The sequence below is a fragment of the Maylandia zebra genome, linkage group LG3, assembly GCF_041146795.1.
Source record: "Maylandia zebra isolate NMK-2024a linkage group LG3, Mzebra_GT3a, whole genome shotgun sequence".
NCBI classification, from domain to species: domain Eukaryota; kingdom Metazoa; phylum Chordata; class Actinopteri; order Cichliformes; family Cichlidae; genus Maylandia; species Maylandia zebra.
Genome location: NC_135169.1, coordinates 4008302 through 4079425, shown reverse-complemented (window position 1 = coordinate 4079425; position 71124 = coordinate 4008302). Strand labels below are relative to the sequence as shown.

At 42.7% G+C, this 71124-nt stretch overlaps 5 protein-coding genes and 2 long non-coding RNA genes across 7 annotated transcripts; 2 read left to right on the top strand and 5 right to left on the bottom strand.

The window, feature by feature from the left end:
- Positions 1–8074: 8074 nt before the first annotated feature.
- LOC112431676 (nuclear factor 7, ovary-like) lies at positions 8075–12063 on the bottom strand. Its single transcript, XM_076878794.1, has 2 exons — positions 11150–12063; positions 8075–11048 (listed from the first exon to the last, which is right to left on the bottom strand). The coding sequence occupies exon 2, from the start codon at positions 11029–11031 to the stop codon at positions 9583–9585; it is 1449 nt and encodes a 482-aa protein (XP_076734909.1). The 5' UTR covers positions 11032–11048; positions 11150–12063; the 3' UTR covers positions 8075–9582.
- Positions 12064–13924: 1861 nt separating this feature from the next.
- On the bottom strand, positions 13925–16081 carry LOC143414439 (E3 ubiquitin-protein ligase TRIM35-like). Its single transcript, XM_076878790.1, has 2 exons — positions 15749–16081; positions 13925–15647 (listed from the first exon to the last, which is right to left on the bottom strand). The coding sequence occupies exon 2, from the start codon at positions 15628–15630 to the stop codon at positions 14467–14469; it is 1164 nt and encodes a 387-aa protein (XP_076734905.1). The 5' UTR covers positions 15631–15647; positions 15749–16081; the 3' UTR covers positions 13925–14466.
- Positions 16082–25361: 9280 nt separating this feature from the next.
- LOC105941470 (P2Y purinoceptor 14-like) lies at positions 25362–26653 on the bottom strand. The gene is made up of 4 exons (XM_076878082.1): positions 26567–26653; positions 26402–26461; positions 26202–26371; positions 25362–26022 (listed from the first exon to the last, which is right to left on the bottom strand). The coding sequence occupies exons 1-4, from the start codon at positions 26651–26653 to the stop codon at positions 25362–25364; spliced, it is 978 nt and encodes a 325-aa protein (XP_076734197.1).
- Positions 26654–33263: 6610 nt separating this feature from the next.
- On the bottom strand, positions 33264–36401 carry LOC143412388 (nuclear factor 7, ovary-like). Its single transcript, XM_076878786.1, has 2 exons — positions 36273–36401; positions 33264–36171 (listed from the first exon to the last, which is right to left on the bottom strand). Exon 2 carries the CDS (start codon positions 36152–36154, stop codon positions 34772–34774), a length of 1383 nt encoding a protein of 460 aa, XP_076734901.1. The 5' UTR covers positions 36155–36171; positions 36273–36401; the 3' UTR covers positions 33264–34771.
- A 78-nt stretch (positions 36402–36479) lies between these two features.
- Positions 36480–39050, top strand: LOC143416931 (uncharacterized). Its single transcript, XR_013097168.1, has 3 exons — positions 36480–36569; positions 37375–37616; positions 38672–39050. It is a non-coding gene; the product is annotated as an uncharacterized LOC143416931 (long non-coding RNA).
- A 1878-nt stretch (positions 39051–40928) lies between these two features.
- On the top strand, positions 40929–54494 carry LOC143414211 (butyrophilin-like protein 2). The gene is made up of 5 exons (XM_076878081.1): positions 40929–41168; positions 49508–49846; positions 50078–50257; positions 51182–51568; positions 51864–54494. Exons 1-5 carry the CDS (start codon positions 41108–41110, stop codon positions 51890–51892), a joined length of 996 nt encoding a protein of 331 aa, XP_076734196.1. The 5' UTR covers positions 40929–41107; the 3' UTR covers positions 51893–54494.
- On the bottom strand, positions 45753–47079 carry LOC143416930 (uncharacterized). The gene is made up of 2 exons (XR_013097167.1): positions 47049–47079; positions 45753–46471 (listed from the first exon to the last, which is right to left on the bottom strand). It is a non-coding gene; the product is annotated as an uncharacterized LOC143416930 (long non-coding RNA).
- Positions 54495–71124: the final 16630 nt, after the last annotated feature.

Here is a 71124-nt window from a genome sequence, read left to right as displayed (position 1 = left end):
ATGCTTACACCTCTGATGTAGTCTGACTTTTTATTCAATTTTTATAGCTCCACATAAAAACAACAGTTGCCTCAAGGTTTAATATTGTAAGTTTATATTGATGATAAGTATTTATTAAGCTCTGAATTAAAGCTTCACATGTAAATCACAATGATGCAGAACAGCTGATTGTTCTGTAAATAGTTTGAAATGTTTGTTTAAAAAACTGCTTTGGCTGCATTAAAAAAAATAGCTGCAAAAAACTTTGTTTGCCAAACTCAGTTACTTTTTTGAAGAAGTAATTATGTAATTAATTGCTCAACATTGGTCTTTAAATACTGTATTTTGCAGACAGAGTTACAGACTCTCTCCCAGACCACAGACTCAGACTCATAATTCAAGTCAGAGCTTTAAAAGTTGTGTTTTCAAAATTGGAGTTCAAGTTATTTTTACTTCCAATAGTGTCAACATGCTACAGGTCATGAACAAGATTTTTTTAAATTTTCATTGTAAGTGGGCTAAAGCAGTTAATTAAAAGTAGTCTAACATAAATGTAAATGTTGTAATTTGATTATTTTAATAAACATGTAACTTGGATGGATTAGATGCTGGCGTGACCACAGTGCACACGTCTGCTGTGGCTCACAGTGGTCCAAAGGACGCTCAGGGAGTTTGTGTGTTCGCTCAGACACGTGAAAAATTAGAGGGAACATTGATGACCAGTGTTATCAGCCACACCCAAACACACTGCAGCAAGAAGCTCCATCAGTGTCACACTAACTCGAGTCAAAAAGAAGCAGCACAAGTTTAAAAGAATAAAAAGTCACTGATGGATATAAAGGACATTTTATCTGTTCAGTCTCTTCATATGTCTCATGTTCACATGTTCCATATCTTAACTGTGTGTAGCAACAACAGATAACACACATGTGTGGGCCTCATCTGAGCTCTGACACATGTAGCTCAGTGACAGCACTGTCTCTCTCTGCCTCTCTGTCTACATGGCTGTGAACAAAAATATAAACACTGAGGCTTCAAAATGCAGCATCTACAACACTGTCACTCTGCCTCCACCATGGAGACAGTCTCCATGGTGATGAGTACAATTGGCAGCGGAAACTGTTGTGAACTTCTCCATGAGTCATGTTTCCTGTTTCAGAGCTGCTGATTGGCTCTTTGGGCCCTTTACCTTCAGGAGGTCATGGACGAAGCACTGAAGCCGTTTATCACGTAAAAAATATTTTTAGTTTATAATAATTTGATAAATAATAAAATATTAATAAAAACTGGAGGTTTTTTTAGAACTTAGATTTTAAGCTATTTATGCCTTTTTTGCTGCTCTTTTTTAAACTTATTCCCTTTAAACTGTATTTATTCTTTTTAAAATATATTGGTTATTGCACTGTAGAGGCTGCTGAGGAACAGTATTTCGTTTCAGGCTGTGTAACACGAAATGACAATAACCAATAAAGTCTTGAGAGCTGCCATCATTGTTCCAGCAGGAGGCAGTAAAACACCAAACTGCACCTGTTGTGCTGAAAAGGTGTGAGCATGTGCAGTAACCCAGTAAGTTACCTGAAAACAGAGATTGTTTTTAAACCTGTAAAGGGGGAAATCCTGACGAACCAATCCACAGCCAGAAAAGAAGTCTAACTCTGTGCTGCTCCAATCAGGAATCAGCTCTGTTACTGTGTGAGTGTGTAAAGTCACAGAGTAGCTGGTTTCAAATGTATCTATAAAGTTTATTTACATTTTATTTAGGCATCAAAAAACAGTCCAAGTTTATTTCTTTGGACTTTGTTCACTTAGCGCCACCTGGAGGACAGTCAGCTCCCTGCAGCAGCTCTGGAGGACTGTTAACTGATGAAGAGCTCGGACTGCACAGCCTGCTTCATCACCGACTTCTTTAAATAAACATGACCACGATCAGTCGCAGCACCTCAGACAAACGTTTGTTACACAGCAGCCGCCTTCACACCGACTGAGCTCCATCACAGCTTCAGAGCTCAGCTTACTAAAGTCAAAGTTTATTTCCTCTCAGGTTTCTTACTTTCAGTAAAGTTTCACTGTTAGAGCCCTGACCAGCATCCTGCAGCATCTGGAGCAGCTGTGTGGTGCTGTCATGGCAATAAGGATCCAAATCTGTGGGGATGTTTCCAGCAGGGGTTATAACCTGCAGTCAGCAAGGTGTGCCTAATAAAGTGGCAGTGTTTATGTCACAGTGCAGCACCATCAGAAAACGGTGGTTTACATCTCTGTTACAGGAAACCTGAAGAGTTAAAACACAAGAGAAGAAAATCTAAACGTTACACAAAGAACATAAAAGAAGTAAACTTCATAAAAACTTCACAAATGATGCTTTAAATGAAAAATAAATCCCTGTAAATAATTCAACAGGTCACATGTTAGAATCAGAATCAGAATCAGAATCAGAAAGGGTTTTATTGCCAAATGTTGAGCAGGTTTACAACATTAGGAAATTGCTGCGGTGCTTCAGTGCAAACATACTGTCATAAAAATATAAAAATAAGAATAAGAATTAAAAGTGCTAAGTGGATAGATATATACATGAGTGCAGGTGGTGATCAGTGCCAAACATGGAATGATGCAGTGAACACAGTGTAGGGTCATGTGTTAGTGGTGGGAACAGTCATACGGTTATTGTTCATGTGTCCAACAGCAGAGGGGAAGAAACTGTTCTTATGGCGAGAGGTTCTGGTGCGAATGGACCGGAGCCTCCTGCCTGAGGGGAGCAGGTCAAACAGACTGTGTCCAGGGTGAGAAGGGTCAGCTGAGATCCGAGCTGCACGCCCCAGTGTCCTGGAGGTGTACAGGTCCTGCAGAGATGGGAGTCTGCAGCCAATCACCTTCTCAGCAGAGCGCACAACACGCTGCAGTCTCTGTTTGTCCCTGATAGTGGCTCCAGCGTACCACACAGTGATGGAGGAGGTGAGGATGGACTCGATGATTGCAGTGTAGAACTGCATCATCGTCCGTGTTGGCAGGTTGAATTTCTTCAGCTGCCTCAGGAAGTACATCCTCTGCTGGGCTTTCTTGATGACGGAGGTGATGGTGGGCTCCCACTTCAGGTCCTGGGTGATGGTGGTACCCAGGAAGCGGAATGAGTCCACAGAGGTGATGGGGGTGTCAGTCAGGATGATGGGGGGGAGTGGGGCTGTGTGCTTCCTGAAGTCCACAATAATCTCCACTGTCTTCTGGGCATTCAGCACCAGGCTGTTGTGGCTGCACCAGGACACCAGACGTTCAACCTCCCTCCTGTAGGCAGACTCATCCCCGTCCGAGATGAGCCCAATAACGGTGGTGTCATCTGCAAACTTGATTAGCTTGACAGACTGGTGGGTGGAGGTGCAGCAGTTGGTGTACAGGGAGAAGAGCAGAGGAGAAAGAACACAGCCCTGAGGGGAGCCGGTGCTGATGGTCCGGGAGTCCGAGACATTCTTTCCCAGCCTCACATGCTGCTTCCTGTCCGTCAGGAAGTCAGTGATCCACCGGCAGATGGGATCAGGCACATTCATCTGGGAAAGCTTGCCTTGGAGATGGTCTGGAAGGATGGTGTTGAAGGCAGAGCTGAAGTCCACAAACAGGATCCTGGCGTAGGTTCCTGGGGAGTCCAGATGCTGCAGGATGAAGTGTAGGGCCATGTTGATTGCGTCATCTACAGACCTGTTGGCTCTGTATGCAAACTGCAGGGGGTCCAGGAGGGGGGCAGTGAGGGTCTTGAGATAGGAGAGAACCAGGTGCTCAAATGACTTCATGACCACAGATGTCAGAGCCACGGGTCTGTAGTCATTTAGTCCAGTGATCCTAGGTTTCTTGGGGACAGGGATTATGGTAGAGGACTTGAAGCAGGCAGGCACATGACATGCCTGCAGTGAGGAGTTAAAAATGCCAGAAAACACTGGGGCCAGCTCGTTTGCACAGTGTCTGAGGGTGGCAGGAGACACGTCATCTGGGCCGGGAGCTTTTCGAGCATTCAGACTCTTAAACTGCTTCCTCACATCTGCTTCATGAATATGAAGAGTTGTGGTGGGAGGAGGTGGTGTGAAATCCTCTTTTGTGTGGGGTGAGGAGGGGGGTGTTGTAGGTGAAGTGTTTGAAGGTGGTGATGGCTCTATGGAGGGGGGAGAGGTGGGGGAATGAGTGTCCAAAGTGTCTCTATTGTTGGGGCCGTTGGAGGTGTGAAGGCTGCCTGATGGCTCGTCAAAACGGCAGTAAAAGTCGTTGAGGGTGTTGGCCAAGAGCAAGTCGTCAGTGGAGTGGGGGGTTTTAGGCTTGTAGTTGGTGATATTCCTAAAACCTTTCCACACAGAGGCCGAGTCATTCTCTGAGATCTGCTGCTGCATCTTCTCAGAGTGCTGGTGTTTTGCAATGTCCACTTCTTTAGTGAACCTGTACTTGGCCTCTCTGTAGGTGACTAGTAAACAAGATGGCGGCGCGCACAGACGCAGCGGCCCGGAGCTCCTACACTTTTGCACTTTTGGTGGTACTGTGTATTATTTCACACAGTCTGGGGTTACTTCAATACAACAGAGATGATCTACTACAACTAAGCCGTGGAGATCTTCAACTAACATCCGAGTATCTCATCCCCCCGGAGATCGTTAAGCAACCCCCGGGGCTACCCGCAACAGCAAGCCGCAGGAGGAGACGTTGCGAGCGGAGGCAGAAGAGAGGCAGGCGGGGAGGCCTGTGGGCACGGCTAAAGACTAGTCCGTTTAAACCACCACTCCCGATCATATTCCTCTCCAACGCCCGTTCAATCCGTTACAAACTGGATGAAATACGACTGCAGATCGCCACTCGACGGACTTTTAATAACTGTTCGTTCATGATTTTCACTGAAACCTGGCTGGACAGCGCCATTCCCGATGCGTCTATTGATCTAGCAGGCCGCACCGCCTATCGAGCCGACAGATCTGCGGACTCGGGTAAGAAGACTGGCGGGGGGCTGTGCATCTATATTAACAACTTTTGGTGCACGAACGTCACGGTAACGGAAAGACTGTGCAGTACAGAGGTAGAACTGTTGGTGTTAAAGTGCCGTCCATTCTATCTCCCTCGGGAATTTTCTGCCGTTTACATCTGCGCTGTTTACATTCCACCAGATGCTAATGCTAAGCTAGCGTTAGCACAATTGAGCAGCAGCATCAATAACAGCCTGGTAGCACACCCGGACAGTGTCTTTATTGCGGCTGGGGATTTTAACCACGCGGACCTGAAATCTGTACTTCACAATTTCCACCATAATGTGAAGTGTGCTACCAGAGGAGATAGAACGTTGGACCAGGTGTACACCAACATGGCGAATGCGTACAGAGCCCAGGCTTATCCCCACCTGGGTCTGTCAGACCATCTCTCCCTTCTGCTACACCCAATATACACACAAAAGATCAAGAGCACTGGGATTACAACCAAAACCGTGAGAACATGGCCGCAGGATGCTATTCCGATGCTTCAGGACTGTTTCCACTGCACAGACTGGGATGTATTCAAGGTGCAGGACACTGACAATCGTGTCGCATTGGACAGTTACACCTCCACTGTCTTGGACTACATCTGTTTCTGTGTGGACAATGTAACAACTTGGAAACGATTCCGTGTGTTCCCTAATAATCCACCCTGGATGACACACGGAATTCAACAACTTATTCGAACGAGGAACAACGCTTTCAAATCCGGGGACCAGGAGGCATACAGTGCTGCCAGGGCCAACCTGAGAAGAGGCATCAAGACTGCCAAGCAGCACCACAGGAGGCGTATCGAGGCCAGGTTTGAGAACAACACAAACCCAAGGCAAGTCTGGGAGGGCATCAGGGCTATCACGGACTACAAAAGAAGAACACCATCACCCTCAGCCAACAGTTCTACTCTGGCTGAGGATCTAAATCTCTTTTATGCCCGTTTTGATAGGGAGAACACCGACCCTGTCCTGTCCCCTCTCCCCTCATCCAATCCTGCTCCAGTCCTGAGCACTCGTGAGCTGAGGCGTGTGTTCCGGAGCATTAACACCAGGAAGGCGGCCGGGCCAGATGGAGTGCTGGGCCGGGTGCTAAAAGACTGTGCTGCGGACCTGGCGGACGTCTTCACCTCTATATATAACACCTCGTTGTCCTGTTCACTGGTACCATCCTGTTTCAAAGCAGCAACCATCGTTCCCATCCCAAAACAGTCAAATGTCACATGCCTGAACGATTTCAGACCTGTGGCACTCACCCCCATTCCCGCCAAATGCCTGGAGAGACTGGTTATTAAACACATCAGAGCTGCTTTTCCACCATCCCTGGACTCGCACCAGTTTGCATACAGGGAGAACCGGTCAACCGAGGATGCGATCGCCACAGTGCTGCACACATTACTGAAGCACTTGGAACACAGGAACACCTATGCACGGCTCCTCTTTGTAGACTACAGCTCGGCTTTTAATACCATCCGGCCATACAAACTCCATCCCAAACTCCACCAACTGGGACTTAACTCCTCTCTGTGCAACTGGATTGTGGACTTCCTCACTAACCGTAGACAGAGTGTCAGAGTGGGTAAGAACACCTCTTCCACCCTTGTGGTCAACACCGGTGCCCCTCAGGGGTGTGTCCTGAGCCCTCTGCTATACACTCTCTTCACCCATGACTGTATTTCCTCCTGCGCGTCCAATCTCATTGTTAAGTTTGCAGATGACACTACAGTGCTCGGACTTATATCCAACAATGATGAGACAAACTATAGGACAGAGGTGCAACAACTAGAGTCATGGTGCCACGACAATAACTTGGTCTTAAACACCAAAAAGACCAAGGAGATCATTGTAGATTTCCGGAAGAAGGGTCATAACAACCATCTGCCTCTCTTCATTGGCAGTGAGGCGGTGGAGAGGGTGAGCAGTTTTAAATTCTTGGGAGTAACTGTGACCGAGGACCTGTCCTGGGGCAACCATATCACCTCAGTTGCACGGAAGGCCCAACAGCGCCTCTACTACCTGAGGAGACTGCGGAGCGCACACATTCCCAGATCTCTGATGTTGAACTTCTACAACTGTGCCATCAGCACCGTTCTGACGTATGGATTTCTAGTGTGGTTCCCCAGCTGCACCAAGGCCGATCAGCAAGCACTCCAGCGGGTGGTGAAAGAAGCTGGCAGAATTATTGGAACAAGTCTGCCAGGGATCAGTAATATCTTCCCCACTCGCTGTCTGAGGAGGGTGCACAGTATCCTGCGGGACCAACATCACCCTGCGCGCCACCTTTTCCATCTGCTGCCCTCAGGGAGAAGGTACAGGTCTATACAGGCCAGAACATCCAGACTGGCCAACAGCCTGTATCCACAGGCTGTGAGGCTCCTGAACTCTCTGCCCCCCTCTCACGGACAATAACCATATCCAACTTCTTAATAGCAATGAACTGGTCTGCATTGGTGCATCATATCTTTATGTAAACAGCGGCCAGGTTGAATGAAGCAAACTCCCGCGGAGAATAAAACGGTTTGCAGTGAATAAAAAGGTATTCCAGAGAGGGAGAGCAGTGCTGAGCAATCACTGTTACATCTGTGCACCAGCCACTATTAATGTAGAAGCAGACACCTCCACCTTTGGTCTTACCAGAAAGAGAGGCCTGCCGGTCCGCGCGCAGCAGATGAAAGCCCTCCAGCTTGAGCGCGCTGTCCGGGATGTCCTCACAGAGCCACGTCTCCGTAAAACATAACACACAGGAGGAGGCAAAGTCTCTGTTCATGCTTCTCATCAGGGCCAGTTCGTCTGTCTTATTCCTGAGTGATCGTACATTGGAAAGGAAGATCCCAGGAAGAGCAGTTCGCAGTCCACGTCTCCTCAGACGCACGAGTGCGCCGGCTCGCTTACCTCTCTTTCGGCGTCTCACCACCTTAACTAAACTCTGTAGCCGCTCACTGTGGTTTGTCCCAGCAGCTCTTAGGAAACAAACTGCTAACTTCAGTGTCAGCACACACTGTTAGTAAACTATGCAACACTGAATTCAGGTTTCAGTTGTGTTAAGTTGTGAAGTTGTGATGAAAGTCTTCTTACTGACACAGGTAGGATGGTCAGGCGTCCTCTGTTCCTTCACCGTTCATGAACTGTCACTTATAAAATGCTGCCAAACATCAACTACACTCAATAACTAAACGTGTGCAGGTTAAAGTGATGGACGCCCAGATCTGCACTCCAAATACAAACAGACTAAAGGTGTTTCCTCCAGAAACAAAGACAATATTTACAAAGGTCTCACAGGTAAATTGTGAGCGATCACAGCAGCATCTCATCCTGACTAACAGCTTTTAGATGCAGGGAGAGCGTCGTGGTTCAGAGGTGGTTCAGCAGATGATGAAGGCCTTTCTGTTGCATTGTGTAGTGCTGTGGAGGCCATGATGGTCGACTGGGTCTGCTTCTACTGAACTCACAAACACTTCTGAGGTATTTACACCTGAAGCCTCATTGAATGTGAGTCAGAAACAAACGGCTCAGCTGTGATTAATGGATGTTTCCCTGCATTTCTATTTTCACACAGTTTATTTCTTACAGCAGGAAAACTGAACAGAATGTATGTAAGAGGTCAGAGTGAGGATGACGTCACTTAATACAGGAAATACATGTTTGTCTGTTTTGATGATGAAGGACTTCTTCAGCTCTGTAAACAGCTACACTTGAGAGGACAGAGGTGATTTCATGGATCAATAACAATGTGTTTATCAGCTTTCATCATCGCAGTGCAGACATGACGTCAGATCTATCAGAGTGAAGGCCGTCTCTCTGATGACGTCACAGAGCAGAGTCCTTCTGTCCAATAAAGGATCTCAGATCAGCTGCTGCCATCTTGTGGCCACAGTTGGTTACTGTCTCTGAAAGTTGTCTCATGTTTCCTGTTGTCCTGCTAACAAAGGCTGGAGCTCATCATGCTGAGAGGGCAGCAGCATTTTGTGGCTCTTCACACATGTTCATTATATTCTGATGATCCTGGATGGAGACAAACTACAGATAAGTGTGTTCAGCCCAACTAGTTTATCTCATTACAGCAGTTTGATGTTTCCCTTTGAATCCCCCTGAAGATCCTGACAGTGAAGCACGTACATAATACTCCAGCCTTTCAACTCTGAGCTTATTTAGTTCTATTAATACACTGAAATCTCATTTGTGTCATGAAGAAAGTCTTTAATCAAACAGAATTCAAAGATCAGAAACATTTCATATATGGAGTTAAACATGAATCATTGTTTCAACAACATATTTATTGTTGTCATAAACAGACAAGAAGACAACAACAAACTGCTCCTCCCATTCAACACATGTCAGTCCATATCCCAGCAAACTAAATCATCTCCATTTACACATCAAATAGAAACATGAATCACTTGTAATGATTAGAAACTTGATAGAATTTCAAATCTAGTTTGGGGAGTCATTCAGTGAGAAACAGTGAAATGATTTTCCATGTGAAAAGGTGGACAGCAGAAACAGAAAGAAACAGTGAAACTAAAAGAGAAACAAAGAGCTTTGGAACAACGAGGCAGCAGGAGGACAGCTGCAGTTTAACAGCTTCAACTCACTGACAGGAAACAACATTAGAAACATCATCATCCTCAACTCATCTGCTGCACTGACACTGACACCTTCAACGGACACACCTTCACTTCATCATCGTCTGTCCAAATGTATGGAAACATCCTGTGAGTGAAAGTGTGTGTGAAGGTGTGTATGTGTGTGTTAGTATCAGGATCAGAGAACGACAGCTTTCCTCTGTTCCAGTCCAGATTCACTCTGATCCTCTGGAGCTTCTTCTCTACTGAGAGAGCAGATTCTGCTGATGGTGAGAGTGTGTAGTATTTACCTTTATTGAACCCTATTATCCATAATCCAGTCGTGGATCCAGTTAATGGTGAGTATTTACCTAAAACGAACAACTGTATTCTCCATAATGTAGACCGCATGCTTCCCTTCCTCTGCAAAGACTCTGCTAACACACCCAGTCCCCACACTGTACTGTCTCCAACATCAACATCCCAGCTGTGAGTCCCTGAGTTAAAGCCCTCAGAGCCCAGGACAGAGCTGTAATAATCAAACCTCTCTGGATTATCAGGAAGCTGCTGCCTCTCTCCTCCTCTCACACTGGTCAGATCTTCAGACAGGATGAGTTTTGGATGAGCAGTGTTTGGGTCCAGAATGAGAGGAGTGTAGGAGACCATGTCCTTCATCTTGTTCCAGATGTTGAAGGTCAGGTTGCCCAGGTGTTTGGCCTGGTCTATCAGAGCTCCTGAGGGCAGCTGTGGATCATCCAGCAGGGGACAGCGCTGGACTCTTTCCACTGCAGCCTTGTAGTTGTGCAGGAATGAGACGTCTTCAGCTCTCAGCTCCTCCTCTGTGGCTCTGACTGTGTCTGAAAGAGCTGCTATCTCTCTGCTCAGAGCCTCCATCTTCTCCTTCATCATCCCACTCTTCTGCTCCTCTTCCTCCCTCAGTGCAGCCAGCCTGGCCTCCTCTTCCTCTGCTAGAAACTGCTGAAGCTTCTTAAACTGCTCCTTAATCTGCCTCTCTGTGTGTCGGGCCTGGACCTTAATGTGTTCTGCTGTTTGATCAAACTTCACTTGAACTTCTTCACAAACTTTTAACTTCTCCTTTAAGGGCTCCAGAGTTTCCTGAAGTTCCTTCTTGTGTTGTTGTGCAGCTTCATCGATGGGTCTGAATCTGTGATTGGTGTGTTTTTCTGAGGCACAGCAGACGACACACACTGGCTGCTGATGGTCCAGACAGAAGAGTTTGAGTTTCTCAGAGTGCAGACTGCAGAGAGCCTCTGAAGCTCTCTGATCTCTCTCCTGTAAGAACGACTCACACAGGTTCTTTAAAGCTCGGTTTAAAGGTGGTTCATAAACTGATCTTTTCTTACAAACTGGACACTCGTGTGTTGGTCTCTCTCTCCACCATCTCTTCAGACAGTCTTTACAGAAGCTGTGGCTACATGACAGAAGAACAGGACCTCTGAAAACCTCCTGACAGACCGGACAGCAGAGATCCTCCTCTGATCTGGAAGCCATTGAGTCTGTGAGTGAAGCTGAAAACAGCAGACAGGAAGTACAGTCAGTCCTGGCTCCCCTCCCTCCTCTACCACCTTCACTGAAACTTGCTTTGAGTCGTGTTTCTGCTCAAACTCACATTCAGTGTGTGGAGCGTCAGCAGCTTGAAGCAGCAGTGTTGGAGTTTTCCACTTTTCTCTCCTGTAGCTGGACTCACTCAGAGGAAGCTGCTAGTTTGGTCTGAGCTCAGTCTGATCGTCTGTGCGTCTCTCTTTACTGAAGAAGAAAAACATCTTGTTTCCTGGTTTTGTTGCATGTAAGTGATGTGAGGGGAGGAGAACAATGTTGCTTTACCTGTAGCCTAGGTGTGCTTCATTCCAGAGTTAGACTTTCATCCTGCCAGCAGCTCAAAAGCTATAAAACAGGTTTTCCTCCATTCCAGCTGCACATGTCACAACATTACTCTTAATTTTAATTACTTTTGTAGAATCTATTTAGACTTTGAAGCAAAACTATCAGATTTCTCACATAACTAAAAGATTTAATTTATTTATCAGTAATCATCAGTGCACCTGACTCACCAATTCTGGGTAAAACACACTGCTAACCTCAGTAAGGGCCAGTCAAAACACCCTTTACCTCAGGTCACAAATAAGTACAGTATTAAAGTTCTGTGAGTGATGAGACATTCTGTATGATTTTAGGATGGATTTCTTCATTTTAGCCCTGATTTTGATTTTGCTGTATTTCCAAATCTTAGACATAATGGAGGATTTCGGAACATAAAACTTACCAGAAAGTGATTATCATCAACAGTTTGGTTGATGATGTCATAGCTAAATTTAACCTAAAAAAAGATGTGACACCAGTAAAAACTGCCAAAAAACTATGCTTGAGACTTGTGTCTTTTAGGGACTTTTCTAACACAAATATCTGCTTTAACTTAAATGAGGACCACGAATGTCCTTTGGAAACTGGTAAATACAATGAACAATGATTAAACATCTGCTTGTGTTAAGGTACGCTTCATGATTTCAAGATTTATTTCTTTTCTCTTGGTGTTCCAGTCCAGTCTTGCTTTTTTCCTGTAAATAAACCTTGGTTTTTTGAGTTTGCTTTGGGTCCAAACCTATGTGGAGCCTCTAGTCTGTGACAGATGATGGATCATGTACAAAAGACGGTTTGTCTCAGGTGAGCCAGATACAAAATCGAAGCATCACAATATTTTCACTACTCAGTCTACATCTCTAATATTTTATTTTGTTTTCCTCTAACACATGAGCACATTTTACAGCAAGTGCAGCAGTAAATGTATTGATGGTACATTTTACTGCACTTGTACATCTTGGAAGACTGTGTTGAATCAGCCTATGCATGACCTCTGTTACCTAAGCACTTCCCACCAAGGTCCCCAATGTCCTCAGTACTGCTAAATCTCCTGGGCACTGAGGAATTTCCATTCACAACAAAATGCAGTAAAGTTGTTTTTTTGTTCTTGTTTTTTTTTTTTTTTTAATCGTTGTATGTGTTCATGAAATGATGTTAATCTACAGATAAGTGTGTAAAGCTTAGTCATTTGAGCTCACTGATTCAAACATGTTTTAAAGCATTCATGATAACTTCATAAGAGCAGTCCTACTGTCAAATCATCAAGTGTACGAAGGCTTTCTTAAACATCATCAACCTTTTATGGAGACTTTTTGTACATCTTCATTTATGCTGTTTTTGTTCACCGTGTTCTGATCTTAAACCGGTTTATCCAGCGGATAAAAATAGTGTCATGTTCTGGGTGAATCACAGCAATTTTCCACAGTCCCTGCTCTTGTCATCTAGGCAGAGTCTTCATCACTCCTAAGACTAATGAAGCCGGTTGTATTTAAGACCAGCTGTTAGATTTGTATTGTTGATTGTCATTTATGCTTAGAAATATTTACTCATATATGCTTAGAAGTGTATAATCAATTGTAGATTGAAAGAATGTCTCATCCTAAAGAGGTCTGTAAGAACTCTGTGTAGCTGAGGGGGGTGCGTTACTCCTCTGTACAGAGTGTGTTCTGGCATAAATCACATACTCCCTAGGAGAGTTTATCTTTTCTTATTGATTTATGGTATAGCAAGCACACGTATATCTGTTTAAGTATAAGAGCCTTTTGTTAGATGGACCCAGACGTCCTGGCACCAGCTAGCACCAGAGTCTTCACAGGGTCACACATCTTGACCTCACACACACACACACACACACACACACACACACACACACACACACACACACACACACAGGCAAGGTACTCTTTGTGTGTATGTAGACGTCATATGTTAATGAACCTATGCATATTCATGTAACCTCAATAAAAGAACAGTGGTACGGGAGAACGGACGAGAGCAACTGGGGTCAGGCGAGGGAACGGCGCCTCTTCGGTCTCTCCCGTGCACGAGAAACATGAAGAACTTTGCCTACTTCGTGTCTTGCCTTGCAGTGTAATTATATTGTCTTCAACGTTCCAGCGGATGGGTTCAAGCTACAAACCTATCACCAGCCTTCGCCAGAATGTCTGCTAACCTACTGGTTCTCAATTGACTGTGTCTAAGACTTCATAGTTCATGTTCATTCATCCTAGGCTCATTCTTAGCTTTTGCACCTGTAAATATTGTTATCACAACATGACTGTAAATAACACTCTTGTTCACTTCATTCTTAGCAGAGACCTGAAAATTAAAAGAAAGCTGTTTTCTTGTTACACAATGGGTTTATTAAATATTTTTTATACCTGAATATGATTACATTTTTCTTTCACAAGTACCTGACTCTTTACTTCCACACTGGAATGATAATTTTTTATTGGAATTAAATAAAGTAAACAAAAGAACAGAATTCAAAGAGCAGAAACATTTCATATATGGAGTTAAACATGAATCATTGTTTCAACAACATATTTATTGTTGTCATAAACAGACAAGAAGACAACAACAAACTGCTCCTCCCATTCAACACATGTCAGTCCATATCCCAGCAAACTAAATCATCTCCATTTACACATCAAATAGAAACATGAATCACTTGTAATGATTAGAAACTTGATAGAATTTCAAATCTAGTTTGGGGAGTCATTCAGTGAGAAACAGTGAAATGATTTTCCATGTGAAAAGGTGGACAGCAGAAACAGAAAGAAACAGTGAAACTAAAAGAGAAACAAAGAGCTTTGGAACAACGAGGCAGCAGGAGGACAGCTGCAGTTTAACAGCTTCAACTCACTGACAGGAAACAACATTAGAAACATCATCATCCTCAACTCATCTGCTGCACTGACACTGACACCTTCAACGGACACACCTTTGCTTTAACAGCAGTTTCAATGTATGGAAACATCCTGTGAGTGAAAGTGTGTGTGAAGGTGTGTATGTGTGTGTTAGTATCAGGATCAGAGAACGACAGCTTTCCTCTGTTCCAGTCCAGATTCACTCTGATCCTCTGGAGCTTCTTCTGGACTGAGAGAGCAGTTGACGGACCTGATCCTGAATATGGTCAAAATCTATCTGTATTGAATCATCAACATTTGTTATAATTTTAAATCTAGCTTCGGGAGTCAGTTCGTCCCATGTACTGTCTCCAACATTGAAATAGTCATAGTCCAGGACAGAGTCGTCATAATCAAACTCTTCTGGATTATCAGGAAGCCACCATCCTCCTTCTCTCACACTGGTCAGATCGTCAGACGGGATGAGGTTTGGACCAGCAGTGTTTGGGTCCAGAATGACAGGAATGTAGGAGGCCATGTCCTTCATGTTGTTGCAGATGTTGAAGGTCAGGTTGCCCAGGTGTTTGGCCTGGTCTATCAGAGCTCCTGAGGGCAGCTGTGGATCATCCAGCAGGGGGCAGCGCTGGACTCTTTCCACTGCAGCCTTGTAGTTGTGCAGGAATGAGACGTCTTCAGCTCTCAGCTCCTCCTCTGTGGCTCTGACTGTGTCTGAAAGAGCTGCTATCTCTCTGCTCAGAGCCTCCATCTTCTCCTTCATCATCCCACTCTTCTGCTCCTCTTCCTCCCTCAGTGCAGCCAGCCTGGCCTCCTCTTCCTCTGCTAGAAACTGATGAAGCTTCTTAAACTGCTCCTTAATCTGCCTCTCTGTTTGTCGGGCCTGGACCTTAATGTGTTCTGCTGTTTGATCAAACTTCACTTGAACTTCTTCACAAACCTTTAACTTCTTCTTTAAGGGCTCCAGAGTTTCCTGAAGTTCCTTCTTGTGTTGTTGTGCAGCTTCATCGATGGGTCTGAATCTGTGATTGGTGTGTTTTTCTGAGGCACAGCAGACGACACACACTGGCTGCTGATGGTCCAGACAGAAGAGTTTGAGTTTCTCAGAGTGCCGACTGCAGAGAGCCTCTGAAGCTCTCTGATCTCTCTCCTGTAAGAACGACTCACACAGGTTCCTTAAAGCTCGGTTTAAAGGTGGATCATAAACTGATCTTTTCTTACAAACTGGACACTCGTGTGTTGGTCTCTCTCTCCACCATCTCTTCAGACAGTCTTTACAGAAGCTGTGGCTACATGACAGAATAACAGGATCTCTGAAGACCTCCTGACAGACCGGACAGCAGAGATCCTCCTCTGATCTGGAAGCCATTGAGTCTGTGAGTGAAGCTGAAAACAGCAGACAGGAAGTACAGTCAGTCCTGGCTCCCCTCCCTCCTCTACCACCTTCACTGAAACTTGCTTTGAGTCGTGTTTCTGCTCAAACTCACATTCAGTGTGTGGAGCGTCAGCAGCTTGAAGCAGCAGTGTTGGAGTTTTCCACTTTTCTCTCCTGTAGCTGGACTCACTCAGAGGAAGCTGCTAGTTTGGTCGGAGCTCAGTCTGATCGTCTGTGCGTCTCTCTGCACTGAAGAAGAAAAACATCTTGTTTCCTGGTTTTGTTGCATGTAAGTGATGTGAGGGGAGGAGAAAAATGTTGCTTTACCTGTAGCCTAGGTGTGCTTCATTCCAGAGTTAGACCTTCATCCTGCCAGCAGCTCAAAAGCTATAAAACAGGTTTTCCTCCATTCCAGCTGCACATGTCACAGCATTACTCTTAATTTTAATTACTTTTGTAGAATCTATTAAGACTTTGAAGCAAAACTATCAGATTTCTCACATAACTAAAAGATTTAATTTATTTATCAGTAATCATCAGTGCACCTGACTCACCAATTTTTGGTAAAACACACTGCTAACCTCAGTAAGGGCCAGTCAAAACACCCTTTACCTCAGGTCACAAATAAGTACAGTATTAAAGTTCTGTGAGTGATGAGACATTCTGTATGATTTTAGGATGGATTTCTTCATTTTAGCCCTGATTTTGATTTTGCTGTATTTCCAAATCTTAGACATAATGGAGGATTTCGGAACATAAAACTTACCAGAAAGTGATTATCATCAACAGTTTGGTTGATGATGTCATAGCTAAATTTAACCTAAAAAAAGATGTGACACCAGTAAAAACTGCCAAAAAACTATGCTTGAGACTTGTGTCTTTTAGGGACTTTTCTAACACAAATATCTGCTTTAACTTAAATGAGGACCACGAATGTCCTTTGGAAACTGGTAAATACAATGAACAATGATTAAACATCTGCTTGTGTTAAGGTACGCTTCATGATTTCAAGATTTATTTCTTTTCTCTTGGTGTTCCAGTCCAGTCTTGCTTTTTTCCTGTAAATAAACCTTGGTTTTTTGAGTTTGCTTTGGGTCCAAACCTATGTGGAGCCTCTAGTCTGTGACAGATGATGGATCATGTACAAAAGACGGTTTGTCTCAGGTGAGCCAGATACAAAATCTAAGCATCACAATATTTTCACTACTCAGTCTACATCTCTAATATTTTATTTTGTTTTCCTCTAACACACGGGAGCACATTTTACAGCAAGTGCAGCAGTAAATGTATTGATGGTACATTTTACTGCACTTGTACATCTTGGAAGACTGTGTTGAATCAGCCTATGCATGACCTCTGTTACCTAAGCACTTCCCACCAAGGGCCCCCAATGTTCTCAGTACTGCTAAATCTCCTGGGCACTTAGGAATTTCCATTCACAACAAAATGCAGTAAAGTTGTTTTTTTTTCTTGTTTTTTTTTTTTTTTTTTTAAATCGTTGTATGTGTTCATGAAATGATGGTAATCTACAGATAAGTGTGTAAAGCTTAGTCATTTGAGCTCACTGATTCAAACATGTTTTAAAGCATTCATGATAACTTCATAAGAGCAGTCCTACTGTCAAATCATCAAGTGTATGAAGGCTTTCTTAAACATCATCAACCTTTTATGGAGACTTTTTGTACATCTTCATTTATGCTGTTTTTGTTCACCGTGTTCTGATCTTAAACCGGTTTATCCAGCGGATAAAAATAGTGTCATGTTCTGGGTGAGTCACAGTAATTTTCCACAGTCCCTGCTCTTGTCATCTAGGCAGAGTCTTCATCACTCCTAAGACTAATGAAGCCGGTTGTATTCAAGACCAGCCTTCGCCAGAATGTCTGCTAACCTACTGGTTCTCAATTGACTCTGTCTAAGACTTCATAGTTCATGTTCATTCATCCTAGGCTCATTCTTAGCTTTTGCACCTGTAAATATTACTATCACAACATGACTGTAAATAACACTGTTGTTCACTTCATTCTTAGCAGAGACCTGAACATTAAAAGAAAGCTGTTTTCTTGTTACACAATGGGTTTATTAAATATTTGTTATACCTGAATATGATTACATTTTTATTTCACAAGTACCTGACTCTTTACTTCCACACTGGAATGATCATTTTTTATTGGAATTAAATAAAGTAAACAAAAGAACAGAATTCAAAGATCAGAAACATTTCATATATGTTTATATATGTCATATATATATATAGGTCAGTAAGGTCAGTAAGCACAACCAGAATTCATCATTCTCAGGGACTTCTCTCATCCTGACAATAAACTTTTCCAGCTCCTCCCCTCCAGAAGACGCTACAGGACCCTGCAGATTAAAACCAGCTGGTTTAGGAACAGCTTATTACCCACAGCTGTCACCCCACTGAACTCAATCTCCCGCTGAACCTTTCCATCCACACCCCCTATCCCTCTGTTACGGATTCAAATATTGGGGATGGAGACAAGAGGAAACACCACAATAACAACACTGGTCCGGCCGGGTTAAGTCAAACGATGATTTTAATGATCACACGCGTGGGAGATGGACACCGTACGCAGACAGCATCAGATCTCAAAATGGTGGAGCATTGATCAAACTCTTATAGTCTCTAGTAGCCCCCACCTAATCATAAAAGCCTAAACATTCACATGCTTTCTCTCACACGGCGCCTAAGCTACGACCTTGGCTCCCGGTTTATCTGCTCCTGCTGAGATGGAGCAGGAAACTCCAGTATGTTCTGTTCTCTTCTAATCAGACAAATAAGGCAATGACTTTCTGCGAACAGTATTTCTTATAAGTCAGCAGTATAATGCATCATAAAACAACATCATTCATTCACAATAAATCAGCAGTCTAAGGTAATGCAAATCAGTTTAACAAATGCAATAGTTATCAGCTTCTTCTAATTCAGGAGAATAATGCAAACTAAATGTTATATCTTCACTCCGGGTTACTAGTATAACAATGATACTCGGACCACGACGTAACTTGAGGTATTTATTACAACGGCTTAACTTAACATGGAGCTAGCCCGAGCAACAGGCTAAATCATTTCCCATAATGCATCTGGGCATGACCGCTACGGGTCCTGTTATAACCCAAAATACACAACATCTCCTCCCCTCTTACAAAGGATGTACTACGAAACAAACAGGTGATCTACTCACAAACTTCAGTCTTCACTGGAACATGACAGTAATGCCTCACAAACATTTCACCTCTTATTAACTGTAAGGTTACAACACCAACTCTTTTAATTGCTATCTTGGGAGTGAGGGTGGACTACCTCAACCTCCCTCCCTGACCCATGGGGATTATTCTGCCCCGTTCATTTGGGTCAGGTGCCATCTAATAACTCAGACGAACAGGCGGCCGCCGCTCTCTGTTGGGGTATCGGCGGTGTGTGGTAACGTCAGTCTGTGTGCTCTCTTGTGGAGCCTTTGTTCCTGACACCAAAGATGTCTCAGTCTCTCTTACAGTCTCATTTACAGTGGGTACCACTGTTCCTGATGTGGTGGAGTTCTCTACTTGTGTGTGTGAAGGGGCTGACGAGTCGATGAGTGCATTTCCAAGATCTCCACAAGACCCTTCTGCAGACACTGGTGCGGACTCGAGTAGCTGATCCACGTGTCTTCTCCACACTCCATCGGCCACCTGAACTGTATATGAAACTGGACCAGTTTGAGCAATGACAGTTGCAGGAACCCACGTGTGTACTCCTCGGTAGTTCCTGGCCTGCACTGACTCGCCGGTGCTGAAGACTCTGTCCTTGACCTTTTGACCCCTGTACATGATTTGTTTCTCTTGTTGTTTTTGTACAGTGTCCTTCACAGTTGAGGGTTTCAAAAGATCAAAGGTAGTGCGCAGATCTCTTTTGAACATTGCGTTGGCAGGAGATGTCCTTGTGGTAGCATGTGGACTATTCCTGTAGTTAAGCAGAAACTTGTGCAGTCTCTGATGCAGTGTTCCTTGGCCTTGTGATGTTTTCAGTGCATGTTTCATTGTCTGAACAAACCTTTCTGCAAGACCATTCGTTGCAGGATGGTATGGAGCTGACGTAATGTGCTGCACTCCATTAGCCTGTAGGAAAGCCTCCATTTCCTGTGAAACCAGTTGAGGTCCATTGTCAGAGACTATCTGAGTAGGAGATCCAAACCTACTGAACATTTCTCCTAGAGCTTCTATGGTCTTTTCAGTGGTGGCTGATTTCATGATGGTCACTTCAGGCCATTTACTGTGTGCATCAACAGCTACAAGAAACATTTTGTCCTCGTATGGACCTGCAAAGTCAATGTGTACACGATGCCATGGCTCCTGTGGGAACTCCCAGGGATGGAGAGGAGCAAGTGGTGGGTTGTTCCGGACCATCTGACATGAAGAGCAGTTTTTAGCAATCTCCTCAATCTGTTTGTCCATATTTGGCCACCAAAAATAGCTTCTCGCTATTTCCTTCATTCTCACTATTCCACTATGTCCTGCATGCAGTTGCTTCAACAGTTTTGGTCGCAATGACATGGGAATGATGACTCTCCTCCCCCACAGCAAACATCCCGCCTGAACAGAAAGCTCCGCCCACTTTCCCAGGAAAGCATTCAATTCTACACCCTTACTTGCAGGCAGACCCTTAATGATCCAGTCCAGCACTGCTGACAACACAGGGTCATTTCTGGACGCCTTTTTCACCTGCACAGCCAAAACAGGTGCTGTCTCTACCTCCCTGAAGTAGAGGATCTCAACTGTGTCAGAGACGGGTTTTTTAACAGGAAGGGGTAACCTGGACAACCCATCTGCATTGCAATGAGACTCCGATTTGCGATACTTGATGTCATAAGAATGTCCTGACAATATCAACGCCCACCTCTGGAGACGTGAAGCAGCAAGAGATGGAATCCCTGTATAGGGTCCCAGGATGGTTGTGAGAGGTCTATGGTCAGTAAACAGTGTAAACTTCCTACCGTACAGGTACTGGTGGAATTTCCGAACACCGAATACAATGCTCAGCGCCTCTCGTTCCAGCTGAGCATAGTTGGACTCTGCTGTGTTTAATGTCCTTGATGCGAACGCAATTGGCCTTTCTTCGCCATTTGGGAGAATGTGGGAAATCACTGCCCCCACCCCATAGGGAGAAGCATCACAAGCAAGCTGAATTGGGAACTTGGGATTGAAGTGGGTTAGCACCTCAGATGCAGTCAGTGAATCCTTTGCCTTTTGAAAGGCCTCTTGGCAGCTTGCTGTCCACTCCCATGCTTCTTCCTTGCGTAGCAGGTTGTGCAGTGGTTTCAGGAGTGATGCTAAGTTGGGTATGAACCGTCCGTAGTAGTTCAACAGCCCTAAGAAAGACTTTAACTGACTGACATTTCGTGGTGGGGGTGCATCCACGATTGCTGTGATCTTCGAAGGTGCAGTGTGATGTCCATTTTCATCAATCACGTGCTCTAGATATTCCACAGATGACTGGAAAAAGTCACATTTCTCCTTACGGACTCTCAATCCGTATTCCTTCAGCCTCTGAAGGGTCGCATCCAAGTTGCGCAGATGCTCTTCATCATCTGCTCCTGTACACAGGATATCATCCAAATAGCATTGCACACCAGGTAATCCGCTCAGGATTTGATCAATCGCTCGTTGAAACAATGCTGGAGCTGATGTGATGCCAAATGGCAACCTGCAGAATCTGAAAAGTCCCTTATGTGTGTTAATAGTCAACATGTCACGTGACTGCTCTTCAACGTGCATTTGCAGGTAAGCTTGGTTGAGATCTATTTTGCTGAACTTTTGTCCTCCACTCAGACCAGCAAATAAGTCATCAATCAGCGGAAGGGGATACTGCTCTGCTGTTAATACAGGATTCACGGATACCTTAAAGTCTCCGCAGATCCGGATTCCGCCGTCCTTTTTAGGAACTGGAACGATGGGCGTGGCCCACTCGCTGGTCGTAACCGGCTCCAGAACACCATTCTTGACCAATGCGTCTAAATTAGACTCCACCTTGGGCCGAATGGCATACGGCACAGGTCTAGCCTTCATAAAGACTGGCTTGGAGTCAGGCTTGAGATGCAGCTTCACTGTAATTTTTTTCATGCTGCCCAGCTCCTCACGAAAAACCTCCTGGTGTTTTCCCAGTATGGCCTGTAGCTGAGAGGAACCATGCGACAGCTTTCTCACTTCTTGCCAGTTGAGTCTGATTGTTTTGAGCCACACACGTCCCATTATAGCAGGGCAGTTCTTCTGCGTAACATACACAGGCAGCTTAGCAGTTTGGCCATTGTATTGAACAGTCACCTCTGCCATTCCTTTCATAGGAACTCGATGTCCATTATATCCTTTAAATACTGTGTCGGAGGGTTTGAGTGGAAGGTGCTTCAGACATGTCCTATAGACATTATATGATACTAGTGATGCTTTTGACCCAGTGTCAATCTGCACTTTTACAACATGTCCCTCCAGTTTGGGCGTGACCCAAAAGCCGTCTGAGGTTTCATCCACCTTCAGTATTCGCACAGTATTTATTGCAGACAACACTTCTTCACCTGAGGAGTCATTTGCTCTATCCTCATGAAGCTTAACTGTGTGAACATGTCTTTCTTTTTTGAATCTTGCAGTGCCTCTTTTATTTACAGGCTTTGAGCCCTTATCCTTGCACCTTTTGTTCCTACATGCCCGTGCTACATGACCTTTTTTTCCACAGTTGTTGCAATCCATTTCTTTGCACCAGCAATCACTAGCAAGGTGTCCTAACTTGCCACAGCGGAAGCATGGTCCCTGTGCATTTTCTTTACCATTGTCTAGTTTGTGTACTCTGACTGTAGCATGTAGCGCATGGGCTTCTTTTGATGCCATTTCCATGGTCACACTGATATTAATTGCCTTCTCAAGAGTCAAGTCACTTTCCGTGAGCAATTTCTTCTGTGCAGCTTCATTTCTTAAACCACACACGAGTCTGTCTCTCTCTTGTGTCGTTTAAAACATCTTTAAACTCACAGTGTTCAGCTAATTTGCGTAACGATGCAACGAACATTGTGACAGACTCACCCTCTTCTTGGTTTCGCTTGTGAAACCTGAACCGTTCAGCAATCACGAGGGGCTTGGGCGAGAAGTGTTTGGTCAGTGTGTCCACGATCTCTGTGAAACTTTTATTGCCTGGCTTTGCTGGCTGTAGTAGGCTCCTTAGCAGGGTAAAAGTCTTTGGGCCTATCACACTCAAAAAAATGGGCACCAGTTTAGCGAAAACGAACGAAATATTCAAAACGCTCCGTATATGAGCTCCATTGCTCCGTGCTTTCGTCGAAGGGACCGATAGGGCCAATAACTCCAGCCATTACTCGGCTCCTGGTTGAATGGCACTCTTCCCTTCACAACTGTTCCTTTTTGTAACGTCTCTTTTATCCGTTTATGTTTTGGTTAGCGTCACTTACGGAGTCTGCCTTCGTCGTCCTGTCCGCTGTACATTCCTTCCCGTTTCGCTGAGAAAAAAAAGTGTAAAACTCCAAAGCGGACTGCAGCGTCGGTCCAGACGTCCTCGTCGCCACTTTTGTTATATCTTCACTCCGGGTTACTAGTATAACAATGATACTCGGACCACGACGTAACTTGAGGTATTTATTACAACGGCTTAACTTAACATGGAGCTAGCCCGAGCAACAGGCTAAAGCATTTCCCATAATGCATCTGGGCATGACCGCTACGGGTCCTGTTATAACCCAAAATACACAACACTAAAACTACATAATAATTCACAATCTTTAATTAGGGGTCTAACATGGCATAAAATAATATTATAATCCAACACCTCCCAGTGACCATGATCATGACTGTCATTCATTCTCAACATTCACCATATGCTCACAGTGGTTACTGTTATAGTTTAGGACACTGGCATAGTCTCTGTTATGGTGCGTACACTCATAGGACTCTGTAGATCTGTTTAACTCACACCGGTACATTGGTCTATATGTAGCACATCTATTTAGAAAATATGTATAATTGTTCATGGTGCATCTGTATATCTGCCCATCTGTACAGTAATATAGAACATCTATATGCTATACAGATCATCTGTACATTTGTGTTATTGCACTTACTACTCTTGCACTTCTGATTAGATGCAAACTGTATTTCATGACCCTGCAACAGAAATTGTCGCGCTATGCTCCTTTGTTTATTGTGCATAAACAGTAAATTGTCCTGACACAATATTGTGTTTCGCTTCTGTTATTACCATGGTACATTGACAAAAACATATACTTTTATTCACAGGAGAAAACAGTTGTTTTGTATCACTAATTGTCCAGTGCGATTACAACATACAATATTATTGTCACTGCTACATTTCTGTAATGCTACCAGATATTATTTCCACTAGTAATTAATTACCGTTGAGCTCAAAGGTTATATTAATAAACGGTTAACGAATGTGTATTTATGACGACGATTTGTGAGACTGGTAAACTTACCTTTGTTCATACGATGGTCTTTCGTTCTACACGGTGCATTTCAAGGTCCTCTACTCATCCGTCGGTAAACTGTACCTGGGCTTGTTGCAGTGACCTGACGTTACTAAACTTCATGAGTGTATGCACTCACTCCAAGAACCGTATGATTATAAATATGAGCGTGGTGAAAGTTGGGCAGCATGCTGACGTCTTTGGTCCCTCTGTGTGCTCGTAAGGGTCTGACCCTTTCACTCCTTTGATTTTTTCCTCGTATCTTTTCTTTGTCTTTTCGTCGAGTCTGTCTTTGTACGGACCGGCATTGTTCTCCTTTTGTTTTGTACATTCCTTTTTTGTGCGGCAAAGAAAAAACAAGAAGGTATTGGAACCGGAGAATGAACGTTTTGCGGTGCTGCAAATGCTTGCATTTGCTGCAGTACTTGGATTGTTTTGCCACGAGTTCCCGGCATTCAATGCGTGAAAATCACGTGATTGCTAAACAAGGGGGAGGGTGCATCCGGCCTCCTCGGCTGTAATTGGTTCAGCCCAGAGTCAATCATGACCAATTGGCCAGTCCAACACCTTTCATTATATATACCCTTCCTAAAAATTAAAAAAAAAAAAAAAAATCCATCGGCCCATAAAAACAAAAAAATCGCCATTTGCCCGGTATGCCTGATGGCCAGTCGAGCTATGCCCATCTCCAACCACTGGTGAAAAAGAGTTACAACTTCCTTCAGAGGAAATAGCTGTGAATGTTTCACCTGGTATTATGAGATAAACAATGATCGGACTGCCTGTAGATGAATGCTGGTGTGTTTGAGGCGACTCAGGGGTAAAAAGTAAAAACTCAGAAAATATTTAATTGTCACATTTCTACTTTATTCCTTACTTATTGCCAAGTCTTTATATCAGCAAAATGTGTTAAAATATAGTGTGTACAACAATATTTTTTTACAGAAACAGACACCTGGTAGAGGGAAACTCAAGGTGGTCAGCTTTGGCTTTTATGGGGTACTGTGTTGACACCATGCATTGTTTGTATGATGTTTATCATAGACTGGTTCAGTTTATTCATGTTAAATCACATGTTGTACTAATAGGTGGAATTTGGCTGATTCAGCCTTTTACTGCAGCTCAGCAGAAACTCCTGTGCTTTATAAAGAATTGGGATTACTCATTTGATCCTTAAAACAAAAAGAAAACCTGAATAAAATCTAGTCCTGCCTTTGTGATGACTTGATTTTTTTTCCTTACAGCTCACTGGTTTGACCTGCTGCTATTAATGATGCTCAGTTTCTCCTCAGTGCTCTGACTCTCTGTGTTTGCTTGTTGGATGTTGGTCCTCCTGGACGCCTTTCTCACCTGGGCCTGAAAAGTCTTACAGAGGAAAAAGTAAACCAGAGGGTCCAGACAGATATTGAAAACTGACAGCATGGTGGCTGCCTCCTTCAGGTAGTACAACACTGGATCCACAGAGCAGCTGTTCCACAGAAAAGCATAAGGAAGTCGAACCAGGTGATGGGGCACAAAGCAAACACAGAAGATGCTGACCAGCACCAACATGTTCCTGCGAGACTTCACCAGCTTCTCAGCATTGGAGGAGGCCAGCTGCCTCTGCTGTGCCTGCAACACCCTGCGGGAGGTGCTGTAGTAGAAGAAGACCAGGGATATGAAGCCCAAGAGGAAGATGATGGTGCAGAGGGTGTGGAGGATTTTGAAGAACAGGCTGATCGATACACTAAAGAGGGCCCCACAGTGGCTGGGGGTAAACGTCAGAGGTTTCTGGGTGATGAAAAAGACGATGGCGTATGTAATTGATGGAGCCAGGAGACAAACCCAGGTGACCATGGAGATGATGTGTGCAGTTCGCAGTGACTGCAGGACATGAGTTCCTGAAGGATGGACGATCTTCAGATACCTGAAGAGAGAAGACAGAGGAGACAGTAGATAACTTCACGAAGCAGTCACAGTGGTACCAAATTTGCAAAGGTCATTATCAAGTTAAAATGATATGTTTACACATTCATCGGGAATTTAGGGTTTTTATTCATTAACACTGTCATGAACTGTAGTGGGAAATCAGTAGAGGTCCTTTACCTGTTGGCAGCGATATAACACATGAATATGATGCTGGCATAAATGTTGACATAGACAGCAGAAGCTCCAAAGCTGCAGTAGAGCCTTCGAATGATGAGTGACTTGCTACCACAGTGGGCGATGCGCAGTGGCAGAGAGAGGCAGAGCAGGAAGTCAGCAGCTGTCAGGTTCTTCAGTTAGACCATCAAGCTGCTGGATACCTGCTGCTGAGCTTGACCAATGTAAAACTTTAGGATGAAGCCATTGAGGAGTAAACCTACCTGAATATGACACAGAAAGGATGGGGAGAACATCACCTCGGTACATACAGTACTTTGAGAACCTTAAAGCAATTTCTAGCACAGCACTGAAGATTAGAAACTTACCAGAAACACCAGACTGTAGACCAGTACAAAGAAAGGGTTGAGTGATGGGACAACTGGATCACAGGTCTGGTTGAACGATGAAGTCATGTTTTTTGAGTCAGCCATGCTTCTTCAGCTGAAAAACAAATCCACTTTATTCTCTCTTTGAATGGATTTACCATCATAGTCTAATTTTATTGTTAAACAAAACAAAGTCAAACTCATTTTAAATATTCTTTTGAGCTCTACTGCATCTCTCTTTGAGACAGTAATTTTAATACATGGAGCTTTCTGGGGGAGTTTGCTGACAGTTTGACTAAATTCAGTTCACAACAGTTGTCTCAGGTTGCTTTCTATATGATGCACCCTACAGTCTTGCAGCATTAAATTCAGAGTTGAGAGCTTAACATGCAAGTATAGAAATCATTAGTGATGTCATCTTTCATGTACAGTTTATATTTATGGAAGCAAAACAACACCGGTGAACATCCAAGGGAAAGACATTGAGATAGTGGACTCTTATAAGTACCTGGGTGTTCACCTCAACAATAAACTGGACTACAAATACAGACGTCCTGTATAAGAAGGGCCAGAGTCGACTCCACCTGCTGAGGAGACTGAGGTCCTTCGGAGTCTGCAGGACTCTGTTAAGGACATTCTATGACACTGTGGTAGCATCTGCCCTTTTCTATGCAGTGGCCTGCTGGCGGAGTGGATGCACGGACAGGGACAGGAGAGGGATTGACAAACTGGTGCGGAGGTCTAGCTCCGTGCTGGGATGTCCCCTGGAGTCTGTGGAGGTGGTTGGTGAGGGGAGCATGTTAGTAAAGCTGACATCCATCATGAACAACCAGCATCACCCACTGCATGAGTATGTGAGTGGGCTGAGCAGCTCCTTTAGTCAGAGACTGAAACACCCTCGCTGCAGGAAGGAGCGCTTTCACAGATCATTCATCCCAACAGCAGTTAGACTCTATAACTCCTCAATCACGATGTCATCAGTCACTGGACACTGTGAACATCCACGGTCACCACTTCATGCATAATGGACCTTCCATGACCTTCCAAGCTATATAGTTTATGTCTTCCATATTTCCAACTATATCCATAATCACATACTGTGTATGCTACCATTGTATATAGTGTATTATCTTACTTTTTTCATTGATTGTGTCATGGTCCTGGGCCATGTTGGCCCAGTGTTCTTAGTTTCCTTGTATGTTTGTATTTTATTCCATGCTTCCCCTGCCCATTATGTCTAAGTTCTCCCCGTGCTCTCTCTTCCCCCTGTGTGCCCTCTATGTATTTATGAGCCCTCGTCCCCTTTCGTGTTTATTCCATGTCTCCCCTGCCTGTTACGTTGGTGTTCTACTCGTGCTCTCTCTCCTCCTGTACTTCCTGTTTCACCTCTCCCGTCAGTGTTCAGTTCACCCCGCCCTGTCTCGTTATGATTATCAGTGTCACCTGTGTTCCCCGTGTGTTCCCACTTCCCTCGTTAACCCTCTGTGTATTTCTGTCTGCGTCTCCCTCTGTTCAGTGTGACGTCGTCCCTCATGCCGTGTGTGGATCTCCCTGTGTCTCTCTGTGAGTTCTTAGTTTGGTTTCCCAGTTTAGTTTAAGTTTGTATATTTGTTCTGCCGGCAAATAAAGCTGAGTTTTGAGTTCATTCCCTCGTGCCTGTGAGTCCTGCATTTTGGGTCCTACTCCTGCCTGCCGCACGGCGATTCGTGACAGATTGTACTTATTTGTATTTTTGTATTTCCTTCATATATCTGTACCTGAGCTGAGGTGACGCAAAAATTTCCCCGTTGTGGGATCAATAAAGTCTTATCTTATCTGAAACACTCAGTTTATTTAAATCCAGGTTGAAGACTCACCTGTTCTCAGCTGCATTTGAATAAAGCACCAAATCCACACTTTTAAGCGTAAATCTCAAAACTAACATTTTAACTACTGATTTTTATCTACTGTTCTGATTTTATCTGTTTTGATTTTATATACTGTTTTGTTTGTTTGTTTGTTAATTAGTTTGTTTGCTTGTTTTAATCAATTTTAAATTATGCGTTTTATTTGTTTTTGTTTCTAATGTCTCTGTAAAGCACTTTGAATCACCTTGTTGTTGAATTGTGCTATACAAATAAACTTGCCTTGCCTTATCTTATCTTATCTTAAAAATGAATCACTTCCTCTCACGAGTCTAATCGTAACAATCATTTCAACATGGACCAAGACAATTCTTTACTCTGAGCAAGAAACAACAATTAAAATTAAAGTAACCTCTGATGTAGTCTGACTTTTTATTCAATTTTTATAGCGCCGCATAAAAACAACAGTTGCCTCAAGGTTTAATATTGTAAGTTTATTGATGATAAGTATTTATTAAGCTCTGAATTAAAGCTTCACATGTAAATCACAATGACATAGAATATAATTACAGTATGCTTAATAATTACAGGTACAAGCATCCAGGCTGGCAGCCATACGCAGTGATGCAATCTGATGGTTGATTCTGGGTTTGATGGTTGCCAGGGGAACCGCACTTGTTTCAATGTATTGTGCCAAGTGTAAAGTTTGATGAGGGGTGGGCGTGTTTGGGTTTGTTTTTCAGGACATGAGCTCGGCCCCTTAGTTCCAGTGAAATGAACTCTTAAACATTTGGACACCTTCATGCTCCCAACTTTGTGGGAACAGCTTCAGGATGGCCTCTTCCTGTTCCAACATGACTGCCGCAGTGGAAAAAGCAAGGTCCATAAAGACATGGCTCAGCTCAGTGTCATGAAGCACTGTGTGGCAGGCACAGTCGGCGACCCTGTTTGCAGGACTCTGATCAGGACTGAGTTGAGTTTATTGTTGGACTTACAGATCACAGAAAACAAATAACTTAAGCAGATACTGAGGAATACAAGCCAGGGAGCAGTGCAGGAAAACGCCAAACACACAGTGGATGTATGACGACAACGTGGCAAGGTACAAAGGAAAACTGAAGACTTAAAAACACACATGATGTAAGGGCAGAGAGACAGAAACACAGATTGACACAGAGACAGAAAAGTTAGCAAGCATGGAGACACAACTCATTTCCGTAGGGAACACAGAGGACAGACTGGAGGGACAGGCAGGGAACACAAAAAAACACCCCTCAATAATTCAAAACTCAGAAGATGACCAAAATATAAACAGACTACAAATAATAATATAATAAAATTCCAAATGAACCAATCAGCATGTTAATAGGAAGTAAACTGAACATGAGTGAACCAGGAATACAGAATGGACCCAAGGGACCAGAACTACATAAGAAAAATTCCAATAAATCTGCTCCTACATCTCATGGAAAGCCTTCCAAGAAGAGTTGAAGCTGTTTTGGTGGCGAAGGGTCAATGTCCTCTTAAACCCTATAGACTAAGAATGGGATTTTACTCAAGGTCGTGTGTGACAGCAGATGAGTGAATACAACAGCTTTCAGGGGGCTTTCAGATAGTAAATACAATAATCCACCCCGGATCATCACAGATAAGAACTGTTTTTCTTACTGTTGTTCTGTACAGATCCCAAAATGCCAGGATAGAGTCCACACCTCATCAGCTGTAATCCTGGAAACTGGAGCCCCTCACGGGTTTGTCCTTAGTCTTATTTTTTCTTAAACATTTATCCAAACATGCTCGTGGTCTGGTTTGGGTCTTTGCCAGCCCACAACGTGAGAAGGGTAGATTTTACTCAGCACTTTGGTCAGTGCTTGCAGTTTTTAAAGTGGGTGGCTCTCAGTCCATCATTGGGCTAAAACAGAGTGATTCTTCACTGTCATATCCACATGTAAATAACGTCTGGCAGTATTTTAATCAATCTCCATCTTTAACATCACAGGGCTTCAGTCCCCTGATGTAGCTCCACAGCCTCTCCTCAGAGATGGATAACCTGAGTACTGACAGGAAGCGGTCAGCAGGGGGCAGCATATCACTGTAAGTGGTTCTGTACATTGTGACCTACAGCCTCAAACCCATACAGAGTTAACAGGGCAGTTAAAATTCACAACAGTCTACAAATAAAAACCTGCCTTAAACTCTGATTATTTCTATTACTAGGACAAATACTGCTTTATCTTAAATGAAACATACTATAAGATGAGCTTTTTTATTGATAAAACATTGTTCGCTCAGACACGTGAAAAATTAGAGGGAACATTGATGAGCAGTGTTATCAGCCAAACCCAAACACACTGCAGCAAGAAGCTCCATCAGTGTCACACTAACTCGAGTCAAAAAGAAGCAGAACAAGTTTAAAAGAATAAAAAGTCACTGATGGATATAAAGGACATTTTATCTGTTCAGTCTCTTCATATGTCTCATGTTCACATGTTCCATATCTTAACTGTGTGTAGCAACAACAGATAACACACATGTGTGGGCCTCATCTGAGCTCTGACACATGTAGCTCAGTGACAGCACTGTCTCTCTCTGCCTCTCTGTCTACATGGCTGTGAACAAAAATTTAAACACTGAGGCTTCAAAATGCAGCATCTACAACACTGTCACTCTGCCTCCACCATGGAGACAGTCTCCATGGTGATGAGTACAACTGGCAGCTGAAACTGTTGTGAACTTCTCCATGAGTCATATTTCCTGTTTCAGAGCTGCTGATTGGCTCTTTGGGCCCTTTACCTTCAGGAGGTCATGGACGAAGCACTGAAGTCGTTTATCACGTAAAAAATATATTTAGTTTATAATAATTTGATAAATAATAAAATATTAATAAAAACTGGAGGTTTTTTTAGAACTTAGATTTTAAGCTATTTATGCCTTTTTTGCTGCTCTTTTTTAAACTTATTCCCTTTAAACTGTATTTATTCTTTTTAAAATATATTGGTTATTGCACTGTAGAGGCTGCTGAGGAACAGTATTTCGTTTCAGGCTGTGTAACACGAAATGACAATAACCAATAAAGTCTTGAGAGCTGCCATCATTGTTCCAGCAGGAGGCAGTAAAACACCAAACTGCACCTGTTGTGCTGAAAAGGTGTGAGCATGTGCAGTAACCCAGTAAGTTACCTGAATATCTCTCTCTCTCACACACACACACACACACACACACACACACACACACACACACACACACACACACACAGTACTGATACTAATGACTCGCTCTCAGATCTATTTGGGTTTAATGTCAGGGTATATTTGTGGATGAAAGTTTTGGTAGGACACATGATGTGGACAGTCTGGTAATCCCAGAATATTTTAATGTAAGAAAACTCCAGACAGCTCTGGAGAAAGTTTCAGAGTAAAAGCCCTGGAGTGTTTTACATGTTATTCTGTTGGATTAAATCTGACGGAGCTGATTCATAAACACTTCACTGCCAGGTATCAGGTGACCTGCAGAGACTGATCCTACAAACACTCAGATACAGAATAAACCAAACTGCACCACAGTGATCAGACGAAACCTTCCTGACATGAACACAGCTCCTCAGTAAAAACTGTGAACCAGCAGAGAGACTACACCAGGCACCATACACCACCTCTCTGACACAGTACACCCTCGGGCAGGTGGTGTCCCCATAAACAGTCTGAGAAGCTCTGATTATTTACTATGTTCAAACAAACTGAGTGTCCACAAACGTCTGAGCTCACAGTGAGAGCTGCTGGCACAGTTTGGAGGTGTTCTGCCCCCTGCTGGACACACAGAGCTACAACATGAGGATCAGAGGAGGCTGGTGCTGCTTCACCTTTAGACACAAGAAGGAGGTCAAAAAATGTAGAAACAGAGATTGTTTTTAAACCTGTAAAGGGGGAAATCCTGACGAACCAATCCACAGCCAGAAAAGAAGACTAACTCTGTGCTGCTCCAATCAGGAATCAGCTCTGTTACTGTGTGAGTGTGTAAAGTCACAGAGTAGCTGGTTTCAAATGTATCTATAAAGTTTATTCACATTTTATTTAGGCTTCAAAAAACAGTCCAAGTTTATTTCTTTGGACTTTGTTCACTTAGCGCCACCTGGAGGACAGTCAGCTCCCTGCAGCAGCTCTGGAGGACTGTTAACTGATGAAGAGCTCGGACTGCACAGCCTGCTTCATCACCGACTTCTTTAAATAAGCATGACCACGATCAGTCGCAGCACCTCAGACAAACACTTGTTACACAGCAGCCGCCTTCACACCGACTGAGCTCCATCACAGCTTCAGAGCTCAGCTTACTAAAGTCAAAGTTTATTTCCTCTCAGGTTTCTTACTTTCAGTAAAGTTTCACTGTTAGAGCCCTGACCAGCATCCTGCAGCATCTGGAGCAGCTGTGTGGTGCTGTCATGGCAATAAGGATCCAAATTTGTGGGATGTTTCCAGCAGGGGTTATAACCTGCAGTCAGCAAGGTGTGCCTAATAAAGTGGCCTGGCAGTGTCTATATCTAAACGTTACACAAAGAACATGAAAGAAGTAAACTTCATAAAAACTTCACAAATGATGCTTTAAAAGAAAAATAAATCCGTGTAAATAATTCAACAGGTCACATGTTAGAACCACCTTAACTAAACTCTGTAGCCGCTCACTGTGGTTTGTCCCAGCAGCTCTTAGGAAACAAACTGCTAACTTCAGTGTCAGCACACACTGTTAGTAAACTATGCAACACTGAATTCAGGTTTCAGTTGTGTTAAGTTGTGAAGTTGTGATGAAAGTCTTCTTACTGACACAGGTAGGATGGTCAGGCGTCCTCTGTTCCTTCACCGTTCATGAACTGTCACTTATAAAATGCTGCCAAACATCAACTACACTCAATAACTAAACGTGTGCAGGTTAAAGTGATGGACGCCCAGATCTGCACTCCAAATACAAACAGACTAAAGGTGTTTCCTCCAGAAACAAAGACAATATTTACAAAGGTCTCACAGGTAAATTGTGAGCGATCACAGCAGCATCTCATCCTGACTAACAGCTTTTAGATGCAGGGAGAGCGTCGTGGTTCAGAGGTGGTTCAGCAGATGATGAAGGCCTTTCTGTTGCATTGTGTAGTGCTGTGGAGGCCATGATGGTCGACTGGGTCTGCTTCTACTGAACTCACAAACACTTCTGAGGTATTTACACCTGAAGCCTCATTGAATGTGAGTCAGAAACAAATGGCTCAGCTGTGATTAATGGATGTTTCCCTGCATTTCTATTTTCACACAGTTTATTTCTTACAGCAGGAAAACTGAACAGAATGTATGTAAGAGGTCAGAGTGAGGATGACGTCACTTAATACAGGAAATACATGTTTGTCTGTTTTGATGATGAAGGACTTCTTCAGCTCTGTAAACAGCTACACTTGAGAGGACAGAGGTGATTTCATGGATCAATAACAATGTGTTTATCAGCTTTCATCATCGCAGTGCAGACATGACGTCAGATCTATCAGAGTGAAGGCCGTCTCTCTGATGACGTCACAGAGCAGAGTCCTTCTGTCCAATAAAGGATCTCAGATCAGCTGCTGCCATCTTGTGGCCACAGTTGGTTACTGTCTCTGAAAGTTGTCTCATGTTTCCTGTTGTCCTGCTAACAAAGGCTGGAGCTCATCATGCTGAGAGGGCAGCAGCATTTTGTGGCTCTTCACACATGTTCATTATATTCTGATGATCCTGGATGGAGACAAACTACAGATAAGTGTGTTCAGCCCAACTAGTTTATCTCATTACAGCAGTTTGATGTTTCCCTTTGAATCCCCCTGAAGATCCTGACAGTGAAGCACGTACATAATACTCCAGCCTTTCAACTCTGAGCTTATTTAGTTCTATTAATACACTGAAATCTCATTTGTGTCATGAAGAAAGTCTTTAATCAAACAGAATTCAAAGATCAGAAACATTTCATATATGGAGTTAAACATGAATCATTGTTTCAACAACATATTTATTGTTGTCATAAACAGACAAGAAGACAACAACAAACTGCTCCTCCCATTCAACACATGTCAGTCCATATCCCAGCAAACTAAATCATCTCCATTTACACATCAAATAGAAACATGAATCACTTGTAATGATTAGAAACTTGATAGAATTTCAAATCTAGTTTGGGGAGTCATTCAGTGAGAAACAGTGAAATGATTTTCCATGTGAAAAGGTGGACAGCAGAAACAGAAAGAAAGAGTGAAACTAAAAGAGAAACAAAGAGCTTTGGAACAACGAGGCAGCAGGAGGACAGCTGCAGTTTAACAGCTTCAACTCACTGACAGGAAACAACATTAGAAACATCATCATCCTCAACTCATCTGCTGCACTGACACTGACACCTTCAACGGACACACCTTCACTTTACCAACAGTGCCAATGTATGGAAACATCCTGTGAGTGAAAGTGTGTGTGAAGGTGTGTATGTGTGTGTTAGTATCAGGATCAGAGAACGACAGCTTTCCTCTGTTCCAGTCCAGATTCACTCTGATCCTCTGGAGCTTCTGCTGGACTGAGAGAGCAGAATCTGCTGATGGTGAGTGTGCTGAGTATTTATCTTCATAGAATAATATTGTCCATAATCCAGACTTTATGCGTCCCTTCCTCTGCACAGACTCTGCCAACACCCCCAGTTCCCACACTGTACTGTCTCCAACATCGACATCCCAGCTGTGAGTCCCTGAGTTAAAGGCCTCAGAGCCCAGGACAGAGCAGTATAAATCAATCCTCTCTGGATTATCAGGAAGCTGCTTCTCTCCTCCTTCTCTCACACTGGTCAGATCTTCAGACAGGATGAGTTTTGGATGAGCAGTGTTTGGGTCCAGAATGAGAGGAGTGTAGGAGACCATGTCCTTCATCTTGTTCCAGATGTTGAAGGTCAGGTTGCCCAGGTGTTTGGCCTGGTCTATCAGAGCTCCTGAGGGCAGCTGTGGATCATCCAGCAGGGGGCAGCGCTGGACTCTTTCCACTGCAGCCTTGTAGTTGTGCAGGAATGAGACGTCTTCAGCTCTCAGCTCCTCCTCTGTGGCTCTGACTGTGTCTGAAAGAGCTGCTATCTTTCTGCTCAGAGCCTCCATCTTCTCCTTCATCATCCCACTCTTCTGCTCCTCTTCCTCCCTCAGTGCAGCCAGCCTGGCCTCCTCTTCCTCTGCTAGAAACTGCTGAAGCTTCTTAAACTGCTCCTTAATCTGCCTCTCTGTGTGTCGGGCCTGGACCTTAATGTGTTCTGCTGTTTGATCAAACTTCACTTGAACTTCTTCACAAACCTTTAACTTCTTCTTTAAGGGCTCCAGAGTTTCCTGAAGTTCCTTCTTGTGTTGTTGTGCAGCTTCATCGATGGGTCTGAATCTGTGATTGGTGTGTTTTTCTGAGGCACAGCAGACAACACACACTGGCTGCTGATGGTCCAGACAGAAGAGTTTGAGTTTCTCAGAGTGCAGACTGCAGAGAGCCTCTGAAGCTCTCTGATCTCTCTCCTGTAAGAACGACTCACACAGGTTCTTTAAAGCCAGATTTAAAGGTGGATCATAAACTGATCTTTTCTTACAAACTGGACACTCGTGTGTTGGTCTCTCTCTCCACCATCTCTTCAGACAGTCTTTACAGAAGCTGTGGCTACATGACAGAAGAACAGGATCTCTGAAGACCTCCTGACAGACCGGACAGCAGAGATCCTCCTCTGATCTGGAAGCCATTGAGTCTGTGAGTGAAGCTGAAAACAGCAGACAGGAAGTACAGTCAGTCCTGGCTCCCCTCCCTCCTCTACCACCTTCACTGAAACTTCCTTTGAGTCGTGTTTTTGCTCAAACTCACATTCAGTGTGTGGAGCGTCAGCAGCTTGAAGCAGCAGTGTTGGAGTTTTCCACTTTTCTCTCCTGTAGCTGGACTCACTCAGAGGAAGCTGCTAGTTTGGTCTGAGCTCAGTCTGATCGTCTGTGCGTCTCTCTGCACTGAGGACGAAGAACTTCCTGTTTCCTGGTTTGTCACATTTGAGTGACGTGAGGGGAGGAGAAAATGTTGCTGCAACAAGCCCAGGTACAGTTTACCGACGGATGGGTGCAGGACCTTGAAATGCACCGTGTAGAACGAAAGACCATCGTACGAACAAAGGTAAGTTTACCAGTCTCACAAATCGTCGTCATAAATACACATTCGTTAACCGTTTATTAATATAACCTTTGAGCTCAGCGGTAATTAATTAGTAGTGGAAATAATTTCTGGTTCATCACAGAAATGTAGCAGTGACAATAATATTGTATGCTGTAATCGTACTGGACAATTAGTGATACAAAACAACTGTTTTACCCTGTGAATAAAAGTATATGTTTCTGTCAATGTACCATAATAACAGAAGCGAAACGCAATATTGTGTCAGGACAATTCACTATTTATGCACAATAAACAAAAGAGCAATTTCTGTTCAGCGCCAGACTTGCTTGTAACCTATATCACCAATTATGTTAAGAAAAATGACGCATTAACTACAACAAAACTCTGACCTTTGTGGGAATGCTTGGAGCAGACTAACCTGTGAGCTGGAGAGTTCTGAGACGTTATATTTGGTATATCCAGACCATCCGTCGGCTCTTACTTCAGAAACATGGCTTAAAAAATTTCTCTTCAACGGCGTAATCCGATTAAAAAAACGATCTCTTTACCCGTCGGCTTCCCGTGGCTGTCATGCGACCGGCTGTTGCAGTCAATAATACAACAGCTTCTTGCCATTTTTTGGGTTTCTTTTTATCGCTGTGTAACTGAGTTCAATTGAAAGCCTGCGTGCGCTAGTACCTCTTGCTACAAGTTCCCAGAATCCTTTGCGGTTTTACCCCTGAATGACGTCACATTTTCAATCTTTATCCCGACTTTTTGTCCCAGTCCAGCCTTGCCCTGATCTAACCTCTCCTCTTCCTCACAGCTCTGATGTCTCTGAGGGAGATGTTGTGACTGTAATCTGTGAGGAGGACCAAAGCTTTTCTGATTGGACTGTGAGGAGAAACACAAGCAAACTGCAGAGGGCTGAGTGTGGAGATGGGTGGGGACAACAGCAACGTGATCAATCATGTTCCATCAGTGCGCTGGTGCCTCACGACACCGGAGTTTACTGGTGTGAGTCCAGTAATGGTGCCATCAGTAACCTGGTTAATATCACAGTCACTGGTAAGCTGATCACTCTCACTTTACTTCTTATTGCATCCACAAATTGAGCTGAACATGCAGGTACATAGATTCTGTGCTGTTCTTCACTGATCACCTACCTGACTGACAGAGTAATGAAGGACTTCCCTCCCTCGGTGCTTCTTAATGTGTGAGAATATTCTCCATTACTGAGTTAAGACTTCCTTATTTAGATCTAAGCTCTGGATTATCTTGCACGTCTCGTGGCTCCCAAATGTCTCTTAAGTTATTATCATCTGTAGCCTCATACTTTAGCTTTACTTGGCAAATGTGAATGCTTTGTGTGCTGACAAACCCTTTTGCATGTAGTGTTTTTATGAAAAGCCTTATAATTGCCTAATTTTGTGTTTTTGTTCTGTTACAAAAGCAGGCATTCTTACTGTTGTTTAATATTTTACTCAAACCTTTAAGTTTAATTCAGCACAAAAAGCCCCACTGTAAACAAATCCACAGAACAGAACCAAACTCAGCAGCCAAACAGTTTGTCCTCAGTGCAGGTTGACACTCAGAAAAATCAGCTGTCAGTCATATTTCTGTGTTTTTGTGTCGCACTCTCCTCCACACTGCTGTCTGTCATCTCACAGGTATGATGTGCGGAGCGATGCTGAACTTCCAATCCCAGCGTTTCATGTTGCAGGATCAATTCCCATATGAAAATATCAATATCTAATTTGATTACATTTGTTTTTCATCATAAATATGACAGACAAAAGTAAATTCAACAATTAGCAGGATGGTCTGCAATACCCTGTCAATAGGAACTACACTCACCACCTCTCATTCATGTGCGTGTTACGGCTCTGCAAGAGTGTGAGCCAATGAGAAACCAGAGGCACAAAACTTTAGACCACAAAACACACAATCTGATGTTGGTTTGTAAAGATGTTGCTGATGAGACTTTGTAGAAAGCAGCTGGTCTGAGTGATGTGATCAGAGTGCAGCAGATAATGTCTGACAGCAGTTTGAAGAGCAAATGGATTCTGTTCTGTTCTTCATCATCACCTACCTGACACCTCACAGCTGTTTCTCACCTGCAGGTCACACAGGAGGATCTGTTGGACTGAAGGTCAGCCTGTCAGTTCCTGCTGTGCTTCTTGTTGCTGCTGTTTTCTTGATGTAGAGAAAACAAAAACAACAAAGAATCAGGATCCAGCCTCATGTTGAGCTGCAGCAAAATAAAATGTCTGAATCTTTTTAAATCAGCACTCTTAGTCTCCCGCTGGTGGTTTCAGCGTTGTCAGTGAACCTGGGGAACATGAGATGATGCTGGTAACAGAAATCAAAGGTAGTGAACAGCAGACAGGGATCAGCTGCAGGTTTAATACACGTCCTGAATTTGGTTTAGTTTGAAGTTTCTGTAAAATAAAACCAAACGTTGTGATTTGTCTCTTTATAAATAAAGTTGAATTGAATTTCTCTCTGAGCTCCTGTTTCTGTTGTCTGTCAGTGATTTTATCAGTTGGACATCAAGTAAAACTTTGGATAAAATGAAAACTGTTCACACAGTGTCTGTAAATCCACGGGTGAAAATAATACATGTAACATTCACACAAGTCCACGAGTGATTGAATGAAATGTGATCATGGGAAAATAAATTCAAAACTATTCAAGACTTTTACCATTAACTGTCATTCTATTATGAAGTAACAGGAAGGTAATAACACTATAATATAATAATAATAAAGAAAATTAAAAAATATGGTATAACAGAGCTCACTGCCTCACACTGTCGATAGCAGCATTTCTTTTTAACCTTATTTCATTTAAGGCTCAGACGATCATCTGTTTCCACTTAAAGTAGTCTAGCTCTGATATCACTTTAGCCTCTGGATGGAGGATTTGCTATGTTAACTTATAGATAATAAACTCAACGTATTACAGACCAAAACCAAACACGTCCGTAGTATAAGACTGGATTTAACTCCCTTCACACCTGTCTCGACACAACAGTCAGGTCAGTCCCTTCCCTTTTAAGAAATCCACCTTAAATGTATTTTAAATGTAAGTGATGCAAAATGAATTTAATATTTTATCTTTAGTTTGTCAGGTAGCATCAGGTCAGATGGATGATGTTGGGTGAGATGGAGCAGACAGAGATGTCATCACAGCTGAGAGGAAGCAAAAGCCTCAACATCCAGGCTTAAAAGTGATGTAGGGAGCTAAAGCTAAAGCTCTGCTTTCTTTGTGTGCTTGTGCTAACAGCAACTAATGAGAAATGTGATGACAATTGTCCAGCTTTGTCCTTTTATATTCTACCAAATGTGAAGTGAACCTGTGGTTATACAGTAACGATAAGAGCATCTTTATTAGTCCCACATGTGGGAAATTTGTTTTGTTACAGCAGGAAGTGGACAGTGCAGTTACATAGCAAACATGAGAGAACACTGGAATAGAATAAGAAACTGTACACAACTGTACCCAATAGAATAGAATAGAATGATAGGATAAAAATAGAATACACATGCTACATACAACTGAGTACAAACACAACGTTGTCAGAAAAAGAGTGTTACACTTAGTCCTATTGCACATGTGTGTGTTTGATCAGCTGCAAAGTCTTTGTGGTGGAGTCTGACAGCAGAGGGGAGGAAATCTCTCCGCCCACATCGTGGGTGCTGCAGCCACTGAAGGAGCTGCTCTGAAGCGCTATAAAGGTTTGTGATGATCAATACAGGTTTACAGCTCAGATCATACTGAGTTCATTATGACTGATATAAATATGTGATAGAATAATAATAAATCGAGTAAATTGTGATTGACAAACAGTTTTAAAGATTAGATTTTTTTCCTTAAGTATTTTTTATTCATCTTTATTTATATAATAGATAAATAAAAATACTTAACAAAAAATCCCGATTGAGGTTGTCACAATTCATGCATAACAGGGTTAAATAACAATAGTTACAATAAAACACGCCATACATCTATGGTAACATTAAACCACCAGTGAGGGTATGGAGTGACACATCAGTGTCCAATGTAGTGGTTTATGTACAAGTATACCATCAACACTGACACAAATGCAAGAAAACAGCCTTTGAATAGCTGTCCACAGCTGTCCACTGCAGTGACCACTCTGCGTGAAAGAGTCAGCATCCACCCACAAAAATGTTTAAACAGAAAAACTGTTTCAAAAACGAGTGAGACTTCATTTAAAATGTAGTTTCCTTTCTAGTGGATGTTAACCCTGTAAAGTCAGAAGCATGATATCATTGCTAGAAAATCCAACACATCAAACGTCACCCCGACGCAACTTCGATACGAGACGTTAAATCGAAAGTGTTTTGAGTTTGAACGAGAAGCTGAACGACAGATCCGTCCTAACCCTCAGTGACTTTCAGCTTTATTTAAACCTTATTTAGTCTGATGTGTTCAGGTTTAAACTCAGGTTCAGTTGTTCAGTGAAAATACCAACAGACTCAGACATTTAGAACAAACTAAGAGTCAGATGAGCAGAAACAGAAAACACGGACATGTCTGCTGTAACTGCGTCGCTCTGCTCCACTTTGATGTTCGTCCTGTTCGTCTCTGCAGGTGAGATTTAACTGATAGAAACTAAACTGAGTTTATTTCTGAGATAGAGAATCTCAGTCTGGTTTATTTCTCTAAGAATGAATTTCTTATACATTCAGTATCTGGAGCGAAACAAGGCTGGGTGGAGTCTGTTCCAATTTAGCGATCGCACGCTTGAAGTACGCGCATTACGTACGGTGCGTACTAGTGATGTGCGGATCATCCTGAAATATCGATTCCTCCGATACCAATCATTTATGTTCTAGAATCGATTCTCACATTAATATTTTAGTAATTTAGAGTAAATTTGTAGTTTATCATTAACAGGAACACAGTGGAAAGAAACTATAACATTCGGATTGTCTACATTCAAAGGAACTACTTCCTCTTCCGCCTTTCATAGTCATGTGCGAAATATGGCTGTATAAATGTCTCGCAGCCCCTTGGCGCGCGCGCTCACAACAATGGTTGAACGTAATTGTGCGGACGTATTTTACCTCCACAAACAGCTGAGACGTGGTTTGCGATACATGTGGCAAAAAAGTGCTCCAAGAGTGAGGTGTTGTGGCCATACTTGCCAACCTTGAGACCTCAGAATTAGGGAGACAATCAAAAGGGCTGTTGGGGTGTGGGGGGTGATAAATACATTTTACAGTGTTTCTTTATCGGATAAAATACATTAAATGTCACCGTTATTATTGGCCGGCCCGGAAACAGCGGGGGTGTCCAAATTCAGAGGCTGCTTCCACCTGAGACTCTGCTCCTTGCTATCGAAAATATAACCGGGCGCTGATTTAAACTCTCGACCGTCTCACACTTTGTTTAATCAGTTTCTGTTTGACGTTTATTCAGCTGTGTGAAAACCCCAGAGGAACCCACCTGAGGGATTAATAAAGTTAAATTTAATTTAATCTAATAACTTTAATCTCAGCCAAACCGTTTTACCCGCAAACAAATAAAACATTGAAAAAAGCCAAACAATAACATTTTTAAGTTATCAAAGTGACTCATATATCATGTTTAACCCGAGTAGCGAAAGCCCGCGGGGGTTTGAAGACGATGTGTCGATCGGCTCAGATATTTGAAGTTTACACAGCTACATTCTCTCCTCAAAATGTGTTAAAAGTTTTTTTGCGACCCAGAAAGAGAAATAAGAGTAATATTACAGTTTTTTCTGAATGCTTAAACCCTAACTGTGATTCCTGTAGCACAATCTCTAAAACTATTCAGACTTATAGCAAAACCACTCACTGAGTTTGCAAAACTAAAAGCACAAAAACTGCTTTGCACTCAGTTTGCAATTTTGTAACACACACTTTGCAAAACTGTAGGCACAATTCACTGCACAACACTCAATTACCAAATTTCCAACACACTCCTAGCAAAAGTATACACATGTATGGCTATCATTAACACTAATTTGCCAACTGTCTGGCACACTTTCACATGTGAAAACTTTTTTAGATAATTAGTTCACTTTGCAATCAGCCTAAGCACTATAATACAGGTAAGCTGTGTGTGCGGAGTACAATGGAGGGAGCAGAAAGAGTGAGAAGTAGAGGAGGCCGAGGAAGAGGACGTGGAGGTGAAGAAGTAGGACGAAGAGGACGACAAGGACAAGGAGGAGCAAGAGGAAGACGAGGAGGGGGAGAGGAAGACGAGGAGGGGGGAGAGGAAGGGTAGGAAGAGTAAGAAATAGAATTGCTGATGACATCAGAGCTACAATAGTGGACCATGTAATCAACCGTGGAATGACCCTGAGGGTAGCTGGCCAACGGGTCCAGCCTAACTCGAGCCGCTACACTGTAGCAAGCACCATAAGGACATCTTGAAATGAGAATCGGTTAGTACAGTCACTTCGCACAAAGATTTGTAGCACTGCCATATGCCAATGAGAAACACACCAATACCATTGATGTAAAAATACTGAAGTTGTTACTTTACAGAATTGCTAGATGACCAGATGCTGGGGGCAGAGGAAGCATGTTCACTGCAGACCAAGTAACCCATATAGTCATTATGGCGATTGCAAATAATCCTATACTTGGAAATAAACACTTGTGTTTGTTTTGATGTGTTTGAATAAACACCAGTACTTGAAGTTTGGATCCCTCTATGCTTATGGATCTATGACAGAAGTATGAGCTCAAACTGACATAGCCTACCTTGTGCACAGAGAAAGCAAAAGCCAGATGTGTTTTGTATTCATACCATCAGTGTGCAGTTGGCGCATTGTGTGCTTAGTAGATGATGGCTTGTGTGTACTGTTTGATACGGAAACACCATTTTTACGAAGGTGTGAAGAGTTAATCTAGCTGTGTTTGCTTTTGCAAGAGAACTACAATGTTTTGATTATTGGGTGACAGGTTTTCTTATTTGTGTGAAGAGTTTTGCAAAATTAGCCAATAGTTACAAAAAATGTGCTTACGCAATCAGAAAAAACTGTAAAACTAAGCAGCTGCCGCCATTGTTGGAAACTGGAATTGGCTGGGCCGCGCTATGAACTCTGCGATATGGTTTTTCAATTTTGTTGTCCGGGAGGAAAATCGGGAGAATGGTGGCTCCGAGAGATTTTCGGGATGGGCACTGAAATTCGGGATCCTCCCGGAAACATCGTGAGGGTTGGCATGTATGGTTGTGGCAACATCACTAACCTTTTCAAACACCTCAGAGTAAAACATATCACAGAATATGACGAGCGTATGTTGAGGCGACAGGAGGACAGGGACAGGTGCTGGAAGGGCGAGACAGAGAGGCAGGCAAGGTGTTCAACTTCAGTTTTTTTTATTTCTATATGATGAATTCTGCATTATTAAGTGATAAGAACCAGTAATCTGATGTCCTGTAATCATTATGACGCTATAATTTGAGATACAATAAATAAAATAAGTTTTTGTATAAAGTAGGGCTGCACGATTTTGCATAAAATGAGAATCACGATTTTTTTGGCTTAGAATTGAGATCACGATTCTCTCACGATTTTCTTTTACAGTATAAATATTTATTGCACTTATTAACTGCACATCAACTTCGTAACAGTTGAGACTGAACATAAAAACAATAAATAAACATAAAAACAACAAATGTCTCACGTTTTGTTGTTGCCTCAAAATGTTGTACTGCTCGCCTCTGTCAGTGTGCCCCAGGGTGGCTGTGGCTACAATGTAGCTTGCCATCACCAGTGTGTGAATGTGTGTGTGAATGGGTGGATGACTGGATATGTAAAGCGCTTTGGGGTCCTTGGGGACTAGTAAAAGCGCTAAATAAATACAGGCCATTTACCATTTACCATTTGAAATTCCGTCTCCACCGTTGCTCGACACTGCGTGTATAGAGCAGGTAGTGCAACAATAGAAAAATAGTTACGGGACGGCACTGTGTAGCGTTTGTCTAGGGTGTTGATCATTCTCCTAAATCCCTCGTTTTGCACAGTGTTGATGGGAGCCATATCTTTGGTCAGGTGATAAGTGATAGCCTCCGTGATTTCTTTGTGCCTGCGGGAGTTCGACGTGTATAGGGAAGCGCTGTATAAGGTTCCCGTTATTGATGTTGGGGTGGTTGACCAGGACGGATTTTCTCCTGTCACTTTCTCGTCATCCCTGACGTGCTGTCCGTTGTTTTTTCCCTGCTAATTTTAGCATCACACGGCACAGCTTCTGTATCACGTGGTATAAGGCTCCGCCCTTGTCATTTGTTGAGCAGGAAGAGTGAGAGCTTGTTTTCATGCAGATTACGTCCCGGATCAAAATGCGGTACAATCGTCGTTGTCTTTTCTTTTTTTTTTAATCGTTGTCATTGTCAATGAGATCACACATAAGTATGAATCGAGATCGCGATTTTCTAACGATTAATCGTGCAGCCCTAGTAAAAAGTATCGGTATCTGATCAGTATCGTCGATACCACCCTGAATATTACTTGGTATCAGATCGGAAAGGAAATCAGTGGTATCGCACATGACTAATAAGTACGAGAAGTGCGGAAGTGAGAGGCTTGTGAAATGGGACGGTCTAACCTTCGTCGCGCTGCTCAGGTTGCCTAGCAACCACGATACTAACTGCGAGAAACGTTTCATACAGCATTGTTTGACAGAAATGAAGGAGAAAAAATGTTTTGTTGGTCATTCATTTTTTATGACATCACTTTGATTAGTTGAGTATCTGAGGCTGAGACCACGGGACTGTAAAACATGATTGTTGGGCTTCATTTCTGTGCTGAACAGTCATTTAAGATTAGTTAGTAAATAATATAATTAGCTGATGTTGTTCATGAGACTAAAATCATCTCACTGTGGTAATGTAAATATAATATGAACAATATTATAGTATTGTCAGATTATTATGATCTGTATATGTATATATTACAGGATATATTATAGCAGTGATCTTTAACTCTGAGTCAAAGATTCAAGTTGCAGTTATTTATATTTCCTATCACCTTAATCTTCACTCAAAGACAAGTATCTTTGACAGTGCATATATAGATGTATTATATATAAGAGACAAATGTTGTTCCTTCAGTATGTTGGCATTACTAAATTTGGCTCAATGCTTACATATATGTGTAAAAAGCAAATGTACGAGCTGTGATAACTGTTTCTGATAGAATGAAGAGTAGACTGATATATGAAATATTCCTTTATTGGGTGAGAAAATCAGACCATGTCATAACTGCTGTAAGTCACACAGAATAGATATCAGAGCCTTAAACAGGCTGACGTCTGCTAAATGGGTCAAACTGGGCAGAAAGTCTACAAACACATAACATCCTTATAGAATATGATGTAACACTATAGATCAACTTACCTCAGAATATATAAAGCATATAAACAATTACAGCAATATGATGCAACAAACACAGCGGTGCTACTGATCCAAAATACTCAAAGCTTCATAGAACTGAAACAAACATTTATTTTTAGGTCCATTCTGCTGCTGATACATACTTTAGGTTTCTGAATGTTAAACTTGTTGCTGCCTTTCATAGTGTGTAACTTGAAGGCCCTGAGTACTTTCTCCCGCACTGAAAACACTGGAATGATACAATTATTTGAACATTACCTAATAAGACTGATTCAGGACAGACAATTAGTTATGTTAAACTTTCCTAGCAGTCCTTCACAAACAGGGAACAGTCTGTCTATTCTCTCCATCTGTCAGCTGCTGCTGGCTCTTCCTCCTCCTCTTCCTCACACACTGCTGAGTTTGTCCTGGTGGATCATCAGGGCTGCAAAGCCTCACAGATGATGTGCAGCAGTGGGTCCCTCAGTCTGTCCTCACTCTGGACACTTGCAGTTGTCACACATGGAAATCAAATGTGTGATAAGCTGCAGGATTCAAACACAAGTGTAACTTATAAACACATGTTCATACTTTTATTACACAATCAGAGAGAAAGAAACAGAGAGAGAGAGCAGGACAGACAGACAGGTGACAGTCTCAGGTGTACACACTGCTACACAACAGCACAAAAGAAGGAGGATTTAGTGTTTGTGACACATGTGTGACTGCTGTGATTAAAGCATCTTTCTTTCAGCTTAACGAGTGAACCGTCAGCTCGTTCAAACACACGTTAAAGTCCGTTTGGCTCGACACCACCGAACAGAGGCAGCAATATAACATAGCTAACATTAACAGTGCAGTGAATCCTGCTTGATATTCAGGACTGCAAACCGAGCAGCATCACTGACTTTCAGCTTGTTGTGTTTGTGGATATATGACTGACTTTAATTATCCATAAAATCATCACATTCTCTGTAAGATTAAGGTCGACTACTGAACGGCATATATTTTAAAATAAAGGCTTTAAAACCAAGTTAGTACAAACATCGCTAATGTCACATAACTTTGCTGACATGTGGCCAACAGTAATGTTTAATGTTCTTCATTATTAAACAGTCACACTTTTGAAAGTTTACTCTTTGGCCGCTCCGCTTCTCCGATTCAGCGGCAAATCGTCCTACCTTTGTTAATCTGAGCTAGAAGCATACTTTAACAGCTAAAATTAGGTGCCAAACCATGCTACCTTTGTGAATGTTACCTACAAGCATTCTCTGATGGGCAAAGTTAAGTGGCAAAGTGTCACACCTACTTAATTTTGTACTGGAATTACTCTGTGACAGCAGAAATGTGCATAAACTACTACAGTAGGATGTTTTGCCCAAGTAGGATGGTTTGTGTTTAATGTGTGTTTAATGTGTGTGTCAATGTGATGTGTGGTAGTTTTAGGACACAGTTCATCAACTGTCCTCTTTCCCCCATCCACTTTTCACATTCTGTCCGGGGGGATTTTTGAGATTAATGAAAATGTCCAAATGTTCCTAAAGAGGACCCATATGTGTGGGTGGCGTTATCCTCGAGCTGCTGCTTTGTGAGTTGTTGTTCTGTGTTCACAGATGAGGCAGACAGTGCGCAGCAGAGCACCTGGTGATGTTTAAGAGATGCCAAAGCACAACTGTTTTTTTTTTTCAGACGAACTGGAAAATAAATTTCCTGCGTACCGTCCCGGTGTTGTGCCAAAAACTGATTTCCAGTATTTGCTAAAAACTGATTACTTGTATTTAAATAACTATAGCTATAAATAACTTGTTGGTCTATAATATGTGAAACATATGTATGTATCCCTCCTGAATAATATAAAGTCATCTTGAGCAACAAACAACATTCCTGTAACAAGGTAGAAGCCACAATCAGTTTTTGGCAGTGGCTTTTATATATCCTTTATTCATGCAGTAAAAAAGGAAATCTTGTTGACTTTAAAAATGTCTCTTTTAAGAATAATCTGGCCAAGAGGACAGCTGAAATTGCAACAAATGCAAAAATAGTTCTGTAATCATATTTTAAGTGACAAAAGGGAGCTGATTGATTATAATGTAATTACGATAACACAGTTACAAATATACTTGAGAAACAGGTAATTTTTTTATTTTATATATACCCTTTCTAATACCTGTTCACCAAAGTCTATTTAGCATCATAGATAACGATATTACACATTAAAAAAAACACACACGGAAACATTGGAAATCAGTTTTTGGCACAACACCGATACTGGTCATTTTTCTTATACAGATGAGGCATTATTTCTGTACCATTATTTAATTCCAGAGGTTTTTAAGTTATTTTTTGTCCTTTTTGACTTGTAAAAGCCTATATCACATGTTTTATTTCTCCATTCATTAACCGCAAAGAGAAGGCATCGTTTTAATATGTTAAAAAAAATTTATGCAAACAGTATTATTAAAGTTCGTCATGACTAAGCCAAGTTTTTTGGAAATCAAAATAAGGTTTGTATACAAACAGCTGTAGCTCCATAAAGGCAGCATGCAGAGACTTATAATGAGAGGCTGCTTTCTCTCACACATTATGTTCACTTATTATCAGCACATGTTGTTGTTCTGTGGAAGCTAACATCTTGTAGTTTCTGACACTTTGCATGTTTAGCATGAGGCTAAAATTCCCCCTCAGTGGGTCACTGGTGACCTGCTGGATGTTCAGAGGTTCATTAAATCCAACATGACTAAAAACTCAAATGTAAGAAGAAATGAACAAAATATTTAAAGTCAGTCATTCTGATCATGATTGTACTTTGACCAGAGCTAATGTTTTCTCATTAGTTTGAGTTTTTATTCCATTTGGACTTTTTGTGTTTAGTTCAGTTTAGTTTCCAGATGATTTTCTTCTTTTTCAGGTTTGATTATTTATTGCTTGAAGAGTTTTAATAGTTTTATTCTTTTTTCATTCTTACTGTTTGGAGGTTTGTGTCAGAGGCCAGATTCAGGAGCATCAGTACAGCTGTTACAATAAAAAGCAGTGACTCAGTCTGACAGACATCCAGAGTCTCAATGAACTCGTCCATCAACAACATTTTATCAAACTAACAGATTCTAAAACCAAAGATTTGTTTTTCAGATGATGTTTTTCATCCGTCTCAGTCTTTGCTCATGAACTTTGTCTCCAAACGTCTCAGCCTGAGCTTCCCTCTGATGAACTCGTTCATAATCTCGTCCATTCTGCTCTCAATGAAAATCTGAACATGTTCAGCTCGGCCTCCTGTCTTTGTGTCAGAGTCTCCAAAGCAAACATGACAGCAGCTCACTGCCATCTTCAAACCTTCCCTTTCACTCTTGCTGCTGTCCTTCTGTCACAAATCAGCCCTGATGAAGATGCTCGGGATCAGGTGAGGAGGAGGAGAAGACTCGCTGTGGTGACGCCTGAAGGGACACAAGAAGAAACACAATCAAAGATCATCATCTAATAACAGAAGACTGTCTTTTATTGTGTGTTTCTGATTGGCTGCTGTAGAAGTGAACAGTTGTACTTTGACCTTTAACCTCTCTGCTCTGTGTTGTTTCCTCTTTCAGACCCAAAGATCATCACAGCTGAGTCTGGACAGGACGTCACTCTGACATGTCGAGCTGCAAACAACAAGATCATAGTTGTAAAGTGGAGCAGAGCTGACCTGGGAGATAAATATGTGTTTTTGTACCGGGACGGTCACTTTGTTCCAGATGACCTGCATCCATCTTTTAAGAACCGGGTGGATCTGCAGGACAGACAGATGAAGGATGGAGACGTGTCTTTGATTCTGAAGGATGTGACGATTAATGATGCTGGATCATACGAGTGTCGTGTTGTCCAGCGAGTGAGAGGACCTATGACTCTAATCAACAGCACCAACCTGACAGTTGTTGATCCTCCAGGTGAATGAGTAGAGTTGAGTGTGTGTGTGATCAGAGGTGAAGCTGCTTCCTGGTTGTTGATGTTTGTTTGTAAAGATGTTGTTGATGAGACTTTGTAGAAAGCAGCTGGTCTGAGTGATGTGATCAGAGTGCAGTAGATAATGTCTGACAGCAGTTTGAAGAGCAAACGGATTCTGTTCTGTTCTTCACTCATCACCTACCTGACAGCTGACACCTGTTTCTCACCTGCAGGTCTGACAGGAGGACAAGAGAAGGATGAAGACAAAGAGAAGGAGGATGGATCTTTTGGACTGAAAGTTGGTCTGTCAGTTTCTGCAGTACTTCTTCTTGCTGCTGTTGGTTTCCTGATCTACAGAAGATGTAAACCTAATCCTGCTGATCCACATGTAGCAGAGCATCTTCAGCATGAATGTGAGTCAGATGAACAAACACAAAGAAAGATAAATAAATGATTGTGAACATCCAGCAGACGCTGTAGAAAGCTGGATGTTCAGAGTCTGATGTTATTTCTCTGATGATCATCATGTTCAGACTCAGACCAACAGTGTGTGTCTGTGCTGTCTGTCAGTGACTCTGAACTACAGTTTATTCATCTTCAGGCTGTTCATGAGATTTACTGACACAAAGTCAAACTGTGTTACAAACATACATGAATTTCTGATCTCAGAGTCAGTGAGTGTTTTTGTGTTGGAGCTTCAGGTTCAGCTGTTTGTAAGAACTTGTTCTGTGAGAGATGAACAACACAGACCTGAGATCAGCTGCTACACACACTGAATGAAGTGACAACACAAACGCTGTGTGATGATCTGAGTGCAGATGAAGGTCTGTGGATTATAGACGATCAATAATCTGCCTGCTTGTGTTCAGGATCATCGATCAGTTACAAATGAACGAGCTTTGACTCAGTTTGGATGCAGAAATGTTGTCCAAGTCAAACTGAGCTTTTTCATGTTTCTCACAACTAAAAACTCAAATGTCAAAGAAATTAACAAAATATTTCATATGTTATAGGCAGGGATAACTTAGCAGGTGGTGTGGTCGCCTCATGATCACAAGGTCGGGGGTTCGAATCCACTGAGCAGCTACTCTGAGGTACCCCTGAGTAAGGTGCCATCCCTACACACTGCTGCCCAGGTGCCTGATTAGTGGCTGCCCACTGCTTCACAGAATGAATAGGTTAAATGTAGGAAGAGTAATTTCTGCATTTAACCTATTTAAGTTGGTTATTTAGACTTTAAATAATGTATAAAGTATACATTATTTAAAGTCAATCATTCTGATCATAATTGTACTTTGACCTTTAACCTCTCTGCTCTGTGTTGTTTCCTCTTTCAGACAAAACCATCACAGCTGAGTCTGGACAGGACGTCACTCTGACATGTCGAGCTGCAAACAACAAGATCACAGCTGTAAAGTGGAGCAGAGCTGACCTGAGAGATAAATATGTGCTTTTGTACCGGGATGGGCACGTTCACTCAGATGGTCAGCATCCATCTTTTAAGAACCGGGTGGATCTGCAGGACGGACAGATGAAGGATGGAGACGTGTCTTTGATCCTGAAGGATGTGACGATTAATGATGCTGGAACATACGAGTGTCGTGTCTGCAAGGAAGAAACAGATTCACTGAAGTTCATCTTCAGAAGAATAAGAAAGCGCAGGAAGAGAGCTAATCTGAAGACTGACCCAATCAGCATCATCTACCTTCGTGTTGATCCTCCAGGTGAGTGAGTAGAGTTGAGTGTGTGTGTGATCAGAGGTGAAGCTGCTTCCTGGTTGTTGATGTTTGTTTGTAAAGATGTTGTTGATGAGACTTTGTAGAAAGCAGCTGGTCTGAGTGATGTGATCAGAGTGCAGTAGATAATGTCTGACAGCAGTTTGAAGAGCAAACGGATTCTGTTCTGTTCTTCACTCATCACCTACCTGACACCTCACACCTCACACATTGGTGCATGTACACAATTCACTTAAAATACAGTAGTTTTGTATTTTCTAATTCATTTTTATTTCCAATGCAGGTAAGCCAGGAGGACTCACAGAGGATTGATCAGTCATTTCTCTGTTTTGCGTCTTGTTGTTGCTTCCCCCCCTCAACATCAAAATAAAGCACAGTGCAACTAAAGCACGGTGGTTAGCACTGTTGCCGCACAGCAAGAAGGTCATGAGTTCAATTCCACCATCAGGGTCTTTCTGTGTGGAGTTTGCATGTTCTCCCCGTGTTCGCGTGGGTTCCCTCCGGTTACTCTGGCTTCCTCCCTCTGTCCCCTTGTGGTGATAGGTTAATTGATTAATCCAAATTGCCCATAGGTGTGAATGCAAGCGCAAATGGTTCGCATGTTCTCCCCGTGTTTGCGTGGGTTCAATCTAAATTGCCCATAGGTGTGAGTGCGAATGGTTGTCTGTCTCTGTGTGTTAGCCCTGCGACAGACTGGCAAGTGTTTTTAATTCTTCAAAAGTTGACAGTGTGTCTTTTGTATGAATTCTGCTTGTGCTGTCTGTCAGTGACTCTGAACTACAGTTTATTCATCTTCAGGCTGTTCATGAGATTTACTGACACAAAGTCAAACTGTGTTACAAACACACATGAATTTCTGATCTCAGAGTCAGTGAGTGTTTTTGTGTTGGAGCTTCAGATTCAGCAGATATTTGTAAGAACTTACTTGGCCTTTTGGGTTTTGAATGTAAATTGTTGTTTGTTTTAATGTAAATTAAGCAGAAATCTTTGGTGCTGGTGTAAATAACATCCTGTGACCTTTTCCTCTTTAAGTGGAGCACAAAAAACAAGTTTGTATAACAAGCCTTTTTTTTTTTTACCTGATGTTACTTAATATTATTATTATTATTGATGTGAGAATTGTATGACAGTAAAAATTCTTGTATCCTACCGGTCAAAAGTTTTACAACACCCCAATTTTTCCAGTTTTATATTGAAAATTATGCAGTTTAACGTCTCATTGCAGTCTGAAATGAAAGCATGGTACAAATAAGAAATTGTAGTTAAAAAAGAAAGAATGGAATCAATTTATAGACCAAAATGCATTCTAAACTTCTGACTCAAAGTCGCCACCTTTGGAAGATATAACAGCTGAACACACCCGTGGTATTCGTTCTACAATAGAAATCAAATATTCTTCAGAAAGTTCTTCTAATATCTGTTGCAGAAGTTCCCATAAATGCGTCTCACTTGTAGGTTGCTTTGCTTTCACTCTTCTGTCCAGTTCATCCCAAACCAGCTCGATGGGGTTTTTCCTGAGGCGGTTTGGCATAGCTTGGATTATGTTTGGGGTCATTATCTTGCTGTAGGATGAACCCCTGTCCAACTAGGCACATACCAGAGGGCACTGCATGGTGCTGCAGAATGCTGTCGTAGCCGTTCTGGTTCAGGATGCCTCTCACTCTGTACAAGTCACTATATCCAGTGAAACAGCTCCACTTCCTCTGCCATGTTTGACAGTTGATACCACACACCGTGGAACAATCCTTTCACCTACTCAACAGAGTAGGAAAAAAAAAAAAGGTTTTTCTGTAACTTTTGACTGGTACTATAGCTGATCTGTAATAATAATTTAAAGTTCTTCACCTACACCCTGTCCTATCTTCAACTTCACATTGTTAATAAATTGTTAATTATATGTTATGTTTTATGCTGGATTGTGTTACTGCACGTGTCCCCAGTCAGAAGGCACAGCTAACACCCAGAGACTTTTGTGGGAGAGAAAGTTAATTTTATATACAATGTGACGGTGCATTGGGAGTAAACATTATGTGGTTTCTGAAAAAGAAACATTGCAAGATAAATACAGTCAGTATAACTGGTGTCAAATGCCCCCTTGACAATCAATCCTTTCATGTGGTTTCATCACTCTAATTCTGCAAGCATGTAAAAAATGCATGGTGCATTAAGGGTTAGAAACAATTAGACACAATTCTTAAATGTAACAAGATGGCACAAATAATAACAGTATCTCCATTCAGGCTGAGATGCAGCTCTCTTCAAAGCTTCACACCCTGAGCCCACTGCTCCACCCCTCCCCTGCAGCTGAGCCACAGACCACATCCTGACACAATGTCATATTACTCAGGTATCTGGACCCATAAAGCAGACTCGGCACACAAAGGCTTTCAACTAAAATGGTCAATGGACTGATTCTTATACAGTGCTTTTCTACTCTAATGGAGCACTCAAAATACTCAACATGCCACATTAACCCAATCACACAAGCACAAGTCTTCTATGCTTTTAAGTGCTTTCTAGCTACCATTCACAAACATACTCAGATGGATGCACTGGAGAGCAACTTGGGGTTAATATCTTGTCAATATTTGGCATGCAGACTAGGGGGAGCCAGGTATTGAACCACCAACCATGATCAGTAGATGACCTCCTGATGTACAGCCACCCTGAAATCCTTCCGTGTAATAAAATAGCTTTATTACAAGGAAAAGACTTAATAAGTGTTTTTGGCCAGGGAGTCTGAGTGACTTCAGTGCGAGCGTGAGCACCGGAGCTCTGTCAGAACATAAAAATTGGTTTGCTGCTCAGGAAATGGATGTAGCTGATGTAAATATTAAGAATGATCAGCTGTTACCTGAGAGCAAGAGAAGGAGAAGCATGGAGGGAGTACTGGGCCAACAAATGATTCCCCACATTTGCCTAAAAATGACTATGAGAATTTAAACAGTTGTGAATGATTTGTTGGGTTATAGTGAGTAAAAAAAAGATGCAGTATTCTGAATACATTGGATTACTTAATATATTGTCATGCTTTTTGCAACTATATATATATATATATATATATATAACTAAAACATGAATGTACTATTGCTGTGTAATTTATTACTATTACTTAAGGTTACTCACCATCAGTGTTGGGCAAGTTACTTTGAGAAAGTAATTAATTATAGTTACTAGTTACTTCTTCAAAAAAACAACTGAGTTAGTAACTGAGCTACAAGATTCTAAAAGTAATTAATTACTTGAAAACTAACTATTGCGTTACTTTAAAATAATGTTTAACCCTCTGGGGTCCAGGGTATAATTGGCCATTTTTAACTACTTTTGATTTTCCCTCCATATTTCACCTTTAAAAACTGTGTATTTGCCTTGTTTTGTATCTTTTCAGCACAACCTCACGTGTCTGAATTTACAGTTATGTTTTCATTTTGACACGCTGCATTAACACAATTGATCTAAAATCAGACAAAAATCATAAAATCCGAGTAGAATAGAAGTTGTATTTTTTACTGTCACAACCAAAAATATGTTTAATGAATCATATTTTATAAATTTAAGTCAAATATAAATTGGCAATTTTAAAATCCTATGCACAAGTTTTGCAAACAACAAAGTTATTTGCAGCCATTTACTTTTTACCTTGATTTTTAAATAACCATTTCAATCTATTTAGAACAATCAGCTGTTCTGCATTCAGTAAGAAGCCACATAAATTATTTGTGCCACTCCAAAAATTTCTGTCCACTATAAAGGAGAACATCACAGGCTGATACCCAGGGCTGGACTGGGACAAAAAAATTGAAAACCAACGCTGTTGTGGCAGTGATGTACACTGTCTTGTTGGTATATGTATGATTTCTATACATTTTATATAAGAAAAAAACTTTGGTTGTAAGATTCAGATAGTTATTTATTCAAAACTAGACATTTTAAATGAGAATAAGATAAGAGATCATTGATAAGTTTCATGACTGAAGTAGCAACAGTAGAGGGAGGGAGAGAGAATGAGAGAAGAAGAGGCAGCTGACAGCATAAAGACTCAAAATAGATTCAGCTTTGTGTCTTTTTTTTTGGTTTGTTTGTTTTTTCTTTTTTAGGGGGGGTTACGTTAACTGGTTTGTTTAGATATTCCACCCTCCGTGTTCCACATGTTGCTTTTGCAGATTCTCATTTTCACTGCACGATCGTCTATTTCCGCCTGGTCTCTGTGCTTCTGTAACATAAAGAACAAGCTGACATTGTCCTCACGACACCAGCGATCAGCTCAACAGACCCTCAGTTTACCTGCATGCATCTTCCTCCTCCTCACCTGTCAGCTGTTTAACACCTGCTGCTAATTCAAGAAACACGCCTACGCTTTGAAACCTCAGCTGAGTTTTAGCTCTCAGTGGTTAAACGCTGGACTTCATTCACTCAGGTTCTGTCTGTCGGGTCACGTTTACTTCACTGTTTGGCTGAGGTTAAAGTTACGTTTCATAACTGCATAGTTTTACAGACGTTTAATGGTTCAGTGGCACATGTGTTAGACTGAACTATTCGCTTTTCTTTATCTGGTGTGTTTTGGATTTAACAGTGAATTTTGAGGTTAAACTGACTTTTAAAATGTTTTTATACAAAGAGGAAAGAGAAGGCGCATTTCCACCGAGAGGAGCAGAGTTTGCAACAGCATGTTCATCATGAAGTCTGCAACCTGGACAGAAATATTATATCATCTGTTTTTTAATAGTTATTCAACTGTATTCTAAGCACCAGCTGTCTGTTAGAATCTGTTAGAGTTTACTTAACTAAAAATAAAAGAGTTTAACATATAATTTGTGTGATTTTTTTCTTTGTTTTCGGTCATGTTATGTTTGCCTGTCAAAGGCTTGTTACAAACTATGAAACACATCGTGCAGACTTCTGGATGTTAGAAGAAAACTAATACTGCTCATGAAGGAGACTAAAAACAGGAATGTGTGCTTTAAAACTAAACATGTTAATAGGACCTCCATAGTTTATGATATAGCACGTTTATTTCAGTAATAGCCTGCTGATTTCAGTGGTGAACAGTCGCACAGCTCACGTAGGCGTTATCTGTGATACTCCTTAAGTCTGTGAAGGTTATCAGTCATCCAGGTCATCGTAGTCAAAGGAGCTTGCAAAGAAAAGCGTCTGGACTTCTTTAAGTTGCTTGAAGACGTTTCACCTCTCATCCGAGAAGCTTCTTCAGTTCTAAGGTCAAATGGTGGAGAGTCCCAGATATAAACCTAGTGGGAGTTTCCCCCCACAGAGGGACAAATGGACCCCCTGATGATCCTCTAATCACCTGAGCCAAGGTGTGAAATTGGGTGTGGGCCCCAATCAGCCAGAGTTTCGGGTGTGTTCATTGTGAAACCTGGCCCCACCTTGTCATGCGAATTCCTGAGGTCAGATGGCCCAGGATGTGAGTGGGCGTTAAGGCGTCTGGGAAGAGATCTCAAAACTGGATTATAGATGGCAGAGAGTTGGTGTCGTAAACCCCCGCCTCTGTTCAAAGATGGTCGCTCACAGTGGACATAGATGGCTTCTTTCACTCTTTCAAACCATCTGTCCTCTCTGTCCAAAATGTGAACATTGGCATCCTCGAAAGAGTGTCCTTTATCCTTAAGATGCAGATGGACTGCTGAGTCTTGTCCTGTGGAGGTGGCTCTTCTATGTTGTGCCATGCGCTTGTGAAGTGGCTGTTTGGTCTCTCCAATGTAGAGGTCTGAGCATTCCTCGCTGCACAGTACAGCATACACCACATTGTTAAGTCTGTGTTTTGGCGTTTTGTCTTTCGGGTGAACCAGTTTCTGTCTGAGTGTGTTGCTGGGTCTGAAATGCACCGGGATGTCGTGCTTGGAGAAAACTCTCCTGAGTTTTTCTGATACACCGGCTACATAGGGGATGACAATGTTGTTGCGTCTGTCCTTCTTATCCTCCTTCACTGGTGTCTGGTCTTCTTTTCTGTGCCTCTTTGCTGACTTTAAAAACGCCCATTTAGGATAGCCGCACGTTTTGAGTGCTTCCTTTACATGTGTGTGTTCCTTCTTTTTTCCTTCAGGCTTAGAGGGAACATGTTCTGCCCGGTGGTGTAGGGTCCTAATTACTCCAAGTTTGTGTTCCAGAGGGTGATGGGAGTCAAAGAGGAGGTACTGGTCCGTGTGTTAGGGCTTCCGGTAAACTTCGATGTTGAGGTTGCCGTTCTCTTCAATGTCCACGGCGCAGTCCAGGAAAAGCAAACAGTTGTCCTTTGTGTCTTCCCTGGTGAACTTGATGTTTTTATCCACAGCGTTAATGTGCGCAGTGAAGTGATTTTGACCCAGGTGTCGTCCACATATCTGTACCATTGGCTGGGTACTCTTCCTTTGAAAGAGCCAAGAGCCTTCCTTTCCACTTCCTCCATGTAAAGGTTGGCTACAATAGGTGACACGGGGGAGCCCATGGCACAGCCATGTTTTTGTCTGTAAAAGCCTTCGTTGTATTTGAAATATGTAGTGGTGAGGCAGAGGTCTAACAGTGTGCAGATCTGATCGGGTGTGAAGTTGGTCCTGTCCTCCAAGGAGCTGTCTTCTTGTAATCGTTTTCTGACCGTCTCCACGGCCTCCGTGGTGGATATGCAAGTGAAGAGAGAGACTACATCAAAGGACACCATGGTTTCATCTGGATCCAGGGTAAGTTTCTGAACCTTTTCGGTGAAGTCGGTGGAGTTCTTGATGTGGTGTGTTCTCCACAAGAGGCGCAAGGATGGTAGCAAGGTGTTTTGCAATGTTATACGTGGCCGAGTTTATGCTACTGACTATGGGTCTGAGTGGGACAGCTTCCTTGTGGATCTTCGGAAGTCCATAGATGCAGGGTATGGCATCCCCTGGGTGAAGGCGGTGATATGTAAGGCGGTCAATAATTTTGTCCTTTTCAAAGTCTTGAAGGCAAGCTATAACTTTCTTTTTGTAGCCGCTTGTGGGGTCTCGCTTTAAGGCTTCGTAGGTATTGTTGTCACTGAGGAGAGTAGTGATCTTTGTATGGTAATCTGTAGTGTTTAGGACCACGGTGCATCTTCCCTTATCAGCTGGTAAAACAGTGATGTTGTGGTCTTTGCTCAGGGAAGCGACGGCCTTCTTTTCCTGTATTGTGAGGTTGGATGGAGGGACTTTGGCACTGGAGAGCGTGGCTGAGACTTTCATCCTGATTTGTTCTGCTTCTGTCTGTGATAATTTATTAATCCGTATGGCAGATTCCGTGGCTGTGATGAGGTCCACTATGGGCAACTGTTGTGGAGAGATGGCAAAATTGAGTCCTTTGGCTAGTACTCTCTTTTCAGGTTCAGTGAGAATCCTGTCTGAAAAGTTCTTAACCCATTTCTCCTGACTGACTTCAGGTGTGTTTTCTTCTCTGGGTTGTGTAGATTCAGGATGAGGAGTGTGTGTTTTTGAAAGCAAGGTGTGAAATTTCCTGCGTTGTCTTTCTTTTCCTTTAGAGTGTTGGGCCCGCTGAGCCTTGTCCACAAACTTGTAAACCTCTTCTAAGATTGGAGAGGGTAGAACGATTTCCAGTTCTTGCAGGGTCTGGCTGATCTTGATCTGGAGGGCATCTATGGTGAAATGGACCTGTCTTATCCTTTCACTTAAAAGGTGATTTTGTGCTCTCCTTAACTATAATTTATCCAAGTTAACTTCAGTTAACCATTCAGACGGTTCTTTTGCAGTGAAAAACATAAACACTAATGCTCCTGTAGGTTTCCGCTGTGCCAGCTGTTTAAATTACAGCTGCTTATGCAGTAACCATGGTAACCACGGACTCTTGACGCAGGTCAGACAACAATTTTACATGTATGATCTTAAGACAGGACACAGCCATTATCCGTATCAAATGTGAAGGCAGATTGAGTCTGTGTTTGACGTTTGCTTTATATCTAATCTTCCTCTCAAACATTTAAACAGCAGCGAGTCTGCAGCTGAGGGAACACAAACTCAAAGTGTCGGAACAGGTTTGCTCGTTTCTTGCGTGTGTTCATTTGGTGATTTATTAAATGTATAACTGATATTCTAATCTGCAGCTGATCTGCAGCAACGCCCAGTTCCATCTACATGCGGCTCGGACCTTGTATATGCTTTCATTTATTTTTTCTGGGGTTTTGGCAGCATGTTCATATTTCTAACTTGCATAATTTTGACAGGATATGTTTTTATGAAGAGCAAAATATTTAAAGTTAAAGTTTTTTTTAAGTTTATTTATTGTGGAATAATATTCCTGTTTATTTTTATTCATATTTATGTTCAAAAAACATTGTTTTAGTGTGTTCAATAAATGTTTATCTTGTTTGGCCCGCGACCAAAAGTGTGCCTTGAGTTTTGGCCCCCTGAAACACTGACAGATGGTGGATTGGCCAGGTGCTGGGAGATGTGTAAAAATAACTCAATTGTTTGGTGGTGCCTATTGCGGAACTTCCACAAATTCAGTAACATTACCAAGTGGTGGAGGCCAGCAGATGCAACACGCTGGCAGGTGGATGACGGAAAGGCAGGAGGAGCAGAGACCCGCGGCGGTGAACTGAACTTCAGGTAAGAAGTTATGACCTGCAGTCTATCTGGGTCAGATATAAACCAAGTTTAAGTGCAGTTTATTTTCGTTATGCTGACTTTTTACAGTCAGTTACAATAACCCGTACTGTGTACTAGCTAGCATGATGGATGGATACTGCTGGGCGGGTGCTATGATATTATTGATGTTGAACTTGTTTTATCTTATTTTAGTTATTAGAGTTTCCAACTGTCCCGTAAAAAACAGAATCGTCTCGTATTCAGAGAAAATATTACGCGTTTCGTATTGAGGTGAAAAGGAACACAGTTTGTCCCGGACTTCAGCTACAATGAAAAAGACAAAGCTGGAGTTTTTCTATGTCTTTGCTGCACAGCTGCCTCTTCTTCTCTCATCCTCTCCCCCTCCCTCTCCTGTTTCTACTTCAATCATGAAACTGATCAATGATCAGCTGATTTTGCCAGTATTTTCCCACATTTTCTAGATTCTGTACCAGTACTGTGTGTAAAATGCCATCTAAAAGTCAATTAAGTTTTTTTCTTTCTCACCTGTCTTTCTGTCTCATTTCACTTTTTAAAGGTTGCCATGTTAAAAAAAATATTTTGCCCTGCCATGCTGTTTATTGATGTGGTAAATGAATGGTTTATGAAAATATATCTAAATCTGTCATCAGTAATCAGTAATGATCATGTCTCACCTCTAGTCTTCTCTGTCTTAATTTCAGGTCTTCACCATGTGTTGTAGATAGTTCAGGAGGTTAACTCGACCAAGCAGTCTACTTTCGGGTACTGTTTAGAATACCAGAATAGGGAGGATGGTGTAGGTTTAGGTTTATTAGACCCATACATATATACCAACAAGACATCACTGTGACAGCGTTTGTTTTCATTCAAAGGCTTTATGATATTTCCTATAATGGTAGGCCGGTCTCTAGTCAAAATGCCCGGGCCGATTTTTTGTCCCAGTCCAGCCCTGATGACAGAGGTCAGTAATTTGCACCAGAGGTACACTTCAACTGTGAGAGACAGAATGTGAAAAAAAATCCATGAATTCACATGGTAGGATTTGTAAAGAATTTATTTGTAAATCAGGGTGGCAAATAAGTATTTGGTCAATAACAAAAATACAACTCAATACTTTGTAACATAACCTTTGTTGGCAATAACAGAGGTCAAACGTTTACTATAGGTCTTTACCAGGTTTGCACACACAGTAGCTGGTATTTTGGCCCATTCCTCCATGCAGATCTTCTCGAGAGCAGTGATGTTTTGGGGCTGTCGCCGAGCAACACGGACTTTCAACTCCCGCCACAGATTTTCTATGGGGTTGAGGTCTGGAGACTGGCTAGGCCACTCCAGGACTTTCAAATGCTTCTTACGGAGCCACTCCTTTGTTGCCCTTCATCTTCAAAGTTCTCACTGATGGAAGGAGGTTTTGGCTCAAAATCTCACGATACATGGCCCCATTCATTCTGTCCTTAACACGGATCAGTCGTCCTGTCCCCTTGGCAGAAAAACAGCCCCATAGCATGATGTTTCCACCCCCATGCTTCACAGTAGATATGGTGTTCTTGGGATGCAACTCAGTATTCTTCGTCCTCCAAACACGACGAGTTGAGTTTATACCAAAAAGTTCTACTTTGGTTTCATCTGACCACATGACATTCTCCCAATCCTCTGCTGTATCATCCATGTGCTCTCTGGCAAACTTCAGACGGGCCTGGACATGCACTGGCTTCAGCAGCGGAACACGTCTGGCACTGCAGGATTTGGTTCCCTGCCGTTGTAGTGTGTTACTGATGGTGACCTTTGTTACTTTGGTCCCAGCTCTCTGCAGGTCATTCACCAGGTCCCCCCGTGTGGTTCTGGGATCTTTGCTCACCGTTCTCATGATCATTTTGACCCCACGGGATGAGATCTTGCGTGGAGCCCCAGATCGTGGGAGATTATCAGTGGTCTTGTATGTCTTCCATTTTCTGATGATTGCTCCCACAGTTGATTTTTTCACACCAAGCTGCTTGCCTATTGTAGATTCACTCTTCCCAGTCTGGTGCAGGTCTACAATACTTTTCCTGGTGTCCTTCGAAAGCTCTTTGGTCTTGGCCATGGCGGAGTTTGGAGTCTGACTGTTTGAGGCTGTGGACAGGTGTCTTTTATACAGATGATGAGTTCAAACAGGTGCCATTCATACAGGTAACGAGTGGGGGACAGAAAAGCTTCTTACAGAAGACGTTACAGGTCTGTGAGAGCCAGAGATTTTCCATGTTTGAGGTGACCAAATACTTATTTTCAACCCTAATTTCCGAATAAATTCTTTACAAATCCTACCATGAGAATTCATGGATTTTTTTTTCACATTCTGTCTCTCACAGTTGAAGTGTACCTCTGGTGCAAATTACTGACCTCTGTCATCATTTTAAGTGGGGGAACTTGCACAATCGGTGGCTGACTAAATACTTTTTTGCCCCACTGTAAATGTACGCCGGGCCGGATGTGGCCCGCAGGCCTTGACTTTGACACATGTGGTCTAATCACTTCGGGTAACCATCACGAAACTGTTTCCTTTGTCACTATCCCCTCTAGGGATGGGTATCGAAAACTGGTTCTTGTTGAGAACCGGTTCCCACTGTTTCAATTCCTTGGAATCGTCTGCCATTTTTGCAAACGATTCCCTTATCGATTCCAGTCGCCCCGAATGACGTCACCACGTTGCGGAGTGTCATTTACCTGGCAGGAAACACGGCGCCTAAGCGGCTCAAACGCTCAAAAGTTTGATTATACTTTATGAGAACCGATGACAACAGGGCAACTTGCAAAGTAGATATTTCATTTAAGGGAGGAAACACTAAGAATATGCAAAAGCATTTGCTCACAAAACACGCGATGACACGCGTTTTTAATTCCGCTCCGGACTCATGAATCTCAACCCAGCAGCAGCGCTAATGTTTGCACGTCCTCTTCCGTTAATGCGGCAGGTAAATAATCAACTAACAGTGCATATTATGTTAGCGCGATCTGCCTTATTACAAGACCTGCCATTACTGTACATGTAGGTGACCATGATGAGAGAGACAGACAGAGTCTGGCTGGCGCTCGCTGGCAGTTCTCGCTGCAGTCTACCGGTAGCATCTCCTTTCAGGCCAGGATAGACGAATGTCACCGAGCAGTGTCTAAGTTTGTGGTCAAAGGCTTGCACCCATTTGCCACAGCAGATGCCCCCGATTTTTGGTAAGTGAATGTGTTTAATTGTAGGCAGGGACATTACTGGATATTCTTGTGTAATTGCCACAGAACAATTTATGTTATACTTTGTTATTGCTACAGAAGAATATTTATTTTATTATTTTACATTTACAATTTTTTTTCCTGGGGACCCTGTGACACCCCATTGAAGAGCCGTAGGCTGGATCTCTTAAGATCTCACTGTTGGGTTTGTAAGGCCATGTTACTCCTAAATTTCTATCTTGTTCAAAGAGAAGATATAAAACAAAGTTCTAAGCTAATCGACCTTAGTGTTCTTCTTTTTAAAAAAAAAAAAAGAATCGATAAGAGAATCGATAAAGAATCGAATCGTTAAACAGAATCGAAAATGGAATCGGAATCGTTAAAATCTTATCAATACCCATCCCTAATCCCCTCCTTTGACACTCAGCTAATCTTAGGGTTCCCCTGGTTACACAAGCACAACCCCACCGTTGATTGGAGAGGAAATAAGATCGTAAGCTGGAGTTTGTTCTGCCTTGCTTCCTGCCTTATGTCCGCGGTCCCCACTAAATGAAATAACACTTCGTCCAGCCCTTCCTGCCGCCTGACCTCTTGACAGTGCCCTCCAGCTATCACGACCTACTGGAAGTGTTCAGCAAAGACAAGGCTCTCTCTCTCCCACCTCACCGCCCCTACGATTGCGAAATCGACCTTCTGCCCAGGGCTCCGTTGCCCTCTGGTCAGGGGTACAGTCTGTCTTGACCTGAGAGAGAGCCCATGGAAAGTTACATTCACAGTTCGCTTGCAGTGGGGCTCATCAGACCATCCACATCTCCAGTTGGAGTGGGGTTTGTCTTTGTGGATAAGAAAGATGGCTTGCTGCGCCCTTGTATTAACTACCGCGGCTTAAACAACATCACAGTGAAAAACAAATCACTCCCATTGATGAATTCTGCCTTTGAGTTATTACATGGAGCCACCGTCTTCACTAAGTGAAGTAATGCGTAGCATCATGTTTGCATCCGACAGGGAGATGAGTGAAAAACGGCGTTTAATACGCCCCTGGGACATTTCGAATACTGGTTAATGCCTTTTGGCCTCACCAACACCCCTGCAGTGTTCCAGGCGTTAGTGAACGAATTTTCTGGACATCTTTGTGTTTGTTTACTTGGACAATATTCTAATCTTCCCCAAGTCTCTTGAGGAACACCTGATCCATGTGAGGAGCGTAAACAATTCACTGTTGAAGTAGACGTTGGCGCTGGGGCAGTATTATCACAACGATCTGGTTTCCAAGGCAAACTCCAGCCATGTGCCTTTTTCTCCCACCATCTCTCCCCCACAGAAAAAATTTACGATGTGGGTGATCGAGAAATCCTAGCCATAAAATTGGCATTGAACGAATGGTGGCACTGGCTGGACGGAGCCGAGCTCCCATTCATCATTTGGACTGATCACAAGAACCTCACCTACCTGCACACTGCGAAGAGGCTAAACCCCCGTCAAGCCCGCTGGTCATTATTCTTTGCTCGGTTCAAGCAGGCTCCTGGAACACTAAACCTGATGGTCTCTCCCGTCAGTACGCCTCCGATCCAGGATCCTCAGAACCATCCCCTATCCTGCCCGCTGCATGTCGCATTGGTGCCTTCTCCTGGGACATTGAGAGAGTCATCCAGCAAGCGCTTCTGGGAGATCCTGACCCTGGCACAGGTCCACCTGGTCGACACTTCCTTCCTTCGGCTGCTCAGGGGGCGGTTTTCCATCGGGCCCACACTGCACGGTTCACATGCCATCCAGGAGTGAGTAGGACCATCACATTTCTCAGACATTATTTCTGGTGGCCATCCCTAAATAAAGATGTGAAGGAATATATGACAGCGTGCCCCGCCTGTTCTTGTAACAAATCATCCACAAAGCACCCCTCAGGTCTTCTCCACCCATTGGCCACTCCGCACCGCCCATGGTCACACATAGCCCTGGATTTTGTTACAGGTCTCCCTGCCTCTTCTGGGAAAAGTGTTATCCTCACCATCATAGACAGGTTTTCCAAATCAGCTCATTTTGTTGCCCTTGAGAAGTTTCCCACTGCCCTAGAGATGACCCAACTCCTGATAGATCATGTGTTTAGACTCCACGGCATTCTGCAGGACATAGTGTCAGATCGAGGGCCTCAGTTCACCTCTTAAGTCTGGAAGACCTTCTGTTCTGCCTTTGGCACTAGCGTCAGCCTCAGCTCGGGTTTTCATCCCCAAACCAACGGCCAAACTGAAAGACTGAACCAAGATCTGGAATCAAAACTCTGTTGTATGAAGTCCCATAACCCCTCTTCCTGGTCGTCCCTTCTGTCATGGGTGGAATACGCCCATAACTCCCTCACCACCTCCTCCAGTGGTCTCTTGCCCTTCGATATAGCCCTTGGTTACCAGCCACCTCTATTTCCAGAGAATGCGCTGAAGTTAGCCGTTCCCTCAGTCCGGCATCACCTTCAACGCTACCAGCATGTCTCGACCCAGGCTCGCCAAGCCCTACTGACAACAAAAGCACGTTTGTGACGGTATGCCGACCGTCACCGATCCCCTGCCCCTGTTTACCAGCCTGGATAGAAGGTATGGCTATCTACGAGGGATATTCCTTTGTGGGTCCCTTCCCGGAAACTGGCCCCTCGTTTCATTGGTCCCTATGAAGTCGCGGCGGTCATTAGCCCGGTGGCAGTCCAGCTCCCAGCGTCCTGGCGGATCCACCCAATGTTCCACTTCTCCCAAATTAAACCCGTCCGAGCCCCCTACACCTGCCCAGCTTGTCAGTGGCCAACCGGCCTACGTGGTCCGGCGGTTCGTCGGCAAGCGCTGGCGTGGGTGGGGGCTCCAGTTCCTGGTCGACTGGGAGGGTTACGGGCCTGAGGACCGCTCCTGGGTCCCTGGGTCATTTGTTTAGTAAACGTGAACCCTGTAAGAAGTGGTATCAGACTGGAGGAATTTGTTGCTAGTTTTCTTAATCGTTAAACTGTATTCATGTTGTACTGTATACCCTGTTCTTAATCACAGAAACCACAAAATATCACCCTCCACATCCTCCTACTGTATGCCATACCTCCCTGTACCATTCATCTGACCGCCAATAAACTCTACCTGTGGTAATCTAATCCCTGGATGTCAGCCTCTCTTTCTTACCGAGGATAGTTACTATTGCAGCACCACCCAGCATTAAACTGACGTACACCATTCTGTACATAAACCTTTATTAGTCCCACACGTAGGAAATTTTTTAACCTTACACTGAAGAGGGAGGTCCTGTTGTGGATTTTTTCTGACATATATCTGTGTACTCACACATACACTATGTAATCATATATAGTCAATTCAATTCAATTTTATTTATTACGGTGGCCCCTAGAGACAAAGCACGTACAAACTCCAAAAGACTTGCAAACTCCAAAACACTTGCAAACTCCAAAACACGTACAAACTCTAAAACACTTGCAAAATCCAAAACACTTGCAAAATCCAAAACACTTGCAAACTCCAAAACAAGTACAAACTCCAAAACACATGCAAATTCCAAAACACAACGGAAGTGCTCCAGGACGCTAGGGGCAGTGTTGAGCTCGATTTGCAAAATAAACGGCAAGTTTGTCTGTATGGGACGGTCGCTTCCCAGGTTGCCTAGCAACCATGATACTAACCGCTGGAAACGTGTCATACAACTTTGTTTGACAGAAATGAAGGAGAACATATTTTGTTAATTTGTTTGTTTGTTTCTACAAGAGCTTTGTGTGATTTGATAAGTATCTGAGGCTGAGACCACAGGACAGTAAAACCTGATTTTTGGGCTTCATTTCTGTACTGAACAGTCATTTAAGTTTAGTTAGTAAATAACAATTAGCTAATGTTGTTCATGAGACTAAAGTCATATCACTTTGGTAATGTAAATATAATATGGCCAATATTATAGTTATTATATTAATCATTATTAGCTATTACAGCAGTGAACATGAACTCTGTGTCAAATACTGAGCTTCAGTACAGATTCAAGTTGCAGTTATTTATATGTCTTATCACCTTAAATCTTCACTCAAAGACAAGTATCTTTGACAGTGTATATATAGATGTATCATATATAAGAGACAAATGTTGTTCCTTCAGTATGCTGGCATTACTAAATTTGGCTCATTACTTACATATATTGATAAAAAGAAAATGTACAAGCTGTGATAACTGTTTCTGATAGAATGAAGAGTAGACTGATATATTAAATATTCCTTTATTGGGTGAGAAAATCAGACCATGTCATAACTGCTGTAAGTCACACAGAATAGATATCAGAGCCTTAAACAGGCTGACTTCTGCTAAATGGGTCAAACTGGGCAGAAAGTCTACAAACACATAACATCCTTATAGAAAATGATGTAACACTATAGATCAACTTACCTCAGAATATATAAAGCATATAAACAATTACAGCAATATGATGCATTTATTTTTAGCTCCATTCTGCTGCTGATACAGACTTTAGGTTTCTGAACGTTAAACTTGTTGCTGCCTTTCATAGTGTGTAACTTGAAGGCCCTGAGTACTTTCTCCCACACTGAAAACACTGGAATGATACAATTATTTGAACATTACCTAATAAGACTGATTCAGGACAGACAGTTATGTTAAACTTTCCTAGCAGTCCTTCACAAACAGGGAACAGTCTGTCTATTCTCTCCATCTGTCAGCTGCTGCTGATTCTTCCTCCTCCTCTTCCTCACACACTGCTGAGTTTGTCCTGGTGGATCATCAGGGCTGCAAAGCCTCACAGATGATGTGCAGCAGTGTGTCCCTCAGTCTGTCCTCACTCTGGACACTTGCAGTTGTCACACATGGAAATCAAATGTGTGATAAGCTGCAGGATTCAAACACAAGTGTAACTTATAAACACATGTTCATACTTTTATTACACAATCAGAGAGAAAGAAACAGAGAGAGAGTGCAGGACAGACAGACAGGTGGCAGTCTCAGGTGTATACACTGCTACAAAACAGCACAAAAGAAGGAGGATTTAGTGTTTGTGACACATGTGTGACTGCTGTGATTAAAGCATCTTTCTTTCAGCTTAACGAGTGAACCGTCAGCTCGTTCAAACACACGTTAAAGTCCGTTTGGCTCGACACCACCGAACAGAGGCAGCAATATAACATAGCTAACATTAACAGTGCAGTGAAACCTGCTTGTGCCGTGATATTCAGGACTGCAAACTGAGCAGCATCACTGACTTTCAGCTTGTTGTGTTTGTGGATATATGACTGACTTTAATTATCCATAAAATCATCACATTCTCTGTAAGATTAAGGTCGACTATTGATCAGTTTGAACAGCTGTAATCAAAATATCAACCTTTTTTAATAAACAGTCCGAAAGTCCGAAAACACCAATGAGGTGAAGGAAATTTCGTCAATTTTATGAAATTTTGACACACTTTCATGCTCAAGCTTGACCTCAGTGAAAACTCCACTGGGGTCAAGGAAAGGTCACTAGGAGAACTGATAAGGAGTTAGGAAATAACAGAGCCGTGTGCTGACAATGACCTTACACTCTCTCTCATTAACAACGTGATGCTGGACGTCTACAGGGTAGAAACTACAATGACCAGAAGATGGACTACAAAACGTGCATCTTACTTTTCCACAGTGTGTCTGACCCTGCTGTTTGAAAAATACGTGTTCACAACAAAGGCTGAAATTATAAAGCAGATTTAGAGACAGATTTACTAACATGTGCAGCAGCCTCGTCACATCTGGATCTGTAAGAGTTTCACTGTCACGACAAAAAACTTAAACGAGTCACACGGATGTGAATTACAAAGACTGTTTCACTGTAACATGCCCATGTGCCTGTGGCAGTTGCTGCTGGGAGGGAGATGTTATCAGAGCTGTTATCGGCTCAGAGTCGTTATCACAGCACCAAAAATAGAGTCCAAATCAGCCAAATGGAAGATTTTGGAGAATATGAAGGAGGAACGTCTCCTCTGCCATGACCACTCATACAAAACCAAATGAATGAAGTAACAGAAAAAAATTCAATGACAGAAATTTCCTGTTTTTCACTGTTTATAGAAATTAAAAAAAAAATACATTTTCTGTTCCTTAACAAAAACTTTTTTACAGATTTTTAGATGAGCTACATTCCTCTGAACCTTCAGTTTGGTTATTTATTTATTTCCATCCTTGTTCTTAATGTTTTGACCATCACAGCACTATGAACTGTGGGTAATCCCTCAGGTAAAGTCCACAGAGATGAGGACTTACAGAAAATGTGCATAAGGACTCAAAGTGTGTGCAGAGAGGCGTCGTGCACTTGATACCATGACAACAGGACGGCCCTGAGCCCTCAGAGGCCGACACAAAGCTGTGACTGTTTATCTGCACGTCTCAAACACGCCTCCATTTGTCTGCAGGCTGAGTGATCTGACTGAGCTCAGCCTCCATTTTCTACAGGGAGACGCTCAGAGAGGCTTTCACTTTCATTTCACAGGAACAGCTTTGCTTCTGTTTTACATGCAGGTGCTGCACAGAACACACCCTGTTCAACCTGTTTGTGTGACTGAGTCCAGCTCAGACTCCAGCTGGTTTGACAGGTCAGCAGTTTGCATCATTTTCATCTATGAAAACACCAAGTTCCTTTCCACAGTGTGTTTAGTAAAGCACAGCAGAGGCTGGTTGCGGTTTATCCGTTTATTTATTGTGTACAGAGCTGTAAATTAGAATCAGAATCAGAATCAGAATACTTTATTGATCCCTGGGGGAAATAATTTTTTGTTACAGTGCTCCATTATAAACTAACATTAAGACAAGACAGACAATACGCTAACTAAGAATAGTACAATATATACATACATACATACATACATACATAAGTCACTCATAAATAAATAGTTGGAAAAGAAACGTGTAGCTGTAGTAGCAAACAGTGTGTTAAGTGGATGCGTTGTACAGGGAGATGGCCACAGGCAGGAATGATTTCCTGTGTCGTTCAGTGGTGCTTTTCGGTAATCTCAGTCTCTCACTGAACGAGCTCCTGTGACTGACCAGCATGTCATGGAGTGGGTGGGAGGTGTTATCCAACATTGTCTTTATCTTGGACAGCATCCGCCTCTCCGACACCACCTTGAGGGAGTCCAGCTCCATCCCCACAACATTACTGGCCTTAGGGATCAGTTTATCGAGTCTGTTGGCATCTGCGACCCTCAGCCTGCTCCCCCAGCATGCAACAGCATAGAGGATCGCACTGGCCACAACAGACTCATAGAAAATCCTGAGCATTTTCTGGCAGATGTTGAAGGACCTCAGTCGCCTCAAAAAATAGAGACGACTCTGGCCCTTCCTGTAAAGTGCTGTGGTGTTTTTAGCCCAGTCCAGTTTATTGTCAATGTGTACTCCAAGGTATTTATAGTCCTCCACAATGTCAACACTGACCCCCTGGATTGAAACAGGGGTCAAGTGTTTCCTGGTCTTCCTGAAGTCCACGATCAGTTCCTTGGTCTTTGCCACGTTGAGCTGCAGATGATTCTGCTCACACCACGTGACAAAGGAGTCGACCACAGCCCGGTACTCTGTCTCATCATCCCTGCTGATGCATCCAACCACCGCAGAGTCATCAGAAAACTTCTGAAGATGGCAGGTCTCTGTGCAGTGGCTGAAGTCTGTGGTGTAGAGGGTGAAGAGAAAGGGGGAGAGGACAGTCCCCTGTGGTGCCCCTGTGTTGCTGATCACCTTGTCAGACACACACTGTGGGAGACGTACATATTGTGGTCTTCCTGTCAGGTAAT

Bases quoted from the DNA above. Each gene is read 5' to 3' on its own strand.
- LOC112431676 (XM_076878794.1), bottom strand. From the start codon at position 11,031: ATGGCTTCCAGATCAGAGGAGGATCTCTGCTGTCCGGTCTGTCAGGAG.
- LOC143414439 (XM_076878790.1), bottom strand. From the start codon at position 15,630: ATGGCTTCCAGATCAGAGGAGGATCTCTGCTGTCCGGTCTGTCAGGAG.
- LOC105941470 (XM_076878082.1), bottom strand. From the start codon at position 26,653: ATGACTTCATCGTTCAACCAGACCTGTGATCCAGTTGTCCCATCACTC. The intron at 26,462-26,566 runs GTAAGTTTCTAA...TGTCATATTCAG, and splicing joins TCTACAGTCTGGTGTTTCTG to GTAGGTTTACTCCTCAATGG. The intron at 26,023-26,201 runs GTAAAGGACCTC...TTCTCTCTTCAG, and splicing joins TGTTATATCGCTGCCAACAG to GTATCTGAAGATCGTCCATC.
- LOC143412388 (XM_076878786.1), bottom strand. From the start codon at position 36,154: ATGGCTTCCAGATCAGAGGAGGATCTCTGCTGTCCGGTCTGTCAGGAG.
- LOC143414211 (XM_076878081.1), top strand. From the start codon at position 41,108: ATGTCTGCTGTAACTGCGTCGCTCTGCTCCACTTTGATGTTCGTCCTG. The intron at 49,847-50,077 runs GTGAATGAGTAG...TCTCACCTGCAG, and splicing joins GACAGTTGTTGATCCTCCAG to GTCTGACAGGAGGACAAGAG. The intron at 50,258-51,181 runs GTGAGTCAGATG...TTCCTCTTTCAG, and splicing joins AGAGCATCTTCAGCATGAAT to ACAAAACCATCACAGCTGAG.